At 43.1% G+C, this 67486-nt stretch overlaps 2 protein-coding genes and 1 long non-coding RNA gene across 3 annotated transcripts; 2 read left to right on the forward strand and 1 right to left on the reverse strand.

Annotated features, from left to right (window-relative positions):
• The first annotated feature begins 3144 nt into the window (after positions 1 to 3144).
• On the forward strand, positions 3145 to 7876 carry LOC127477208 (uncharacterized). Its single transcript, XR_007906884.1, has 4 exons — positions 3145 to 3191; positions 3314 to 3461; positions 4634 to 4781; positions 7725 to 7876. It is a non-coding gene; the product is annotated as an uncharacterized LOC127477208 (long non-coding RNA).
• A 10556-nt stretch (positions 7877 to 18432) lies between these two features.
• Positions 18433 to 25684, reverse strand: CUNH10orf143 (chromosome unknown C10orf143 homolog). Its single transcript, XM_051801237.1, has 4 exons — positions 25507 to 25684; positions 21613 to 21753; positions 21425 to 21490; positions 18433 to 19581 (listed from the first exon to the last, which is right to left on the reverse strand). Exons 1-4 carry the CDS (start codon positions 25591 to 25593, stop codon positions 19552 to 19554), a joined length of 324 nt encoding a protein of 107 aa, XP_051657197.1. The 5' UTR covers positions 25594 to 25684; the 3' UTR covers positions 18433 to 19551.
• A 6177-nt stretch (positions 25685 to 31861) lies between these two features.
• On the forward strand, positions 31862 to 46651 carry GLRX3 (glutaredoxin 3). Its single transcript, XM_051801204.1, has 11 exons — positions 31862 to 32001; positions 34987 to 35095; positions 37357 to 37431; positions 38130 to 38331; positions 41449 to 41621; positions 41712 to 41773; positions 43202 to 43259; positions 43765 to 43817; positions 44705 to 44744; positions 44860 to 44952; positions 46399 to 46651. Exons 1-11 carry the CDS (start codon positions 31934 to 31936, stop codon positions 46447 to 46449), a joined length of 984 nt encoding a protein of 327 aa, XP_051657164.1. The 5' UTR covers positions 31862 to 31933; the 3' UTR covers positions 46450 to 46651.
• The last annotated feature ends 20835 nt before the right edge of the window (positions 46652 to 67486 follow it).

The following is a 67486-nucleotide window of genomic DNA, read 5'->3' on the forward strand; positions in this document are numbered from 1 at the left end:
TCCTGAGCTGGAAGGGACCCAGACAGACCATTAGTCCAACTCCTGACCCTTCACAGGACACCCCAACAATCCCACCCCATCCCTGAGAGTGTTGTAAAAACACTCCTTGAGCTCTGAGTGTCTTGGGGCCATGCCCTGGGGAGCCTGTTCGGTGCCCAGCCACTCCCTAGGGGAAGAACCTTTTCCTAATATTCAACCTAACCCTCCTCTGACACAGCTCCAGCTGTTCCCTTTGGTCCTGTCACCAGAGACCTCGTGCGCACCTCATTACACAAAACAATTATTTATTTCAACCCATGTTTTGCTTGGAATCTTCATGAACCATGAGCAGGTGAGCTGTGATTCCAGCCAGCCTCGTGTGTGGTGTTTGTCAGAGTACCAGCAGAACACACTCCTGAAAATGCTTTCTGCCTTGCTTTAAAAGGCAATTAGAAATGGTTATGTTTGTGCCTCCGCCGGGAGCCCAGGTTTTCAAATTGCTGAGGAGTTTTCCCTTATTTGATTTTTTTTTTAAATTTTTTTTCCCCCTTCAGCCCTAGAGAATCTTCATAAAACAGCCAAACACTTAACTTTGAACTAGAAGGCAGGAAAAGTGGGCTGTGTGAAAGCCAGGTGGTGGTAATTTAGGCTCAATATTAAGTAATTTTAGATTAAGAAATGCCAAAATAAGAAAATATGGAGAAAATCATCAGGTGAGCTGGGGATGGAGAGCTGATCCCTCCAGCGAACACCAGACAGGAGTTGGGGTGTAGGATTCCAAGTTCAATGCCCTCATTCTGGTGCTGCTGTTCCAGTTTATCTGTTGTCTTGCACTAAAAATTTGTCACTGAGTCTGCAATGGAAATACTTCCGTAATTGCCCGTATTATATGGATCATTGACCTTCAACAGTGGAGCTGCTGAAGCAACTGTCCATTTATCTGGAAAATTACCACATGGCAAGAGCACATTAGACTGTTTCCCTCTGTCTCCTCCAGCAAGTGCCTGGGTCTTTTAAGCTGCTGGACCACAGATCCCTGCACTTGGTCCTAAATGCAACTTTAGTGCTGGAATAGAGAAGGAAAAGGAGATGTGACAGTCCATTTCCCAGTGCAGCACCTTGATCTGGTTTAACATTGTCAGAGAGCCAGAAAATACTGGATTTGATCATTCAAGTTAAATATCAGCTTGAAAATGTAGATGTAAAAGTTGTAGGTCAGTGAAACACAGTCAGAGATGATGGGCAGCCTGCAGGAGCCAGTGCTGCTGCTGCAGCACAATGCCTAAAATACATGATAAATAAAGTGATAATAACATAATAAATGACAAATAAATCAAGTATTGAGGCACAGGCTTGTGTTTGTCTGTGCCTGTGCTCCAACCAGGAGCATTCCCAGAATCACAGCACACCAAATTCCAGGAGTTCTGCTTTGAATGAACTTGCTGGTGGTTTTGAAGTGATCAAGGTTTTTATAGAATCCCAGATTGGTGTGGGTTGGAAGGGACCTTAAAGCTCACCCAGTCCCTCCCCTTGCCATGGGCAGGGATGCCTTCCACTAGACCGGGTTGTTCCAAATCCCATCCAACCTGACCTTGGATGCTGCCAGGGGTGGGACGTTTTCCCCATGTTCTGTCTAGTTCAGTCACAGGAGGTTTGATCATACCTTGGGCTCCACAAGTGAAATTTTTGTGCAGAATTTTGTTCATTTTTGGCACTTTTGGGGCATTAAAATTCATTTTTTGGCATAATTCTGCTCAAAAACCTGTGTGTGTACAGCCCTGATTCCCATGGAATGGGGGCTGCTTGGGAGCTCCTGAGTCCAAATGAGTTTTGGGGGGAAAGTAAAACCCATTTGTTGTTTTGTTCAGAGAAAGACACTTATGGAAATTTATTTAGTTAATGAACTTCAGGTAAAGGGGGGGGAAACAAAACTTTTCAGCCACAGTTTCATGAAGTCACCCCAAAATCACTAAAATCCAGTATGTTTTGTAGTAAATAATTATATTTTTTCATTCCCAAGGGTAGCTGCAGCTCTCTGCTCTGACTTTGTAAGCTGATGTTTACCAAGCAAAACAAAGGATAAAATTAGATGCTTGTTAAGTTTAGTTACACTTGTGTCTTATCTTGTAACTCTGTCTGAGTGTTTAAAAAAAGACAAATGAATAAGCAGCTCACTGGTGCCCAAGGCCATGTGCTGTCCAATGCAGAGGATCCAGGGGCAGAGCATCCTCCTGTCACTAATCCTGAATGCTTAAAGAAAAGCATTTTATTAGAATCTATCTTAAAAACACAGGTTTATTGACCCTACCTCAAGCACTCACAATGCTTTGAGCTATAGACTACTCTAGATTAATAATCCATTTAAAAAGAAGCATTTCCCACTTTCCTTGGCTCTTGCACAGTCTGGAAGCAGTTTTTGTTGGGATTATCCAGATAGATTATTCCTTTGCCTTCCCCCATAATTTCCAGCACTTTCCCATGAGCTCAACACCCCATAATAACCTCCCCTTATCACCTGGGCTAATTGTCTTCTATAAATATTTGTATTTTTACCCATATCACTGGTGGGAAGGTGCTGGAGGAATATGGAGGTGGTGGAGCAGATCCCTTGGCACTTCATTTCTTCCTTCTAGAAACTTTTGCTATTTTCAGGTTTGTTTTTTTTTTCCTCTCCAACTGAAATTTTATCCAAAACCTGAAAATTTTAAGTTAAAACACTTTAGTTGAAGATAACATTCCTCTAGAGCAGGTTAAGGAATCTCCTGGGTGTCACACAGTTGCTTGTGACCTGGGTTGGCCTCATTGCCACTCTGGAACAGCACCCTTGGGTGGGGGAGGTGATTTGGGAGAGGGAGCTTGGATTTCCTGTTCCTGACTCATGAGTTGCCAGGGAATAAAGCAGTGACCCTTCTGTGTGTGTATTTCCTTTCTTAATCCCATATTTAAACTTTGTGCTCAAGCTCCAGGATAATTTTAGCAATAGAAAAAATCAAGTCTATTTTTTAAAAGCTGAGTAACTCGTGAACATAGTTTATAGTTAAGAGTTTTCAATGAGCTCTTTCAGAGCTCATATGGAAAGTTTGGAGATTTATTTTTAAATATTATAATTAGTTGTAATTTAATCTGTCCCCTAAGCAAATGCCTTGAAACACATCTCTGGTATTCCTCTCATTTCCTATGATTTATCTTATCCCAGGATATGCCAGGATCAGGTATGGAAATGTTACCTGCAGACCCCTCTTCATTAGGCAGCTGCTCACTTCACAGTCTACTGTGACTTTAGATGTTGCTACAAATCAATATATTCTTAATTTTTATACTCTGTCTTTTCCAGCACAGGCTCCCTCCACTCTGTTGTTCCATTTATCTCTGTTGATCCTGTGTTGGAGGCACAACACGGAGACCCCAGGAGATGGGCAACAGCAGCAGGAATTGCCCTGAGGGGCTTGTTTTGGCTGGGAACTGGGATCAGCACAGCCAGGGTGAGTTAGTGGAAGGCAGAGGGTTGTGACAAAGCATTTGTGTGAGATTTTGTGGGGAACTTGGAGCAAAAGGGAAATATTTCACCCCAGGATAAACTTTAAGGGGAATGTAGTGAAGTTGTTTGAGGCCAGGTTGGATGGGGCTTGGAGCAACCTGGGAGAGTGGAAGGTGTCCCTGCCCATGGCAGGGGGTGGAACTGGGTGGTCTTTAAGGTCGCTCCCAACCCAAACCAGTCTGTGATTCCATGATGATGATGAAGGTGGGACAAAGGAAGGAAGTTCCCTTTAGCTACAGATTCTCCAGACCATGGAAGGGATGGGCCAAGCAACAAATGGGGGCTGAGCTTTGTTCCCAGGGACAAGTAAAGGTGATATTTGGGTAAACCTGGTGTTTTCAGACTTGCATCAGTATGAGCAGCCTCTCTGAAAGCCAGGGACAGTGTCCTGGCCAGGAACTGGAGTGGGACAGGTGCAGGGAAGAGGGGTAGTTTGGCCAAGGACCCAACAGCCACCACTCCTCCCCCTGTCTTGTGGTGTTACAGTGGTGAGGCCACGTCTGGTATGACCGAGGGAGCTACAAACACAGAGCTCTTTAAATATTCCTATATTTGAGAATCTATGGAAAACTGCAATTTATCTCTCGCAGGCAATCTCTAAATATTTGCATTTTGCTCAGTAGCTGCACAGAACATGGTTGAGAGCAGGATCAGGCCACAGGCAGCCTTTGTTTTGTTAGTGAGAGGAGTTTGGAACAGGCTTCATTTTCACTCTATAAGCCTCTCTGTGATCTGCCTCGTGCATCTGTTTTCCCTTGATCTCGCTGTGTGACTGACAGCTACTTTACACCAGCATTATCTGTCAAAACATTATTTAATGGAATCCCTTCTAGAAGGAGTTTTTGTTATTATTAGAAATCAAAATGCGGCGATAATTGAATCCCTTTATATTCCCTGTGTAATGCAAGGAGTAAGACATATTCACACCTAAGGGGAAAACACATCTGGATTTCCTCTTTGCCCCAAGACCGGGAGCTCTCCCTTTCCCTGGCACAGCTTTGATTCGCCGCAGCTCGGAGGGAGAGGAAATTTGCAGTGTGTGCATCTCATCTGAGGGAAACAATGCCATACATCCACTGATTTTTTTATTTTTTATTTTTTTTTTTTTTGCTATAGGAATCACATTAAATAAATATATAGCGAGCTGCAGTGTCACAACAAGTAGATGTACAATTACGAAGACAAAATACCCCAAGGAAATCAACACAAGGCTTATTAATATCCAGGCCTGCAGAAGACAACTGTCAGACAATTGGTCAACAAGGTACATGGTATCTGTTAGATACTGACTAACCCATTATGATCTTTATGAAGTGTCCTTTTGGGGGTCTAGATCTTCAAATATGAGTTGGAAGACCCTTTTCTTTTATTAGTTGCTAAGCTCTTTATACTTTTACCATATTGCGGCAGGTTAGAAGTCTGAGCTTTATTGTCTTATGTTATTGAAAATCCAGATTCCCGCAGCCTTCTCCCTCAGGTCAAGATTTGTCTGAGAATACATTCTCATTTCTCCATGTACAAAGGCTGTCTGGAGAGAGGCAGAAAAAGATTATGACTGTAATATACTTAAATCCAATTTATTTGCCTGACTAGAAACTTCCACACTTCACAATTGCTTCCTACAGAAGATTTTGTATTTAATTCCTTCATCGCAGTAAGGAGCAGGAATGATCTTAGTCCTCCAACAGGTATATGCTCCACACACACCTGAGCCAGAGGAAGGAGAGATGATGAAAATAGCAAATGGACACTTGTTTTGCATGTTTGCAGTTTATTTTTGCTTAAGGATAATGAGTTGCAAAGAGATCTCTAAATAACCTCTGCAGAGCTGGTGTTTGAGAGCACTGAGGGGGTTCTGAGCATCACCTGTGAAGTGCTCAATGTAGACATTTTGCTCAGTAACTTCATTCTCATGCTCCTCTCTTAGTTCTTGGTTTGAGAGGACTTGTTAAGCTACTGAGGTCACTCACCAGGTTGCTGGGGCTATTTTAAACCTTCATTTGAGAAGGCTTGAAAAGCCCTGGGTCGGGTTTCCTACACCCTTTCCCTAAGCAGAGGTGGCATTAAACCCTTTCTGCCTGGCTCCCAGCACTGACCAAGGAAAACATGGACAGTCCATAACACTGCAGGCCATTTAGGGCCTCACCAACCCATTTATTTAGGGGAAAAATATAAAATGGGATCAAAAGATGCTTTGAAAATGCAGTGCTCACCTTTGCGCTGCACGTGGAGGGCTGTGGCTGAGAGCCTTGACTGTCCATAACCCTGTCCAGGGCTTGGGATGCTTGTAGAGGGTTGATAAACCACCATGAAGAGATCAGTAAAGCCGTTTATTGTGGCACCACCTCCTGCTTGCCTTGAATTTAGCATGTGATCTGTAGCAGTGGTTGGGGCTCACTGTTTGGGCAGGGCAATGCCAAAAAGTGTCAGAAAGGAGACTTTCTTCACAGTTATCAGAACAAAAATATGCCAAACACTCTGAAGGTGCAAAATAGGAGCTGCCTCTGTCTCCTAGATTTTCCCATGACTTGGGGCAATACATATTTCATAAGACTGAAAAAAAGCCTAAAACATGGTTAACTCCCTCTGGGACAGCTGTTTATTTAGGAACATGCTGCAGTTGTGTTTTTAGCTAAGAAGAGCTCTCAGTTTAGTCCTAACAGAGACAAGCATAATTCCCCCAGAAAGTGCCATGGCACAGATCACTTTGGGGCAGCCAGACCAGATAAAGATCTTTGTCACAGCAAAATTTATTCAGTTGCTCCCAAACTTCCACAGCTGGTAAAATCCAGCATGTGGATCTGTGGCTTGTGTTTTCCACGAATGCTGTCCTTTCACCCCCTGAGCTGGAAACCTTTAATTCTCTTCCCAGTGTTCCCAGCACTGTCTCTGTGCTGGAGTTTTGCACGGCCACGGTGCTGGATTTTTTCATTTTCCTCCCAATCTTAGGAACAAATTCTCCTTTTCAAAGTCTTCACCCTGTGGGGCTCTAAAATCATAACAATTAATGCTGGCAAAGACTCCTGAAGCCACCTAAGCCATCCCTCCTAGGGCAGGATTGCTGGAGCAGGCAAAGAAATTAATGGAGAGGGGAAGCACGGGAAGCAGGCAGGTACTTCCTCCAAAGCTAAAGTTGGGGTAAAAAGTTGAAATAATTTAAAAGAGCTGCTTGAGGGGAGGTGGCAGAACTGCTCTGTCACCTGAGTGTTTGATGGTTACTCTGCAAGCTGTTGAAATCACTAATTTGTCCTAATTTTAACTTTTATTTCAACATTTGCTTTTTTTCCTTATTTTTACTTTTTTGTAGCAACAAGGGGTGATGGAACAGATTTACAGTATTCAGTGTTCCTCACCCTTCCAGAGGCGTTAAGTGGCTCTAAATGCATATGAAATATGTGTGCTGGGTTCCTCGCCTGCTCAGCAATGTGTTCTTCCTACGTTACTAATTGCTAGCAGGAAAAATAGGAGGAATTTGTTTACCAGCTTCCTGCATAATATTCAGACATCTGGAGCTGCTAGGTCTGGATGGCATTCCTGGGGGAGAGAACATACATCAAGGACAATTAGACAACTGGGGAACTGCAGCCTAAAGGGAATTTGCCCAAACATGGGAAACAGCTCCGTGACGGGCGCGACAGCTCCGGCTGAGCCCGGCGTTCGCCCCGGCACCCACTCACTTCCCTGGGCTTTTCTGCTCTTCCTCCTCTCCCTGGTGCAGTTTTTCCCTGCTCTGTTTGTTGTCTTGGCAGTGCTGGGTGGATGGTTGGACTCAATGATCACAGAGGACTTTTCCTAAATTATTCCACAATGTCTGACCTCCTGTTTTTTGCTGTCTGCAGGTGCATTGTCCCCATCACTGGCCCTTATTCCTGTGCAAATTTTCCCAAAGCAGGGATAGTAGCCTCAGGAAAACTAATTTTTGTGTAACTTAACTGCACCAGTGTCACTTAGGGATGTTTTATGCTATGTTTAGGGAGAGTAAATACATATGTTACACACCCTGACTGTGTGAGCCCTCCCTACTTCTGTCTCCTGTCACAGAACTGCAGGCACAAACTCTTTTTTGTGGCTTCCTCTGGGCTTGTGGCACTCCTCAAAAATCCAGGGGCCACCACATGAGAAACAGGGAGCAACAGTTCCCTTGGGGTTGTTCCTCATCTGTGACACAGATGGGTTATCGATGATTTTATCTGTTCTTATTTAACAGCTCGAGATCAGCTGAGACAGACGGTGTGGATTGATTTAAATCAGCCAAGTAACTGCTTTTAATCGTGATTTAAATCAAAAAGTGAGAAACCTTGGTTTAACTAATTGATTTTTAAATTTTTTTAGCATTTGTGCTTTTTCAGTTTCCTAAATAAATGTCTGTCCCCTTCGGGGGTGTCCTGGAACCAAAATTTTCTTTGTAACACGCTGGGGCTAAAAACACCCCATGGTTTCCACTTATGTATTTTATGAACATACTTTTATTCAAATTTCATTTTTATAGAAAAAACACTTCTCTGCTGTATTTTTATTCCTTTTTTTTTTTTTTTTGTTGCCTGTGTTTTACACTTCACGGCATCAGGCTACAACTGGAGGTGACTGGAAGGCAGCCAAGGGACACTTGGGTGGTCTTTAGGGCCCCTTCCAAGCCAAACCCTTCTGTAACTCTATGAAACTGTGAGTAATGGCAGGGAGGAAGCACAGGTGGACCCCTCTGAGCACCCACAAATTATTAATTTATCCCCCACGTGGTTACTGCTGTGGATTTCCACCAAAGCACTGGCACTTCTGAGAAGGTCCTTCTGTCAGAGCTGGTGCTGGGATCGGTCAGGATGGGCATGACTGGTTTTGAGGCACCTGGCTTTGTCTGGGGTAGGTGTCCATGGTCGTATTTGCCGTTGGATAGTCACAGTGGTGAACAGGAAGCTGAGCTTCTGGTGTGGCCCAGTAACTGTGGGGGTTAGAATTCAAAACTCATTCTGATTCTGAATCACCTGATTCTCCTCCAGCAGGTCCTCTGCTCGCTCTCCCATGGCTGTTTGAGGTTCCCTCTGAGCTGGTGTTGCTCACTGAGGACCAATCCAAATGCCATCCCAACAGGTGTGAATGGATCCTGGTGTCAGGAGCCCTCACTTATTTCCTAAAGGGCTGATCAATACTTGAGCCAGAGTTTTGCTGCTGGCAAAGGTTAAGCTGTGTGCTTCCCCTGCAGATAAAACAGAACATTATGTCTTCTTCGAACTCACTCAGAATTGCAAATCACCCGCTCCTGGAAGGGAGATACGGTGAGATACCTGTAAGCAGCTTTGCCAGCACCAGGCAGGGCTGGTTTCCAGCAGGAACAAGGTTCGTACCAGCCAAGGTTCCTCCCCATCTGCCTGAGCTGCATCCCAGAGTTTCCCTTTGCTAGTGTGAGGAGAGGATGGAGCTCAGCTTTCTCCAAGACCCTGAGCCTTGGCAGTATTTGAGCTGTGGAGAGGTGATGCTCAGGAGAAGGAAATCAGAGCAGAGCAAATAGAGCTGTATGTGCAGCTCTGAGGGAGCACGGAGCGCTGCTCCACGAGCAGTGCTGGAGCTCCTTCCTGTGGTGGCAGTGATGAGTTACTCACTGTGTGCCACCAGCCTGGCGTCGGGAGATCAGCCTGAGCACCCATCTGCCCGATGATCCACCCTCCATCTCCTCCAGCCAGGATATTCCCAGGATCACAGGAGCCCGGTCGTGCCTCGTGGCCGGTGGGCACGGGGCAGGCGGACCTGCTGGGCACTGTCTGCTCCTGGAGAGTCCAGAGGGGAGTGGTCATTCCAACCAGCTCTGGGCCAGCTGTATGGTCACTCATGGGATATTCCATGTATAATGCTATTTTCTTACTGCAGGTGCATGTGTTTTCCCAGTCAGGAATGGTCAAATTGGTGTTGGGGATGGAAAAACGGAGCAAGGAGGTGATAATGCAGCATCTGCGCCACAGGTATTCCTGGCCTCGATACAGGCAGCAGCAAGGAATTTGGGGGTCAGACAGCTCTGGGGAGCCCCTGCCCAGCCCTGCCAGCCACCAAGAAACCCCTGATCATGGCAGGTGATGGGCCAAGCCGGGGGTCCATCCTGCTCTCCTGGCCATGGGCACAGCAGCAGCTGTTTGCAAGTGGGGCCTGCAGATCTTCAAAAGAACAGAATTTGGCCCTTAATGTTCTTTTGATGTGTTTTTTGTATGCAAATAAGGTTTAATTTCTGAACTTTGAACAGTTTGCAGATGAGTTTATTAGAGTGTTGTGTTATTAAGTTTATACCCCTGGGGTCAGTGCAAGGCAGTCAGAAACCGCAGCGAACATTATTTATATTGTTAAACAAAGTCAAGGAATTTCAGGCAGCTGGTATTCACCACCAAAGCAGACAATCAAAACAAAGCCATATTTGTAATCATACTCAGTAGTCTTTTTATGTGGAGTAATTACTAAAATAATCGAAAGACATGGATCAGATTATTAATGACAGCGATAGCCTGGAATACACATCCCTACCTTGCAGAGAGCAGACGGGGAAGTGGGAAATGTAATGAATAGCCCTGGGGTTCTGCAATGCCAGAGCTCACACTTGGAAATCTGTTGTCTCAGCTGATGAGCTCTGAGGGGACCATTATCAGCCCTGCTGCTGGTTGGGCTCCGGATGGTGATTTTGAACCTGGTGCTTTTCTATCCAATGGACTGGTTTTGCTCTAAAGAAACTAAATATGACTTATTAATGAATTCTTTTTAATATGATCATTTATATGCATATAGCTGGTGAAATTAAAAATAAGGTAGAAAACATCCAGGCTAATTTGCCTGTATTGACACAGGAATGGGACACTGAGTGGGGATACAAGTGGGAGCCTGCACAGGCTTCCCTGGCTCTGGGTTGTGAACTGGCTTCAATGCCAGGTTGGACAGGGCTTGGAGCAACCTGGTCTAGTGGAAGGTGCCCCTGTCGATGGCAGGGGGTGGAATGAGGTGAGCATTAAAGTCCCTTCCAACCCAAACCATTCCATGATTCTGTGACATTTGTGTATGATGCTTACCTGCTCACGCTGCTCCACAGAGCCCGGCCTTACCTACACCCACCTCCCAAAATTATTTGAAGTCTAAACCTGCTATAGAGAGAAAGTAGAGCTATAGAGATACACCAGGTCCAACTCCAACCCCTTGAACCCCACTGGGTCTCTATTCAGGGCTGGGCACTGCACTGAGAGCAAAGCAGAGAATGCAGGACTGTGTGGGGGTGGGAAGAAACCTTTCTCGTACCCCAGAAATGGGAGCAGTGGGAATAAAATGCCACCTCTTTTCTGGCACTAATGAATATGTGGCAGTTCAGGAATAGCTCTGTGCCCATAGGAAGTCTGGATTTTCAGCTACTGTTTAAGTTTCTCCTCTAAAAGTGCCGGTGAGGCTCAGTCCTGTCATCCACTTCCTCTTACAACTGCCGTCAACTTCAAAGGAAATCCTGCTGGCAAAATAGCTACAGAATTGTGTCAGGAGTTTATTTGCTCCCAAGATTAGATAATTAATGAAGATAGAATATTAAAATTACATTTACATAAAGCTAAGGGTAATCTTAAAGTGTTCTATTATTTTGTAAATGACCTGAAGTTTGTAACACATTTATAATGATGAATCAAGAGACAAGTCCTTTCAAATGAGGAAGTACAATTTATAATCTCACTTTCCTTCATTATTTATTCATCCTGCTGTTGAATCATCTACTCTTCAAAACCTGGAAAACCACAGAGCTCACTTTACCTGGCAGTGTTATTTTACAAAAGTTATACCAATCTCTGTGTTTCAGTCAGTCCAAATCACACCAGAGGGGGAGCTGCAAGCTGATCCTTTTTCTTTAGTTAGTCTGAAATTCATTGAATAACAGACTGGTTTGGTTTGGAAAGGACCTTAAAACTCATCTTATTATATTTCCTGCCATGGGCAGGGACACCTTCCACTAGACCAGATTGCTCCAAGCCCCGTCCAAGCTTCCAGGGATGGGGCAGCCACAACTTCTCTGGGCAATCTGTGCCAGGGCCTCACCACCCTCACAGGGAAGAAGGTCTTGCTAATGTCCTATCTAAACCTGCCTTTCTTCAGCTTAAGGCCATACATTCCACAGAACTTTTGCTGTCTGGCTTTCCCTGCAGGTTTAGACATTGCTACACCTGAATTACTGAACATGTAGAGATGGTAAAAACAGACATTTTCTATTTTCAGCATAAAACCATGGAAATATTGATTCCTTTCCACCTTTCCACTGCTTTTTGGCAGTGCCCTGAACAATTGCCATCATATGAACTCATTGTTCTGCTTGTTTCAAAACAAGCATCTCTCACCCAGCAGAGCTTTATTTAAAGCCAACTGCCTATTGCCAGGAGCAGCAGTTTCCCACCCCTACACCAAGGAGGAATTTTCATCACAGAAGCTGTGGCTGCCCCATCCCTGGAAGGTTGGACAGGGCTTGGAGCAACCTGGGCTAGTGGAAGGTGTCCCTGCCTATGGCAGGGGGTGGGACTGGATGAGCTTTAATGTCCCTTCCAACCCAAACCATTCATGATTCTATTCTAAGTGCAGACATGACCCTCAGTGGGCACCAAGGGCTCAGGACTATTCCACCAAGGGTATCAGGTCCTTATCCCAAAGGCTACTCTAGAGGCATTCCCTTGTCCCAAGCAGGAACAATAACAACCCTGAAATCCTTGCCATAAGGGCTGGCACAACAACCAAACCACCTCTCAGCTTTTCAACACAGAAGTATTTTGGTTGAGAAATGGGAGAGCAAATGTTTTGGTCCTATTTGTAAAATAGCTGCCACAGCCTCTTGCCTGGGAAAGGGATTTGCTGCACAGAGAGACTGAGAAAGTATCAGTTTTGCAAAGAGCAGGATTTTGTGACTCAGCTTTTAACAGAATTGGAACAACTTCTACATGATGCTCAGCACAACTGAGGCAACCCTGGCCATAAAAACAGACAGAAAACTCTGAATGTTATTTCCTAACTACCCTAAACTACCTAATCTCAAAGAAATAGCCTCTCTTTGCTAAATAACTCAAACCAGCTATTTCCCTTTTCTTACAAACTCTTTTTAAAATTACTCTGCATTTGTTTCCTTCTTGGCTTTGCTCAGGAATTGACATTTTGAAAGCGTCACAAACTCTTTCCTTGGTGAGCTACTGAGTCAGGGACTGAAATATCTGTCACTTACTGGGATTTTCCAACTGGAGGTCTGGAGTTCAGAGAACTTTCTTTTATTTAAAGGATTTTTTTTTTCCAGACTTAAAGAAACCAGCATCCAGTGGGGTGTTGGAGCTAGAACTGTTGGTGCAGTGAGTGCTGAGGGGTTGGAGATGGATTCCTGACTCCTCTCCTGTGTGTGTGAAGATGAGGGTGGTATGGGTGAAGGCTGGTGTTTGGAAGCAGAAGGAGCCTTTTGGTGGGATCTAGGAGGCACAGGAAGGATTTTAGCTGTGTTCTGCCCTGCTGGGAAGTTTTAATGGAATACTCGCATTCCACTGAACTTGTGCCTTATTATTCCCAGGGCATGGACAAGCCTGGCTTAGGGGACACAGGGAGAAGTGTGTTCACATGTCTTTATTAATTAAGGACTAACTCATAATTCTGGATTCAAGCTGTGGCCGTCCCATCCCTGGAAGTGTCCAAGGCCAGGTTGGATGGGGCTTGGAGCAACCTGGGATAGTGGAAGGTGTCCCAGCTCGTGGCAGCAGTGGGACAAGATGACCCTTAAGGTTCCTTCCAACCCAAACCAGTCTGAGCTTCTCTGTAATTAAATGGTAAATGTTAATAGCATGGTTTGAGAGGGAAGAGCTTCCCAAGGAGCTGGACAGACTCTTGAGCACCTGCAGACCTGGAACAAGTGGAAAGGGGAAGAAAGTACAACGTGAACTGGGTATGAATGTTCTGATACAGACAAATTAATCCTTAATTAAAGTGACCATGGGGCCTTTTTGGAACCACCAGTGGTCAGCACTGGGTGACAACATGGTTGGAAAGAATCCCATGTGGAACACACATGTGGGAAAACCTTAGGCTGATTTCACACTTTTGGCTCCATAGATTAGGAAACATCTTCTTGCTTCTGTAAGTCTGTATCCCATCTGCAGCCTTTCCAAAACTTCACAGGCCTCTCACTGTGCAATTACAGGAGGATTTTAGTCTGATTATACATTAAAAACTCCCCTCTCTAAAGAAACTCAAAGATCAGAGGCATTTTCTTTTAAGCATTACATTATTTGAACACTCCTGCTGCTTATTACAAAATGTTTCTACAAGGCACCATGGAACTTTTAGACTTGATATTTTCATTACTAGAATTGTTTTCTTTTCTCTATAAATCCAAGCATTTCACTTCTATCCACTTCTTTTTTATCCAAATGTATGTTAGAAAGTTTTAATCACAACCTGAGCAGGATGCACAGTCACAAGCCACTGCTGTGGATACATTAACAGGACTACAAGAATCAAAACCAAACACAAAATAAATGACATGTTTGTCCTTCAGCTATGTGAAAATGGGAATGCAAAGTCTACAGACTTATTTTTTCTGATCCCCCCTATTCTCTAATCTTATCAAATATACATTCCCATATTCTGAGGCAGCCTGATAAAGCAGCTTGCTAGAAATAAGTTGCATTGGATTTTGTAGAGCACATTTTCCTTGTAAATCCAATTTCACAATCTAGTTCTGGCGACATATTAGCCATTCCTTAGCATAGCAAGTGTTCCTGGAATATTTGATCCACCAAGTTCCACAACATGCAGCAGTTGGGCTGTACCAGCTCTGGTGTGGCAGCAGGACCAGGGCAGTGACTGTCCCCTGGGCCACCACAGGCACCTCGAGTGCTGTGTCCAGTTCTGGGCCCTCATGACAAGGACATTGAAGGGCTGGAGCGTGTCCAGGGAAGAGAATGGAGCTGGGGAAGGGTCTGGAGCACCAGGAGCGGCTGAGGGAGCTGGGGGGGCTCAGCCTGGAGAAAAGGAGGCTCAGTGGGGACCTTCTCACTCTCTGCAACTCCCTGACAGGAGAGGGGGTCGGGGGGGGGGGGGCGTGTTGGGCTCTGCTGCCAGGGAACAAGGGACAGAATGAGAGGAAATGGCCTCAAGCTGGGACAGGGGAGGTTCAGGTTGGACATGAAGAGGAATTTCTTCCTGGAAAGGGAAGGGGCTGCCCAAGGAGGTGGTGGAGTCCCCATCCCTGGAGATGTTCAAGGAACAACTGGATGTGACACTCAGTGCTCTGGGCTGGTGAGGATGAGGTGGGATCAGGTACAGGTTGGACTCGATGGGCTGGGAGGGCTTTTCCAACCTTAATGATTCTGTGATTCTACACGTTCCCTTTTCCTAGACCCCATTCTTTACTGGGAATGCATCCTGGTTTCACACCACACTCCTTATTTACCCTTTCAAGGCAGGGGTGGGGATCACTCCCCAGTAAACACCTCCATTCCCAGCATCTGCCCAGCCCCAGTGAATCTGCACAGGGAGCTTTTGCTCTCCCTGTTTGTCTGTGAATGGAGGTGCCTCAAGGTTCATAAATCTGTATGCAGTAGTAGGGGTTCTCTAACAGCAATTCATTTTAATTATGTGAGACATAAAAAGACCACCTACAGATGAGACAATACAGCTGTAAGATTCTCAAGGTTACTACAGGGAATACTTCATAACTGAAGTATGTTTTCCCCAAGGAATTCGACTACCATTTGATTTAATTTTTAATTTTTACATTTTAATCAAAAATAGATCAAATGGTGGTGTTCTCCCCTGGGAAACATACTTCAGATATGAAGCAGTCCATGTTCCTTTTAAATATGTAAAGCTGCCATTTATGTATAACTCATGAATGACACCCTGTGTTGCAAGCAAATATCACGCAGTGATTTTGAGATTGTTGCAGTAACAACACTATAATCACACACAAATATCACCCCACCTGGTTCTACAAAGAAAATGGCAATAAAGTGAGGACTTTGGGAGCTAATCTGATCTATCTTGAGTGCTAAAGCAGAGCCACATGGATGGAACATGTGCATGTTGATATTGTATTGGTCCCTCATCCCACAGGGCTGGTGAGCACCAGGTAAGGTGCTGCTGTGCTTGGAAGGTCAGGGTCAGAAACATAATTTGGAATATCAGAGACAAGAATGAAACACAGCATGCTCCAGGCTTGCAAGAAGGCTGGAGAGGGACAGTGGACAAGGGATGGAGGGACAGGACAAGGGGAGTGGCTTCCCACTGCCAGAGGGCAGGATAAGATGGGATATTGGGAAGGTATTTGTGGCTGGGAGGGTGGGGAGGCCCTGGCACAGGTTGCCCAGAGAAACTGGAGCTGCCCCTGAATCCCTGGAAGTGTCCAAGGCCAGGTTGGACAGGGCTTGGACCAACCTGGGCTAGTGGAAAGTGTCCCTGCCCATGGCAGAGGGTGGGACTGGAGGAGTTTTAAGGTCCCTTCCAACCCAAACCAGTCTGGGATTCTGTGACAGGAAGAAACAGCCTCAAGTTGCACAAGGGGAGATTCAGGTTGGATATTGGGAAAATTCCTTCATGGAAAGGGTTGTCCAGCCCTGGCACAGCTGCCCAGGGCAGTAGTGGAGTCCTATCCCTGGAGGGATTTAAAAGCTGTGTGGATGTGGCACATGGGGACATGGGTTAGTGGTGGCTTTGGACTGAATGGTCTGAGAGGGCTTTTCCAACCTTAATGATTCTGTGATTCTATTGCCCTCCTGGGTTTTTTTTCCTCCTTTTTATGTGTATTTAAAAAGCAAACAAGATGGCCAATGTTTTTCTTGCTTCCTTGAGAAAAACTTAGAACAAGAGAGGAATTGTTGGGTCCTGATGCCCCTGGAGGTGGGGAAGCCAATGGCTCCCTAGGCAAGCCACTTGTCTCCACTGGGAAATCCAGAAGAGGATCCCGATTGCTGGTGTCCAAATTATACTTGTGGAGTTTAGTTTTCAGGACAAGTCACTTTGGTCAAACAGCTGTTTGGATGCAGCACTGGAAGCTCCTTCTCAGAGCACTACGCAGAGTTTTGGGTGGATATCCAGGTGTCCTGAATGGAAGTTTGATGTGTGAGAAAATGCCAAGCTGTAACTCTTAATTTGATAATTACTGCCAGTAATCAAGGCAAGAGCAGAATTATTAATGTGTGACTATTAATGTGGAAATAGATGATATCACATTAAGTTCCCAGGAGAGCTGCTGAGGTTTTAAGCAACTAATTTAGACACAAACATCACAATTTTTAAATATATTCAATAAATTATAATATTTTAAATAAACAAAAAATAAATTTAAATATATTAATTTCAACATATAAGTTCTATAAGTCTTGTCTTTGTGGCTTGTCAGATCCAGACTGCCTTTAAACCTCAAGATATCAAGAGAGAGCAGTCAAGATATCAAATGGATGTGGAATTACCATCAAATAAATAATCAAATACCAGCACCACAATCTTATATGACAGATATTTATATATATATATATATCTGTTATATATATATATCTGTACAATATATAATGATGGAATAACATATTTATTGTCCTCAAAGATTTTATTTGCCTTTATACCTCAGTGTCTTCAGAAATCATTACTGGAATAACACACCCAGACAATTCCATGCTGTAGCCAAAGTGGTTTTTATTGCTTCTGCTTTTGTAAGGAACAATTTACAAAATACAAAGTTAAAAATAATAATTATATCATTTTAACCTGAATTAAAAACAGACCAGGTGCCATTTTTAACTATGTACATGTAAATAAAGCATTGCTCTGCTTACTCTGTGTACAAACCACAGCATTAGGAAATATAAAGATTATATATTTTATATCAATAAAACAAAAATTCATATTTATACAATTCATACAAAAATAATTCTGTGGTTCTGCTGCAGATTTGACACAAATCTGCTTTAAAGGAATATTCACCTGTCCCAGCCTGTACCTCCCACAAAACCCTTCTCATACTGGCAGATCCCAAAATAAATTATATCTATTTAAAAAAATAGCACTATTAAAAGCCTTCACTTTAGCAAACTATCCATAAAAGAGTCTGGCCAAATAAGCACCTGAAGAAAAGTACCAAGATCAGTGTTTACAGAGCCATAGTGCTGTCTGCTCTCTTATATGGATCTTAATCATGGGTCATCCACCGCCACCACCTGCGTCTCGTGGAACGCTTCCATCAGCGCTGCCTCTGCACAATCCTAAACATCCACTGGTCAGATGATGTGACCAATACATCTGTTCTAGAGCAAGCAGCAGTCACAAGTATTGAGGCCATGTTGCTGAGAACACAGCTGTGTTGGGCAGGGCACGTCTCCAGGATGAAGGACCAACCACCCCCTCCCTAAGATCTTGCTTTATGGTGGACTTGCCACTGGCTGCCGCATGAGAGGAGCCCCAAAGAGAAGATACAAGGACTCCCTGAAACAACATCTCAGCCTTGGCCACATTGATCACCATAACTGGTCTACTCTGGCCTCCAGCTGGGAGGTCTGGAGACACCCCATCTATAACGCTGCCGTTTCCTTTGAGAACACACACAGGATCACTCTCGAGGAGGAAAGACAATGCAGACAGAACCGTGTCTTGTCGATACCATCCAAGGAGTCTTTCTGCTGTGCCTTTTGCAAGCAAATGTGGGTAGAGCCCTTCCCAAATCTTCGTTGGTGAAGCCCAGCCACGATGAAACTCCTCATTCTCAGGAACAGTGGGAAACTGATACCAAAAATCACATTAAAATCAAACACCAATGTGACTTCGCCAGCCAACTGTGAGCAGCCCTGTGAGTTATGTACCATCAGATTTGAAAAAAATCCAAGTAATGGTTGTTCTAAAAGGGGGAGAATTTAAAAGAGCGTGGCACAAAACCTACAAGGACCACAAAAAAACCCAGCTGGTTCTTATCATATTCCAGCCAAGATTTAAGCAAGACATGACCGAGACATGGTAATACAGGCCAAAAGAAACCTGTTGGAAACTACTGACCCTATCGAAAAACTTCCTTTACTGTGTTTAGCAAGGGGATCTGCTGGCATCAAAGGACTTGGAAAGTGAGTCTAAGAAGTCAAATCCATTATTCAGCCTAATAGTCTTAGCTGCAAGAGGCTCACAGGCTTAAAAGGGACCAAAATTTGAGTTTCCTGGTTCCAATGCAAACGCCACAACTCCACACATAACATGGGAAGGATTCTAGGATCCAAAAGTCCTTTGCCTGAGGACTTTGCAGTCTGATGAAGCCCAAAATTAACCTTTAAAAGCCTGTCACTAGTTTTGTCCACTTTTGGAGCTACTAATTGAATTTGAAGTGGCTCCTGGCTGCTCTCAGAACAGGAGAAGCCAAATGTTGTAGTGTCTTTTTTGAGTTGAACTCTGCCCAAAAGCTGAGGTGTTGCACCCAAATAGCAAAACTATGTTGTCTTAGAGCCTAAAAGTTACATAATCCTATAGACTGGCAAAAATATAGATGGAATGATTTGCGACAAGCCAATAGAAGGATGTTGGATGATGAATCCAAGCCTTTTTAAACAGATTTTTTTGGATTTCAATATAAGCTTCAAGGGGATTTTTATTGGCCTTCTCAGCTGCAAAGCTGAGCAGCCACTTAAAAACCAAAATATTTGTGTCCTCCTGTTTATGCCTATGGCCCTGTAAAACAAGCATTTTCCAAGAGTGCCAGGGAATGTGTCCAGGAAAACCTCTGACACCAATGTGACCTCTGGCCCAGGACCAGGTGAAGACAAGGCCCAAGGCCAGATCAACTTAATTAGTTCCAAAACATTAAATCAACCTTTTCTTTTCCTTTTCAAACATATTCTGAGCTACCTTAAGAGCAGAAGCATTTTTTTTCAAGTGTAAAAATGATGCTAATTGTGCACTGAGTGCTACCAGAGCCATTTTGTGCGTGCTGAGCACCACAAACCAGACCAGAGGAGGGGTGTTGCAAGGATCCAAGTGGGAACGGGGGCACCTCCAGGATCCAAACAGGAAAGCAGTGCTGCTCTTCTGCCAGCTCTCCATTTCTAGAAGCCCATGATATGACTGAAGTGTCCCTGAAATGCCAAAATTTCATGTCACTAAAAATAATCTCAACAAAGTCTTTTCCTCAGTGTTTGTTATTTTAAATCACAGTTTCACTAGCAACATCACAAATGTTTTTTCCCCAGGGACTAGGGGACACCTAAAATATCTGGAAACTAAAAGGAACTGTTCAGTGTGATCTGTACAAGGACCATGACTGAGTTATGAATTTAGTTTTGTACATGAAGCTAAAATACACCCACAGAAAATAAAGACAATTTTAGCATCATATTTATATACCTTATTCTGTTTTACCATTAATGTTAAAAGATTTTGAGGACAGAAGAAAAATTTATCTTTTGGTTGGCAACTTTTACTTTAAACTCAAGCCTGCATTTCTTTATGTCACGTTGTCTCAGTTCAAAGAACTCACAGTAATACTTCTAACTAGACTCTCAGTATCAGCTTCTTATTATTTTAAGAAGGAAGATAATTCACTGTTAGAACTCTTACCAAATTTACTGAAGTATTACTCTATTATCTGTTACTGGCCATGAATAACTGACTATGAAGACTCTTCACTGACTGTGAAGAGACCACAATTAAATCTATACAGAAACGTATTTAAAATCAGAAACAAATTTTAAAATTTGCTTTGAGCAAAGCATTTTCCATCTCAACTTGACAACATGAAACTAATTTAGGAAGAATTCTAGTGAGAAGCCCTACAAAGGCTCCAGGTTTTTGTAATCCAACCTTGAGTTTCTACATTGAAAGCACAGAACATTCAAATTAGAAAAGATCTTTAGTTGTGAGCTTCCAGCTCTCACTGAGCTAAGCTGGCAAGGTGTTTTCCTTGTTTCCTACAGCTGTTGGTGAAGAGCATTTAATAGTGAGTAAAACAGGTCATCCAATAATCCCAAACTTCCATAGATAAATGTTCTGGAAGAGGTGAATTTTACCTCCTCCAATTATCTGGCTTTTACCTCAAGGTCATTATTAGGCCATAGGAAAAAACACGCCAGGCTGATCTGACTGAAAATAGAAATGGTGTTATTTTATTATATTATTCTTTGGGACGATGATATTTGTACTCAGTTGTGAGACTCTAAAATGAGGTGGTCACTGACAGAAGAATTTTACAAAGTCTGACGTCACTGTAGCTTTGGAATGCAACAAAACTGACTTAATATGCCGGGTTTTAATCCCAAGATGTTCTTTTGGTTTTGGGGTTTTAACCCCACAGATGTTCTCCACAAAGTGGCCACACTGGTTCCCATATTCCTACAGTCAGCCCTGGATCTGGTTTTCCTTTTATCTTTAAAGATGAGCAGAAATAAGTTGACACAGCCAATGTCTTTCCAGTCATAGCTCTCAAGAACTGACAGCATTCAACGGAAACTTTGCCATGAATTCCATCAAATCCCAGATTTTGCTTTAAACATTCAGTATCTCCCCCCACCTCTCCTCATTTTGACTCTGTAGGGAGCAGTATCTTCAGGTTACTCATTGGAAAGGAAGTATCCAATTAGAGGGGAAAAAAAAGAGACAGAAGGAGATTCCTGGAAGTTTTGATATGATGCAGTACATCAAGGGCAATTAAAAATGGGGTAGATAAGTTGTATGTTGCTGTTTGCTTTAATTACTTCCTAAATTCTGCTTTTTAGGGGGAATTTGAAAAATATGTTGCCAGCCTATGTATTTTCCAGCTGCTGTTCCAAAGATATTAATTTGTGCTCTGCTGAAATGCTAAATCAATCTGCCTTTCTTTTTATTTACATGCTTTACTCCTGAGCAATGGCATTGTGGGGTTTATTAACTTTATGTTTAATGGATCTAATAGTTCTGTCCCAGAAAGCAGGTTCACACACTTACAGACTCTCCAGCAATACATCTGGGGCAAGGCTGTGCAGCTCCTTTGCTTCCATGGTTTTCCAAAATCTGATGAACAAAACCACATACAACACTATTAGAAAAAAAAAAAGCCTTTTTTTTTGCAGCTTTACTATAAAATGTGTTTTAAATATGATCTTGTAACAAACAGACTCACAATGTAAACATACCATGGAATTTTGCTTTGGTTTTGCTGCCCAAGGACCACAGTCAGGGGAGAGTTTCTGTCTGGAATCCAGCTCCATGGTACAATCCATGAGGTAGCCATTAGCCTCCCCTGGGATGCTTTCCAACAATTTGCACACTCGTTTCTGAAAGAATCAAAAGCAATATTTCCATGTCTTTGCAAGGCATAGGGCCCAAATTTTCAGGATTTTCCTGTTTATGGCTCCTAAGGATCTCACATTCGTTGGGAAGAACACTAAGTTAGGAATGGACTATGAGACACCAAAACATTGTATTTCCCACTGCACCTCATGCTGGGTGAGCAGGGAATTCTGCTCATCTCACCATGTCTCTGAGCTTCAGTATCATAAAACTCCCCTGGGAAAAGACCCTCCCTCAGCCTCCATTAGTGCAGGATTTAGGCTGGTGTTTATCAAAGGAGAGGATCAGGGAAGTTGGGTGAAATGACTCATTAAATTCAGGAATGGAAGGAAAACCCTGAAGCCACATCAGACAGCAATGAGGACACACTTTTTGATCTTTCCTTGAATACTGTCACCTTTTTCCAGCCTTCCACAGCAGGATAATCAATTAACTTCACCCTCCTGGAGCTCTACCTGAGCTAGGATCGAGTGACATTGGGATGTCCTGGGAACCCAAGGTGGGAGAAAGGGCTCAGCTAAGCCCTCACAGTGCTGAGCAACTCAACTCAAGATCAGGGATTCCCAAAAATACTGCTTTGAACACCCTTTTAGGAACTGGGAAGGTGAAGTTTCAGGTCTCCAGAAAACAACTGGAAACCTTAAGAACAAGATCTTTGGGCTGTGACTGCCCATGGAAAGGAAGGACTACCCAAATCCCAGGGATTCCTTGGAATTGTAACAGCAAATTACCAGAGTAATGGGAAATTATAAAGATGACACAGATTTAGGGTCTGGCTCTGAATTCCAAAGAGATACACACACACTTCTGAAATTTTTTTCCAAACAAACTTAAGGAATACCCATATCCCCTCTCTTTCTCCAGCACATGATTCCCCAGGAAGAAGATGTGTTGGCACAGCACTGACAGAGTGTCAAAGCACAGAAACTAAATTTAAAATGGGTATATGTTATGCAAAAACTAAAATGGATCACTACAACAGGAACCTCAGTGGAAAGCAGCTGAGATGGGAACACTGAGAAAGAAGATGGGATATTTGGATGGGAAGGGATATTTGGATGACATAAAGGGATATCTGGATGGGAAAGGAATCAAAAAGTGAAGTATCTATTGTAGTAAGAAAGTGAATAATAGAATAACAAAAAGTCTGAGAAGGTCCTCTAAAGAGAGATGGAATTCCACTGGGAAAATATCCTCTTCCCTTTGTTGCTGGAGAATTCATCCCTTATTAAAGGGAACAGCCCCCTGGTGCAGCAGATGACTGGGAACATGTGTAAGATGAAGGAAAAAAAGGGAAGAATTACTCAGTGGTACACATCAGAAGGAATCTGGTTTATCAAAACTAAATTCAAGGTACTGGTTTTGGGGTTTAAGGTACTTGGCATCAGTGACAGGAATTCAGGACGCAGAGGGGACAAACTCCTCATGCCAATGCCAGGATAATCTGTGGAAGCTTCTTGCTTCAGGGAAGACTTGACTCTCTGGAATTCTCCCTTAGGGAAGAAGCAATCAATCCATCAATCCTGCCTGTGAAAGGAACAGAGGGCAGGATTCAGAGAACCTGTGATTAATAAAGATAAACGAGCTCCCTATTAAAAAGCAAACAGGGATTGCATCCAAACTGCTTTTGTTAGGGAATGATTATGCCACTTCCAGCTTGAAAATGCTGCTGAAGACAAGCAATAACAAATCAAACACGGGCAGAAAACAGATCTCTCTGCAGAGAAGTCACTCTATCTTTCTTTTCCAGCTGGAAAGGCCTGGAAAATCCCACGTATTTCCATGATGCTGACAGGGTAAAAGCCTCACAGATGCTGCTTTTCATCAACAGTGAAACCAAACTGGTGCAAAAACTATTTGCATGGAACAACCAACCTAAATACAACAGAAAATAGTTTAAAGAAAGATTATTGTTTCTTTGTTGGTTTGTTTTTTATAAGATTTGAAAAATCTTCTATAAATTTAATATGTTCATCACAAACAATTTCTGCTCCATTTTTAGAAGCCAGGCGAACTCCTGTTTGAGGTTCCATCAACACCTGTCCTACAGCTATAACTCAGGTCTCCAGGCAGCCCAGTTTTCCAGCTCCACTGGATTTATTTATGGAAAGGACCTTGACGGCCATGTGGACATGCTCCTTGTTTTTAGGGCCCAGCTCCCTATGGAAAGATGGCTCTGTTTGGGACAGCAGAGGAAAGATCCATGCAGATCCTTCTGGGACACTTTGCTTGAAGACCATTCCAAACCAGAACACACCAGAAGCTCTGGCCTCAAAAATCTGATATTCCTTTAAGTCCAAATGCCTTAAAACCAGGACAGGGAGCTCCATCCTACAGCAAGTTTCTGAAATCCATGGAAATAACTACATCAGGGTGCAAAAGGAAATCAAATGTGAATATCTAAAACACAGAGCAGGAGCTGAGGCAGAGCAAAAAGAGCTGGGACGGGATAAGAAATGTTCCAAAGCACCTTGCCTATGCTGCCAGTTGGGCTCATGCTGCCAGCTAAAATCATGGAATTATGGAATCACAGCCTGGTTTGGGTTGGAAGGGACCTTAAAGCCCATCCAGTTCCACTCCCTGCCACTGGCAGGGACACCTTCCACCATCTCAGTTTGCTCCAAGCCCCGTTCAACCTGAGCTTGGACACTTCCAGGGATGGGGCAGGCGCAGCTTCTTATCTTAAATTATATTTAAGGTCCCTTCCAACCCAAACCAGTCTGGGGTTCTGATCCCTCCGTGTCCCACAAGTTTCAAAAGGATTTTTCCTGCTCTACAGACAACCAGCTCATAGATTCGCTTCTGGGGAAACACTAGTTCATGAAGCAGAAAAAAAAAAAGCTGTTCTTTGCCTCTCTAACCTCAAACTCAGAAGAAACTCCTTCTTCCCTGTGTAACTTTGTCAGTCCCAGGCAAGAAGCTCATAGGAGTTCCTGTCCTTCTCTGTAAAGTGTGTCCCTGATAAATGAAGTTTACCCCTAAACACACAAGTCTTTGCTCGTGTTATACACGGACATGAGATGATCAAGGGAGAGCAGGGCAGTGTGAACACCAGGACTGGTTTTCCTTGGAATTCCTGTTAAGTTTTGCCAAGTGAGCAGCTGGGCATGTTCTAGAACGAGAGATGTTCACAAGGTGGTGGATGGGATGGAGATTTTCCTTGCTAGAATGGAGAAATGGACACACAGAAACTCAGCTGAAATAGAAAACTACTCCAAAAGCCCAACAGGTAAATGCTAAACACACCATTCCTGGAGGCACATCCTGGAGCCAGGAGAGCAGGAATAGACGGAATTAGCGAGGCCACCCGGTAAAGAGGGTTTGAGCCAGAAAAAAATAAAATAAAATAAAATTTAGAAAGGAAAAAGGAGGGGAAGGAAAGGAAAAGGGAGGGAAGCAAAAAGGGGGAGAAGGAAAGGGAAAGGGGGGAGAAGGAAAGGGAAAGGGGGGGAAGAAGAGAAAGAGAAAAGGAAAGGGGGGTGGAGGAAACAGAAGAACACCCAGAGCCTGTTCCGTTCCACTCCCATGGCCGTGCCCCGCGGGCTCCCGGCCCCAGGCAGCCCCAAGCCCCCCCGACTCAGCACCGACAGTCGCGACTCGGGATCCCCCCGGACGGCGGTGGGGGGAGAAGGGGGACCCAGCCCGGCCCGGCCTGGCTCTCCGCCCTTCCCTCGCTCCCTGGCCGGCGCCCCATCCCGAGCCCATCCCGGGTCCCCATTCCCGGTTCCCGCACTCACGCGCTCCGGCTCCCCGGGACCCCCCGGCCCGAGCGCCCCGCGCCGGCCCCGCGCGGGGAACGGCGGCGGCTGCGGGAGCGCGGCCATGGCCGAGGGGATGGGACCGGCCCGGGATCCGCTCCGGGATCCGCCCCGGGATCCGCCCCCGCGACGGAAACACGCACAGAGGGAGGGGCTGCAGGCGGCAGCTGCTCCGCATCCTTGGATTCCGGGGCGGGGAGAGACCAGCGCCGTCTGAATCAGTGTCGTGGAATATCCTGAGTTGCAAGGGACCCACAGGGACCATCTAGTCCAGCTCCTGGCCCTGCCCAGGACACCCCAAAATCCCACCCTGTCCCTGAGAGCGTTGTCCAAGCGCTCCTTGAGCTCTGGCAGCCTTGGGGCCGTGACCACTGCCCTGGGGAGCCTGTTCAGTGCCCCAGAACCCTCTGGGGGAAGAACCTTTCCCTGAGATCCAACCTAACCCTGCCCTGGCACAGTTCCAGCCATCCCCTCGAGTCCTGTCCCTGGTCACAGCAGAGATCTGCCCCTTGTGAGGAACCTGCAGACCACAAGGAGTCTCGCCTTGCTCTCCTCCCACTGAACAAGCCAAGTGCCCTCAGCTGCCCCTCATGTGGCCCTTCCAGCCCCTTTTCCATTTCCATGTCCCTCCTTTGGACGTTCTCCAACAATTTTAGATCCACCCCAGCACCATCAGTTCAGCCTCCTCATGCTGCTGTGACCTTGGAACAACTTGGTGTTCCTGCCCATGGCAGGGGGTGAAACAAGTTAGGCTTTAAGGTCTCTTCCAACCCAAACCAGCCCGGGATTCAGCGATTCTTTCCATTGGGACAACAGGTGATGAGTCCAGTCCCACCCCCTGCCATGGACAAGGACACCTTCCACTAGCCCAGGTTGCTCCAAACCCCATCCAGCCTGGCCTTGGATACTTCCAGGGATGGGGAAGCCACAGCTTCTCTGGGCAACCTGTGCCAGGACCTCACCACCCTCACAGACAAAGATTCCTTCCCAGCATCTCATCTAACCCTGTCCTCTGGCACTGGGAAGCCATTCCCCCTTGTCCTGTTACTCCATCCCTTGTAAAGAGTCTCTGTCCATCTTTCCTGTTGGCTCCTTCAGGTCTTGGAAAGCCAAATTAGGTCACCCCAAAGCTTTCTCTTCTCCAGGGGGAACAATCTCAATTCTCCCAGCCTTTCCTCACAGCAGAGGTGCTCCAACCCTCTACAATAACACACTGCTGGTCTCTCCTGCTCTGCTGAACGGAACAGTTTTGCAGGAGAGAACATGGTAATCCATGTCCATCAAGCTACCCCTGGCATTTGTTCCTTCTGGAGCTTATTCTTCACTAGGGATCCAGTTGTACTTCCAGGATATGCTCTGTCACATTCCTTGAGCCTGAGGGCGTATCACAAAATATAATCTACTTTTTTTTTTTTTATTTTTTCATTTAGCACTTGACATGCCTGATAGGAAAATAACCCAAAATCCGGGTAATCCAGTTTACAGAACATCCAAAATCAGTGCAGAGTTGGAACCAAACCCAAATCCAGTCACATCAAATCAGATTTATTTAATTATTTCCCAGCCACCTTCCAATTCCACCCGAGAGCCTGTTTAAGTGTCTTGCCAGTAAAGCACTCTGGAATGTTTTCCTGTGCATATTCCTGTGTTTAGAACAATGGGATACACTATAAAAATTAGGCATTTTGTGACACATCCATCTAAATGTGCCAAGCACATGGCAGGGGATGTTTTCCTGCAGGTGCCAGTTTTGCACGTGACTGATGTTTACACAGATACACCTCCAAATTTCCCATCAGGGATGCACCTTGTCTTTTCCAGGTGAGACCTGACCAACAAAGACCCTCCAGCAAAGAATCTAAGATGTGCTCTGGCTGTCAGAGGGAGCTTGTTGCCATCCGGACCATCAAGTAGAATTTTCTGATTTTTATTTGACATATTTTATTCTTTTTCAGCGAAATTATTTTGTACTACCCCAAAAATCCCATTTTTAGGTTTGGTCTTGCATGCTGAGAAACTGAGGACTCACAAGGGTCATTCTCCTCTCCGTTTGCTCAGGTTTCCCCCCCTTTTTTCTCCATGCTTTCTCTGCTGCTAACTTCATCATTTCATGTAGTCCCAGGTATTTAAAAGTAGAATAATTTCACAGAATCATTTAGGTTGAAAGGAACCTCTGGAGATGATCAAGTCCAAGCCCCTGCTCAAGCAGGACTGCGTCCCATGGGTAAACTTTGACTATCTCCAAGGATAGGGATCCCGTACACTGCCCCAGAGTTTGGGCACCCTCACAGTTAAAAGCCTGTTTTCTTGTGTTCTCTTTACTCCGAATAAATGGATTTAGGAGCCACAAACTCATTATACCTTTCCAGCTGTTCCCTGGCACACCTTGCTGAGTGCTGAGAGACAGAGTTGGGATTTACAACATTAATTACAATTACAAACATTTTTTTTCTTTTTTTGGGCCAAAGCCAACTGAGTACTTTAGGTCTTCGAGTGGGCCCTTCATTTTACTGTTTTCCTAGAGGAAAATATCAGTGTTTCCATGTTTGCTGCCTTTGATTCCCTGCTAAACTCCTCCTCATTTTGTTTCATTCTGGGTGTACAACTCAGTGACAGTTAATCAGGAAAACTGGTGACCTGCCAGAGCCTTTTCCCACTGCTATTCCACAGACCTGACACGTCTTGAAGGGAATTCCTGGCTTGTTTCAGGATATTTCCTCTTTTTTTTGCAGTGTTCACACAACACAACTTCTTCATCTCCCAAACCCAGACATTCTTCCAGACCAAAGTGGGTTTTGTTTTAACATGTCTTAGATAAAAAAAATCACATATAACATAACATAATGTAATATAATATAATTCTGGACCACATTCTTGCTTACCACTAAAGGTTTTTTAAATTTAATATCAATTTCTTCATTTAATATCAATTGTATTTTAATATCAGAATAATAATACTAGAATAAAAAAGGATGTAGCCAGATAAGAAAAAGGTCGCTAGGTTTGTTCTAAAGTTATTATTTTTTTTCTACCCTGCAATAAATACTATTTCTGGATTAAAACAGTGCTTGGCTATATCCCGGATACTTGATAACTTCCAGCTATTTTCATTTATTCCAACTGGAATTCCACAGACTCTCTACAGTTATATCTTTATCTATATTATTAATATTATTAAGCACCAGTAACTTTTCTGCCATGTGTAAAAATGTGGGTTCAGAGACTGGCTAGAATGGAAATTAGGTTAAAATAGCAATATTTTAGGGAATTCCCAGCTGGAATGCAACAGCCTAACCCCTGAATCCATAAGGAATTAGGTTAAAAGATCAATATTTAGTGAATTCCCAGCTGGAATGCAACAGCCTAACTAGCCCCTCCGTCCACAAGGAATTAGGTTAAAACAGCAATATTTTAGGGAATTCCCAACTGGAATGCAACAGCCTAACCCCTGTGTCCATAAGGAATGTGCATTCAGTCCTCCAACTGGGAATTAGCACATGTAAAGCCAAAGCACAGTTCTTTTGTAAAACCACTGATTCAGGAAAACAGGAGTGGGATTTGGGAACAGTCAAGGAGTGCCCATCCAGCCTGTGCCCTCAGAGGTTTTTCCATCCTGATTTGGGTCTCCAAATCCATTCCTTTGGAGCTCCAGGTGAGCAGTGGATCAGCAGGAGCCTTGCCAGGATAATTTGTCCTGCCGCCTGTTCATCCGGAGTCCTTGAATCTCCACGTTTCCCTGGGACCCTCCTGCCAAAGCCTCCATCTGGGATGCCCAGAAATACGGCTGGATGGGAGGCAGATTTAGTTCTCCCACGTCTCCATGGGCCTATCCATTTGTAACAGCCATCCTTGTCTTTGCCTTCCAGAGGAACCTTGAAAAGGTCTTGGGAACCTTATTCAAGGATGAGGGTTTAAATCATGTGCCAGAGCTGGAGTTGGCATCGGCTACAGAGGGGAGAGATTTATTTCCAGGAGTTACATCTGTCCCATGCTTCATTCCTGAAGTGCAGCTGTGTCATTGAGCGTTGGCTTTAGCCCTCCATCCCATAATGCCTTGACCCAAACCTTTGGAATACCCTCTGCTGAATTCCTTCACAGCCAAAATCCAGCTCCATTTATTGAAAATGGGTCAGGAACAGGACCAAAATATGGACAAGAAATTAACAAAGAGTGAATCTGTCTCAGGCAGCAAAAATTCCAGCCTTTCCCATGGAATTCTGTCTTTAATACAGCAGGAATGTTTCCATCAAACTGAATGTATTTGGTGAGGAATTTAAAAGCAAAGGGATTTCCCACTGGAAAACAGATTTGTTTGTGGAATTACCTGTTTTAGCCTCGTTAATGGCACAGCACAGTCCTGTGCTGCTCTTCTCAGCATAATGTTTACCATATTATTTAAAATGGAATTTTATTTTTATGATCTGAAATCTAAAATAAAATTGGGCAGCCTGTGGGGCTTATTTATAACTCAAGAATTCAGGATTTAAGCAAAATTATTTTATTTGAAACAAATATTTCATGGGGAAGAATACCAGGTTTTCCTTGTTTTATGACTGAAAGGAACAATAATTTTTAAAAGGTCTGAAACTCAGCAAAATAGGGTATAAAATCTCAAATAGGCTTTCCCTAAAGGTTCAAATTTCTCATTACTCCACTGGGGTTTTGTCAGGTTAAAATGTCAGAAAAAATAAACAGAATTAGACTTTCTTCCCTCCACGCATGTACTTTATATCAACCAGCATTTATTTATAGAAAATATGTAGTTTCCCATATTTTTTCTTTGTTTTCTTCAGAAATATGCTCTTGTTTTCTTAGAAATGGTCTTTGAGAAAAGACAAGAAATGAAAATATTAATATTTTATTTTTTATTAATTTCTGATTTGGTCTTGAGATTTATTTCAAAATACTGAAGATTAATGTGTCAAAAATTGACATGAAATTTATTGTAAAATTTCAGGATGCTTTATGACCATCTTTTTAACAGAGGTAAGAGTATTTTAGGTTATTTTTTTCTCTTTATGCATCAGAAGGATTATTAGGCACTCTTCTTATCCTGTTCCATCTCTCCAGACCACATTTCCCATCACCAGGGGTAATCCTGCTTCCAGCTACAGATTTATGGGCCATGAGCTCCAGGAGTGAGAATCTCATTTCACTTGACGATATCTCGGATTCTTTTCCACAGAACATCTTGGCAAACACAAAGGAAAATGGGAACATGTCGTCCTGAGCAGCAACCTGATATTCCAGAAGGTGGTGATCAATGGCTCTGAGTCCTGATGGACAGGAGTGACCAGTGGTGCCCCTCAGGGTCCGTGCTGGGATCAGTGTTATTTGACAGCTTCATTAAGGACACAAATGAAGGGGTCAAGGGCACCATCAGTGACACACCTGAAGGGCAGGGCCATCCAGAGGGACGTGGACAAGCTTGAGCAGTGGGATCATGGGAATCTCATGAGGTTTAACAAGGCCAAGTGCTGGTGCTGCACCTGGGTCAGGGCAACCCCCAGGATCAATCCAGGCTGGGGATGAACAGATGGAGCAGCCCTGGGAGAAGGACTTGGGTGTGCTGGTGCATGTCCTGGGCTGATCCCACAGCGTGGGCAGCAGGGGAAGGGGGATTCTGCCCCTCTGCCCCTCAAGTGAGACCCCACGTGCAGAGCTGCCTCCAGCTCTGGGGGCACAGCACAGGAAGGACATGGAGCTGTTGGAGCGAGTCCAGAGGAGGCCATGGAGATGCTCCAAGGGCTGGAACAGCTCTGCTCTGGAGCCAGGCTGGAAGAGCTGGGGGTGTTCACCTGGAGAAGGGAAGGCTCCAGGGAGACCTGAGAGCCCCTCGTTGAGATCACTGAAAAACATCAAGTCCTAAACCTTAACAAGGCAATTCCACTGACCAGGAATTTGTCTTTCCAACACCAGGATACCACTTAGAGCTTGTTGGGACACTGCATTTCACAGATTAAATCTCATTTCTTGTTGATTAGGCTTGAAAGTCTACAGAGATCAAAGACTAGCCTTTCTTAAGGAAATCATACATTTTCCACGTTTCAGATATTTCATATATATTTACACGTATTTATTTTTCTGATATGTTTTTATTTTTCTGATATTATTTATATTATTTTAACAGAAATATTTACTTTTACTTTCGAACACTAGATTACACGTTCCTGGAACAGGAGCGCTCCAGGTCAGGTCGGACGGGGCTTTGGAACACCCTGGCCCATGAAAGCTATCCCTGCCTATGGAAAAGGGGTGGGAATGGAATGGGAGGCGCCACGTGACGGGGGGCAAACCCACGCGATCCGGGCGGAACCACCTGATCCGGGCGGATCCACGTGCCTCCCGGTGTCCCCACGTGCCCGCTGTCCCCTCCCTCCATCCCTCCCTCTGTCCCTGCCGGGCCATGGCGGGGGCGGTGGCGGCCGCGGGATCCGCCGAGCAGCTCCAGGAGCTGCTGCAGCTCCGCGACAGGTGAGGGGGCACCGAGGGGTGGCACGGGGGTCCCGCCTGCCCCATCCCGAAGGCCCCGTCCTGGGGGCCCCTCCCGCGGTTCCCTCCGGGAGTCCCGTGTCGGGGTTTCCCGTCCCGGGGGTGCCATCCCTGGGGGTTCCTTCCCGGGGGTCCCGTCCCGCCGTCCCCCAGGGCACAGCTCGGGGCTCAGCACAACCCGCGCGGGGAAAGGAAAAGAAAAAAAAAAAAAACCCAGCCAAGCCCATAAATTGAACAAAGGCTGCGGGTTGGGGTCTTGGCGCGATGTTCTTAAGCCCCGATTCTTGCCTGGGGTTGCTCCAGGAGGGCGCAGCTGGAGGTGTCACCCTGCGGCAGCTGCTGCAGGGACACGGTGGCCAAATGGGCAAATCGGCAGAAAAGTGATACAAAATAGAGCCACCCTGCGATTTAAGGTTGTTCTTCTGCAGACTCCCAAGGTGTCGGCAAAACCAGCAGTCACTGCACGGTGTTTTCAGTGGAAACAGCAGCACTGGGTTGTTTATGGAGAAAGAGAGTGGCATTGAATTATTCATCTCGTGCCACGGGGCTGGTTCCTTGTTAATCTGTTTTTGTGCTCTTAAAATGAGTTATTCTCCTTTCATGGAGTCATGGAATGTTTTGGGTTGGTATGGACATAAAAGCTCATCCCATTCCACCCCCTGCCATGGGCAGGGACACCTTCCACTAGCCCAGGTTGCTCCAAGCCCTGTCCAGCCTGGCCTTGAACGCTTCCAAGGATCTTATTGCAGCATTCCGTGCTCATGTTTTACTTTGGGAGGCAAGAGTTGCAATAACCACCACTGTAATTACAGATGAATGGGTACTTTAGTGATTAAATGAATGATGAAACCACCAGCATCACATTCCTAAGGCCAGCATAAGGAAACCTTGATAAATGTTGATTATGGGGAAAAAGAAACCAAAATTTTTTCGAAACTTGCTGCATCACTTCCAGTTTCTTTTCTGGAATTGTCCTTCAGCTGAATTCTTGTGCGAGGACATTGCAGAGGGAACTGTCATGTGTCAAAATGGAGGGAATACTTTGCAGGATGTAGGGAATACTTTGTTTAGAATCACTTATGTGCTTCATTTTGCCAAGTCTTTATTTTAATTCTTAATGTTTTCTATTACTCTTGCTATTTTTTAAGGTTAAATTTAAGTGCTCAGAGGGCAGTTCAGTTGTAAAATTGGAAACATTCTGTGAATTAATTAAAAAAAACCCATACCAACAAAAACCAACTCCAAAACTCTTGGTTCGAATTAAACTAAAATATGTTAAATTTAAATTAATTTTAAAATTGAATGTATTGTAAATGGATGTTGGGAAGGAAAGAGAGGCTCTGGTGGGATGAGGATTAAATAATCATGTGATTATTTGTCCTGTAATCGGATGTGTCCTGCTATGGACACTAAATTAAACTGAGAACTTGGAAATACAAGGTAAGAATCTGCATTTCTGGCAGAGAATGGAAAAGTTAACAGAAAGAAGGTGCATCAAAACAGTAATCTGATGTGTGACCATTAGGCTATTTCTGTGTCCTCTGTTCTCTTTTCTTCCACTATTTCTTTAGCCAGTGGAAGCACCTTTTCTTATAAATTTGCTGCTGCTTTTTCCATTTTAAATGTTCTGTCGTTGTCACTGGGTGTACTCAGATGTATCAATGCCCAACCTGCCTAATTATTTTCCCCTCATTACTCTGTGGCAAGAAGTGTTGGTTGGTGTGATGTGAAAAGCTGGTCCCTGTTGGCTCAAAAGTCTTAATTAAATGTGTCTCTGAGCTGAAAACTGTTGGAATGTTGAGGAGACCCATGTCTGTGGGGGCTACCTGGGCTAGAACCTGCCTCTTCCCCTGCTCTGTTTTGTTGGAATTCAGGAGAGACAGTTTTGGGATCTTGTGTACAAGAGTCTTGGAGAATTATACAGGGGAGAACCCTGGAGAAGATTGTCCTGGACTGTTCCTGAGCTCGGGTCTAAATTTGCAAGGTTGAAACTTGCACAACAACAAAGCTGCCTTGTCATTCCATAATTGAGGCTTTAATTGGCTTTTGAAGCAGGACCACACTCTGAGGGCATGATGGGGAAAAAGAAAGGTTTTCCTATTGGTTCTCTACCAGAATTTTCTAGAATTGCTTTGTAAAATCAAGTTTATGAACCTTAAAGTATTCAGGGTGTGTAGTTACAGCAGGTAACTATTCCAATAAGGATGTTGTCCTGCTGTTACAATTTATAATGAATGTCCATTATTTAGTAATAAAAGACACTAAATGGCTTCTGTGATATTGTTGACTTGATTTCTTTATCTTTCTGAATAAATTAGTAGTAGTAGTACGTAGTATCTTTTATTCTTTATTCCCATTTTCCAGTGGGTTTGACCTCAGCAAAACTAGAAAAGGGAATTGAAAATTTCAATATCTTGTCACTGTTGTCATTCAAGTATGTTTAAGTTTGTGGGAATTAGCTCCTGGTACCCAGTGTGTTGGGATTTCTGCTCACACCTGTGACTTCCCAGCTTTGAATGCTGTGTGGAATCAATACAAAACGTTCCAGGAAACCTGATTGAGGCTGGAATAAGAAGTTGAAGCGAATAAAAGCAGAAAAATAGCATTAGTGAGACATTTTTCTTTGTATTGAGGCTGGTTGGGATTTGGAATGTTTCCTGAAAAATCACTGAAGTTCTGTGGGCAAGTCCTAGAAAACTTTCGTAGTTTCACTTGCTGGATTTTCTTTTTTCCTCAGGAAGATGGTGTGGGTGTGGGTGGGTTGTTTTGTGAAGTCCCCATCCCTGGAGGTGTCCAAGGAATGATTGGACATGGCACTCAGTGCTCTGGTCTGGGGGACAAGGTGGGGATCAGGTACAGGGTGGACTCAGTGATCTTGGAGCTCTTTTCCACCCTCAGTGACTCTGCGATTCTGTTTATTTTTGCTTGAGTCTTTCCTTAACACTTAAATGCTGTTGATTTTCCCAGATCCCTGGTAGTTGTCCATTTCTGGGCACCATGGGCTCCTCAGTGTGCACAGATGAACGAGGTCATGGCAGCACTGGCCAAGGAGCACACACAGGTCACCTTTGTGCAGGTGAGTCAGGCAGAGGAGCCTCTTTTAAACACAGAAGAGTCATTATTATAAACTAAAGTATTACCAAATATGGGTGAGGTTGTTTTTGAAGTGGCTTCACATTTGAAGATATGACTTGAACACGTTTTCACCTTCTTAAATCTGTTGTCCCCAAGGCGCTGCCACCACTGGGGGCATGATGGGCTTGGTCATGTCAGACATGGAATCCTGGAATGGTTTGGATTGGAAGAACCTTAAAAACCATACACTTCTAAGCCCCTGCCATGAGCAGGGACACCTTCCATTAGACCAGGTTGCTCACCCAACCTTGGGGATGTTGTTGGTCAGTCAAAGGGATCTCAGAATTCACAGAGGTTTTCTGTGGTACTAAAGATGAACCTTCAGGAAGGTGAATTCAGTCTGTGCAACACTGTCACTGTCAGGTGACAGTTGTGTAGTTCTGGATGACATAAACACAGCTGAGGTGCTCTGTTTTTGTGAGAATCTCTTCACATCCCAGCAAGAAATCCAAGGGGAAGGAGAAACGAATGCACTTTGTCCACATGCTCTTGGTTTTAACACAAATTTCTCTCATTAGTGAGACACCTCTGTGTTGCTGAGGGCAGGGAGTACTGGGGCAGCCAGCTGTGTGTGAGTCTGGAATTTGATTTCTTCCAATAAGCCTTCAGGTTCTGTGTGTGAGAGTTTCTTAATGATGCCTCTCAGTTGGTGTTTGTAAAACAGGTCAGAACTATTTTAATGGTATTTTATGACTTGGAGCTTCAAAACACAGGTTTTCAACATTTTGCAAATTCAAGATGCTTAAATTTATCTGGAGTTTAGTAGCTTTTAGTCAGGCCAACAGAGTTTGAAAAGTCTCAATTGCCTTTTTATTATTCATATGTTATTTATTTATGATCTTTATTATTCTGCTGCAATTTATTTTCTATCAACAAGGTTCCAAAGTGATCCAGTGCTGTAAAACTAAAATAATGGCACATCCTTCTCCCTACTTCCCTCTGCCAAATATTACTTGATTAGAGAAAATAAGCTACTGAAATTCTTGGGTGAATTTTCTTGATACATGTTTTGGTGGGAGAAGCTCCTCATAAGGAATGTATTTGATTTTGAAAGTTTTGTGGCATTTTGTATTCCAAAATAGCCAAACCTGCCTTTTTTTTGTCAGAAACCTGTTAACTCCTCAGATATTTGGTTGAAATGAAAGTGTGTATAGATCCCAAAACACTTAGAAGCAACATTTTGGGAAGTTGTACCAGTAAAAGCAGGTTACTGAAATATGAAATTAAATCTGTTCTGAGTGGAATTATCTCTAAATAAATATAAATATATATAAAAATAAATATAATAAATATATAGAAGTATCCAAACAGGAAGTTTTACTGGGAAAGAAAATTAATTTTAAATGTAGAAGTCATCATATGCCACTGGAAAGAGAATAGGTAATTGGAATTATCTATTCTCTTTTAATTTAGTTTCAATTGAATATAAGCTTTCAATTTCTAGCTTTAGTTTCTCAATTGGAGCATTGATTTACACAAGAGGATATGAGGCTTGGGCTTTCAGTTTTGATTTTACTGGTTTGCTTCTGTCATTAGTGGGCTCATTAAGAGCCTGTAGAGCTGGAGCAGCTCAAAATTTGAGTTAAGACATACTTTCATAGCAAATTACTACATTACATAATTTCAAGTTGTGCACTGAATGCTGGATGAAACTGGAAGCAATAAGCTCAAGTTTGCCACTCAGCAGCCGTGCAGGAGTTAAAAATAAAGTTTAGTGGGGAAGAACCCCTCCTTTTTTCCTGGCTAATTTGCAGGAGGCTGCAAATGTCAGTGGTGATGTAGAGCCCCGGAATGAGTCAATAGAGCCAAGAGCCGGGATTGCTGTGGGCACAACTCCCGCCCCATGAGGTGACATGGCTGGGTCAGTGATTTATGGATTTCAATATAGTGGGAGCTGCACAGGATTGAAAATTTACAGGGTCACGAGTGCACCAAAAAATTTTATTCGCAGCCTCCGGGCGCCTCTTGGAATGTGCAACAAAATAAAAACCTCTGAACCTGTTTTGACACCGCCGAGGTTCAGGGGGAGACACCCAGCACAGAGAGTCTCATTTAAATGCAAATGTCTCCCCAACTTCAGCATCAGACCCTGTTTAAATGTAGAAAATGCCCAGAAGAACATTCCAGACAGCATTGACACCCACAGTGAAACTTGAAAGAAGATTAGGAAAATAATCTGGTGTTTTTTGCTTTGGTTTTTAGTTGGAAGCTGAAGCTGTGCCTGAAGTATCTGAAAAATATGGAATTAGTTCTGTTCCAACGTTTTTGTTCTTTAAGGTAAGAGAAAATGGGTTTAAGAGAAAATTTGTTTAAGGGAAAAAGGATTTAAGAGAAACTGGATTCCATGTATGTATACTTTTGTAATACTGCTCCCAGAACATTAAGAACTTTCTCAGTGAGGGAACACTTCTGTATCAGATTGAAGTCTATCTAGTGGAACCTAAAAAAGTAGATAGAAATGATTTTTGCACTCTAGATGTAATATTTCAGAGCTTCCTTAACTGGTTTGGAATTCATGCATTTTTATTTATTTATTAATTATTGTTTTTTTATTTTGTGTGGGTTTTTTTGTTGTTATTGTTGTGTTTTGTTTTGTTTTTTTTTTTTAATAGTAGTTGTAACTTGTATTGGGTCAAAAAATTCACAGTCGTATTTCCATGTCGTCTTGTAGTTCTACAACATGGCAAAAAGCCAAGTAAATAAAGTAATAATAGAAATAACAAATATGTTTGGGTTGCATTTGCCTGTGATAATAAAACTCATAATATTTTCTTTACCAGTATATTTCTAATAGCAAATTTGCTACCATTAAGACCAACCAGACAACAAAAGGGTACGAGCCTGGGAACTCCAGACCCTAAACCCCCCCTGCATGTGCAAATCTATACTTTATATAATGGGTTTACTCTGTTTTTATTACAGTACAAATTCTGAATTGAGTCCTTTAACCCGAGCCTGTGCTTTGGTTCCTTCAGAATTCCCAGAAAGTGGACAGGCTGGATGGTGCCCATGCCCCCGAGCTGACCAAGAAGGTGCAGCGCCACATATCCGGCACGTCCCTGTCTCCCTCCTCCAGCGACAGCGCCAAGGAGGATCTCAATGCACGTCTGAAGAAGCTCATCAATGCTGCCCCTTGCATGCTCTTCATGAAGGGCTCTCCCAAAGAACCTCGCTGTGGTGAGGAATTCCTGGAGTTTGTGTCCGGTTTGGCAGCATTTGTCGGATTTATGGAGGTTGGGGAGATACGCCCCAACAGTGCCTTGTTCACCTGTTAATGGGAGGATTTTCGTGTTGCTCAGATGAAACTGGAGAATTGTTATTCCCTCAGTTAAATTGTGGAAATGGAGTCACAGATTAGGAGCTTCCAAAAGAATATGGGATGTGCAGTGTTATCCTTGAACCGGGACAGTTTTCCTGTGTTTATTCATGGCATGGGTGGGGCTTGAAGCAACCTGGGATAGTGGAAGGTGTCCCTGCCCATGGCAGGGGGTGGCACTGGATGAGCTTTAAGGTCCCTTCCCACCCAAACCACTCCATGGTTCTGTGTGTTTCTCCCTCAGTGGAAATGTTTTTTCTTAAACCTCGTTCTCTTTAACTCTTGCTGATGGTTTAGTGCTCAGTTTCTGACTAACTTAAAGTGTTGATCTACATGAAAAGCTCAGGAACAAATGTCAAAAGACAAAATTTTTAATTACTAGGAAACCTCTGCTCTTATGTGGTTGTTGGAATTGAGAAGCTGAGTCCCTAGAGTGAATATAGGAGTATTTTCCTTAATTTCAGGTGGCTTTGATTCAGGAGCAATGCTTGGCAAATAAAGTAGCTGAGAGGAGAGGCCACAGTGGTTGAACTGCTGGATGGGCCTATTGGGGTTGACACTGGGGTTGAATCAGGTGCTAACAGTCTATATCTTCCTGTGAAGAGCTGATGAAGTTCCATCTTTTTCTGTGTAGATAATTCTGCATTTGTATCACGTAACAATGTGGTTGTAGCTGTGTAGAAGTTCCATATAACGGGAAATTATAGATAATTGTCTAGGAATGGAAAGTTTGGCTTGTTCTGTAGTAGGCTCTGATGAGCTTCTGGGATTTCTGAGAACTTTTGGGGTGTCTAGAATTTGTGGTTATTCAGATATTTCTTCAACCTCTCAATTTGCTGGTACCCCAGGAAAAGTGCACAGGAGGTGCTTGCCTAAATAGAAGTATGTATTAAGATGGACTGAACACATGAAATTATTTGAATTGCCAGCTCTTAATTTACAGGTAGATATTGTGCTGCCTTAGGCTGATGTTCTGGTTTCTGGCAGTAGTTGGGAAATGTTAGTTGGGTCCATTAAATTTCTTAAAAAAGACAAAATCTATTTCAAGGGGCAGGTAATTAAACATTTTGTCAACATTTTCATCTTTTTCAAGGTGAAGATAATTTAAAATTTCGTCAGTGATGATCTGGATCTGTTTTATCAATAGTAGAAGTAATAAAAATAGAATTAAATACAGGAGTCAGGCTTGTTTAAAGGTGAAGATATTTTTAATTTGTATCTATTTTGATACAAATCAGACTTGCTGGACTCTTTGGTTCAGTTGGCAAGTGAAGGAGACCTTATCCAGCAGGAATTTTGGGATTTTATTGTAGTTTTTCATATTTTTTTCCTTGGAAAAACCAGCTGAGCAGAGATAGGAGTATGGTTTGTTCCCTCAGATGTGTGTTTACTGACACTTGTATGTGGTTGCTACAGATGCTGTATTATTTCAGTGGATTTATTTGGTAGTCTTGGTATGTATTTGCTAGTATTGGTATTTATTTGGCAGTATTGGTATTTATTTGGTGGTATTGGCATTTATTTGGCAGTATTTATTTATTTCCTCCATCAATAATTTGTTCAGGGTGTTTTTATTGCTGTGGAATCTGTGATCACACAGATAACACTTAAACCATTTTGTCAGCAGTTTAATTATTCCTTGTCAGACACTTCTTCAGAAATTCTACCTAAATTCCCTTTTGTTATGGAAGTGAAGCTGTTTGGGCACTTTATCCCTAAACACAACACTTCCAAATGAGTCCCAACCAGTCAGTCTTTCTGGTTTGCATGGAATTGCCTACAGCTAAAATAAAGCTGGGGTTTTTTCCCCTCCCCAGTTCCTTACAGTAGAAATGAGTTAATATATTGGAATAACCAGCAGCAATCAGCCTTTAGCTGTTTATTAATGAACTCCCAGATGTAGGAGAAATTCCAGGATCTGTTTGACTTCAGGCTGTACATGAACTCAACACTTCAGTCGTGCAAAGAAAAGCAACTTGGATGCCACCAGTATAAAAACTGCTGCTTCATATCTCAAGAAATTACACATGAAAACTGCAATAAAACCCCATATTTCAAAGCTAAGAGCTGAAATCAAAGGTTATTCTGTTCTGCCACTTCCGTTTTTTTCCTCATTTAAACCTTGGGTTTCTATTCTTTTATTAAAGCCTTTAAGCATTGCCTTTCCCCCCTTTTTTTATTTAATATTTGTATAGAGGTTTTCATTTGTCTGCACAGCATTTGTTGGAATTCTTTGAGGGAATTGGTAGGATTGCAAGGGTGTTTGAATGCAAACCAGAATGAGTTGGCAAAGATATAAAACCTTATTATCACATTGATTTATGGGCAAATTCTCCCGGATCCTTTTTGCAAACGATGGGATTGTGTTGTCTGGGAGGTGTAAAAAGATGACTGTAAATTCCATAATAATAAAATTTTCATACCTACAACTTTTTACAAATAATGTGATGATTTTCTTGGGAAAAAGATGCTTAGTTACAAAAGGGAGAAACTTTTCTTCTCCAATTGGCCACTGCTGAACGTATAAAATCTGGTTGTAAAATCATAATATTCAGTGCTTAATATCCTGCTGTGGGCATGACATAAGAAAATCTGTCATTAAGGGAAACAAAACATCATATGAAAGTGTCACAAGGGGAGTAAAATAATATTAAGTACTCAGGAGAACATAAAAAATTTAAAAAGGAATTTGCCTTTTATCACAAAGTAGGAAAGGATGCTCCTAAAGCAAAACAGTAGAAAACATAAAAGTCAGGTTTTAAGTTAAACTAGTGATAAGTAATAAATCAACTAACAGTAATAAATTTTTTTTTCCCATTTATAATATTTGAGGATATTGATAGAGCAAAGAAGAACAACTAGAGCTGTTTTGAACTTACTATCTAGAAATATCATGGTTTTTAACTGAATAAAGTTTAACACAGGCGTGGGAATGCTTTGTTTAAAATCCTGTTTAATTCCTGTTTCTGTCTCTGCAGGTTTCAGCAAGCAAATAGTGGAGATCCTGAACAAACATGGTGTTTCCTTCAGCAGCTTTGACATATTTTCTGATGAAGAAGTTCGTCAGGGACTCAAAACTTACTCGAATTGGCCAACTTACCCTCAGCTCTACGTGAATGGAGAGCTCATAGGGGGGCTGGATATTATCAAGGTAAGAAACTGGGATTTTCTGAGTATCTTTGGTTGTCAGAGCATGTTTTTCATGCTTTTTACATGTCCTTTTCCTTCCCAATTTCCCTAGGAACTTGAGGCATCTGGAGAGCTGGACACGATCTGTCCCAAGGCCCAGAAGTTGGAGGACAGGTGGGAGGAGTTTTGCAGGGTATCTGTTTTTGAGGTTTCCTTTAAGTTTGTTTGCATAGGGAAAAGCCTCATATAAATTCCTGCTCTTTGATTTTATCAAAACTGCATCAAGAACTTACTTACAGAACTCTTCAGTTGTTTCAAATATTCTGGTTTTTATCCGTCAGTCACTTAATATAAAATTGTAGTGACCCAATAGTCTTTAGTTATATATGTGTTTCATTTTTACTTGTAGCAGGAATACAGAGATTCCTTCTTGTGTCTCTTTTGAGAATTTATTCTTTAGAGATAACTGGAAAAATCGTCTTTTAAACATGAGTAGCTTTTATCAGCTTTATTTGTCATAGACCTCTGATGTCACTGGAGAGAATCCCTGCTCTTGTCTCCTCATTTTCTACTCGTGTCCTTCAGTTCCTGTTTTCTTTCACCTTGGCAACACAAATCTGTGCTGCAGCAGTGGGAATTCTGTTGATTCCTGACTTGGATGGAGCATCTGGATGCCAATTTGTCCTCCTTTAACCTCCCCGTATGAAGATCCACTCCCAGAATTCCAGGCTCTGGATATCTGACATCTGGATATCAGTCACTCTGCTGCCCAAGTTGCTCTTAGATGTGGCTTTTTTTTCCCTAATTTTTATGGGAATAGTGCCATTAAGACATGCAAAGAGGATGTTTTCCAAGAAGGTGGACTGTACCCGGAAGGCAAATGTGTCAGCACAGATTCCAGGTTTTACTGTGCTCTGGATGTGACTCCTCCAGGTGCTTTTGCCTTCTCAGTGCAGTGAAGAAATAATTTAATACATTCCATTTCAATGTGGTGATAATTAACGCTTCCACAGCTGTGGATTTATTAATTTATTCTTTTTTTTTTGTTACTCCACTTGTAAAGTGTTTCACTGAGGCCACAAAACCCAATCACTGCCTTTCACAATTTGAGTTTTAGAGATAGAGGTGAGATTGTCTCAAGATGGCCTTTAAAAACTTGCTCTAGAAAGTCTTTTAGCCCCCTTCTGTGCATTATAAGGAGTTTCTTATGAAATTAGACATTTTTTTGTGTGATAGCTTTTGACCTGACTTGTGTAAGCAGCAACTTGGTTGAATTTATCCATAATTTTTTGCCTTGCTTAATCTTTTGGGGGAAATCAGGCAATGGGGAATGTCTTCTAGTTCCCTAAAGTGCTTTAGTAATTAAGGTTGTTAAATGTCTCCCTAAGGAGCAGCAGGAGCACCTGTGGAATGGGAGTGTGAAGTTTTTATCAAGTTTTTTTAGCAGCCTGGTCCTGGAATGGGATAGGCTGGAAGGCCCCTCCCAACCCAAACCAGTCTGGAATTCTCAATTTTATTTTGTTTTTACATGTTGTTTTCCTCTGACAACAAACTTTGGGATAATAACCAAGCTATTTTATGTCTTTTTCCTGCTTTCCCTAGGCTTAAATCCTTGATAAACAAAGCTCCTGTGATGCTCTTTATGAAGGGAAACAAACAGGTGAGATAAAATCTTTCAGAATATATTATATTTTTTTTAAACAGTGACAGTTACCTCATTTTTTGTTAATTCAAGGTAATAGTGCTGGAAACTTAGTTTTTTGTCCTTTTATTTGGTACTTTTTCAAGCCATAGAACAGTCCCTGTTTTTTATTATTGCTGAATATAAATTCAGTGTCTAAAAAAAATACTGGGTTTTTTTGTCCATATACTGCCAATGTGAGGAGTTTACAGTAGATATTAATTATTAATTAATTTTAATTGGGAACTGCTGTACTCAGCAGCTGTGTATTAGTTGTAGTTTATTGGAATGGCAAGTAAAGGGTATTGATGTCTCAAAGTAAAGCACATTTATTCTCTAAATCCACATAAGGCAGGATATAAAGGATGAAAAAGAGATTAACTGGAGTGGCTTATCCAGCAATAAATTGGGAATAGCTGAGGATTTGGAATTTTGTGGATTAAACACAACAGATCTATATTTTAATGCATGTTTTATATTTTAGATGGCAAAATGTGGCTTCAGCAAGCAAATTATAGAAATTATGAATAACACTGGGTAAGTAACTGTTTTTTACTGAACTTGGGAAGCAGTTTTGGTTTAAAAACTGCATAATATAAATCAAGAGGTTAGAAAATACTGGTGGAATAGTTCCCCAGATGTAAGTTTCTATTTTTAAATAGTATTTTAAAGCAGTTGAATTCATTATTGGGTGTTAGGATGGGCTTCTGGGGATAATAAATAACTATATATCAATATGCAACTCAAAAATAAACAGCAGTTACTGAAATCATTGTCCTTTTCCACTTGCAGGATTCCACATCCTTGAAAAGTGCTAGTTCTTAGAAAATTAGGGATTGCACATCAAAATTCATACAAGAATCAACCAGAAATTAAATTTACACAGCAGTTTGGTTATTGTGTTTTACACAAGCACTTTCTGAAGGTGGTGAAAGAGCTGCAGCTGGTTGATTATTTAATAAAAACCTCCGAAGTTTGTGTGTCTTTTTTTATTTTAATTTTTTTTAAGCTAATAGTGAGCAGAATTAATTTGAACACATGGTGGCCAGTTAGAGCCTAAGATACGTGGCTTAATTTTTTATTGTATCATCCGTGCATTTTAAAGAGTTTCTTATAAAATTAGGCATTTTTCTACATTGCAGTTCTTGGCATAAGAGTTGGCATTGAGATTTTTCCTCCTAATACCTGTTATATCTGAGTAATTTGGAAGCTGGCCTGTAAATATACCCATTATTGAGAATTTTGAGAGAGTGTTTTGGAGAACCGTGACGGGTTTTTTTGAGAATTGTGAAGGGTTTTTGAGAATTGTGAGGGGGTTTTTATGAGAATTGTCAGGGGTTTTCTAGAATTTTTGAGGGTTTTTGTTTCTTTGAGAGTTTTTCCAAACTCCACACTGAATAATGAATTTCTTTTCCTTTTTCTAGCATTGACTACGAGACCTTTGACATCCTGGAAGACGAAGAGGTAACGAAGCTTCTCCATCAGTGAGGATTTCCCTGGAGCTTTGGAGAAAAACCTAAATTTGCATTTTTAAAGGAGAAATTTACATTTCAGATGTATTTATTTTTTTTTTTTTTAGGTGAGACAAGGATTAAAAACCTTTTCCAACTGGCCCACGTACCCCCAGCTCTACGTGAAAGGAGAACTGGTTGGAGGGTTGGACATTGTGAAGGTAAGAATGGGAGAAGTTGGAGATTAAATAGAGTTTTTATTCCAAATAATAGGATTTTTTTTCTGCCCATAACCTACAGAAGTTGCTATGGTGGCCTCAAATCTTGACCCCAGATGACCTGGATGCTTTTCCTGTGATTCCTCTGAGCTCACACCCAGGGAAAGGAGCTTTAAATCTCCAACATTCCCATTTAGCTGTGGGATGTATTTCCTTGACAACACTCAGTTACTGTAAAACCCATTTTTACAGGTTTCTCTTCCTTAGTTTTACTTCTGACATTGCTTTTTTCTCAAACCGAGTGGGTGAGACTTATTTTTCCTTGCAAACAGTCTCATTCCTGGAAGAAAATCAAAGTTTATTGCAGTTGTTTGAACAGCCCCCGGAGCAACAAAAATAGATCTGCATCTCCTCCTCTGGTTGTTGATTTTTGTAACACAGCAGGCCCAGAGTTCTCAATCCAAAATACTCCTGAGCCCATTCCTGTCTGGATGGTTTATAGCCAATTCCATGGACATTGTAGCTCCTGGGAAGGCACAATCAATAAATCTCATTTAATTCTAAAAAATACTGATATGACTTAAATTTTATGGATTAATTTTATTTATTTAACAAGTGTGGGTATTGCTTAAATTGTATAGATAATTCTATTTATTTAACGAGTGTGGGGGCTTTTTCAGTGATCAGTAAGTAGAGTCTTGGGCATTGGGAGATGCTGCAAAATTCTCTCCCTGGTATTTAAATATAATTTGTCTATTTGCATCTTTGGGCTGTATTAATTCACACTATGGGTGGATGAGTGTTGTAAGTGTTTTAAATTGCATTTTTTAATGCAGCATAATATGGAATAAAACAGACAGCTGTTCCTCTTGAGATGAGGGAAAAGAATATATATTCCATGTTATTTTAAAACTGTTTCCTGGTGTTATGTAGCTCTTTAACAAGTTAACAGCCTTCTAATTTGAATTTCAATCATCGAGATAATATGGGCAAGTACCTCTTATTCAGAATCCTTAAAATATCTTATTGTCTTGTTGGTTTTGATGGGTAGGAGGAACATAATTTATCAGTGGATGGTAATTTTTCACTTTTGGGAGGCCTTTCAGATGTTGTAAAATTTTGTGGATGCCTGAAATATATCTGGAGTTACATCTAGGAGGAGAATCTGGAATTACATCCAGGAGGAAATATCAGGTTGATAACAACCACTTCTTTTGAAGGTTTACCTTTCCACTAAATATTTTGCCTCTCTTACTAAACAGACACAAAATAGGATTTAAATACAACATTATAAACCTCAGTATCTTGGCCAAGAGGGACCTCTAGTGAGTCATCAATGCATTCCCTTCCTAGTCAGGGAGTTATTTCCTTATCCATTACCATTCCCTGGTGAAATTCTGTTGGCATAATCACAAAATGTCCATAATTGCTGTATTTATTTCTTTACAGGAGCTGAAGGAAAGTGGTGAATTGCTGCCTGTGCTGAAGGGAGAAAATTAATGGGGAAGGACATCAGTGGGAAGAGAAATCCTTGGAACAATTACTCATTTAGGGATTCTATTGGAGCAATATACAACTTAGCCCTGTGGAATATCAGGAGTACAGAAAGATAGTAAATAAATACTCTCTGTATTTCACCACATTTAAAAATGTGTTTTAACTGGAGAGACAAAAATGTCAATTAAAATCTGATGCTCCATAATTTTGGGTGTTGGGACTTTCTGTGTATTATTTCCGTTTGGATGTTTAAGAATTGAGTGATGACCTCACTCTCCACCCTAGAACTGTATAAGACTAAATTACAACTGGTTTTTTTGGGGCTCAGCTCTCATTAGGAGAATATTAATGGACAATGTTATGGAGCATCATAATTTCCTGTCCCTCTTAATTGTTTTCGTGTCTAGTGAGCAAGAAAAATACAATTGAAGCCTTCATCCAGTGCAGCATTAGGAAGTTATTAACAAGTTCCTGCTCTATACACTGCATCTTCATTAAGCAGCCACAGTAATTGCTAATTTGAGGTGTTCAGCCTGTTCTAACATGGTTTTTGGGCGTGTTTAAATGAGCCAATAAACAGTGATTAGGCCACTGTTGGTGCATCCTCAGTGATCCTTCAGTGAGATGGAAAGATTTGGTTCCTGGATTGTGACTTTGGGAATACAGGAATCCTTCACTGCTGGATTCAGAGGATTTTGGTTTTAGTCCTTGTTTGAATACCTGAGTGTGCATCAGGATCGTGGCCAGAAACTCCCCTGGGAAGTTGCTCCTTGTCAGGAGGGGTCAGGAGAGACACTACTGAGTGTGCCCGGAAAAAGAGGCCTGAGTGAGGTGGTGCAGAGTTTTAGGGAGGAGCTGGGAAGGTTTTGGAAGCAAGTTTGGGGCGTTGCTACTTAAATTCTAAATACAATCTAAGTCTTAGAACCTAAAGCAAGACTGGTATTGACCCTAATCCCAGACTGGGAAAGGTTGGCTGCAGGTAAGAAGGTACTACATGTGTTACAGGATTCCTGGTGATTGATATTTGATTGAGGTATCAATTTTCTAGGATTAACCTTAGTAATTACTATAAAATAGGATATGTTATAACTTTAAAATCAGTTTTAATCGCTATAAAATTGTCCCTCTCATGCAAACAATTTCCAATTCATGTTTCCAAGTGAATTGCAAGTGCATCCAGGCAGTTGTCAGTGGGAAAATAAATAATAAATTATATCAAAACATAACATCCCTGTGGTGAAATTAGGAGTTAGAAGCTTTAATTAAGTACTAAATACCAAATGCTGTTTTCTCTGCAATAGTTTTCCTTCAGAATTCACTGCAGTGGAATTTACTTGATGTTTATGGAGTCCTGTTGATGGATTTATAGATATGCAGGAGAGCAAAGGGGAGTAACAGTTTATTCTCTGACAATTTGTATTTTTATATATTCTTCCAGTACTGGATATTAGGAAGAAATTGTTCCCTGTGAGGGTGGTGAGGCCCTGGCACAGGTTGCCCAGAGAAGTTGTGGCTGCCCCATCCCTGGAAGTTTCCAAGGCCAGGGTGGACAGGGCTTGGAGCAACCTGGGACTGCACAGGGATAACTCTGTAGAAATGTTGTCCCACTGCCTCTGGAATAGGCTGATACTAAGGGGAAAAATTGTTTTATCTGGAAGAGACTGGTTTATTGGCAGCTGTAATGAGATGATGAGGTGGATTAATTAATGAGGGACAGGAGGGGCAGTGGGAGTTCTGTGGTTGGCACCTGTAACCAGGGCAGGTGCTGGTGTTTGTTGCACCTTTCCAGGTGCACACACACTTTGCCTCCTGCAAATCCTTCCTGGTGCTCTTCCAAAGTCACTCCTCTGCCCTGTGGAGAAGTGCAGGCTGAATTCTGAGCTGTTTTTCTATAAATCAGAATGATTTGGGCAGTAAAGTCAGAGGGTGTTCCCAGAGCTCTCAGGCTGAGTGTGGGGAGCGCTGGGAGCTGTGCTGGGACACATCCAAGGAAAAATGGAGGTTTTGCTCAGAAGGAGGAAAAGGCAATGGAGTGTGGGAGCTGCAGTCCTCCAGGTGAAGAGGTGAGTGATGTCCCGAGCTTTTACAGCTGCTAAACTTGTTCCTTTTCACTGGTGGAGTACTTGACATCAGTGTTTGGGTGCAGTTAACATAACTTACGTCCTGCTTATTTGTATTTTTCTCTTTTGCTTTCTTTTCCTTGCTTGTCCTAAGATTTCAGTCAGATTGTATTTTTCCCTGCACTTTAATATGAGTAAAAAACCCCAAACTAATCATGAGGATGATCAAGAGGGGAACAGGCTGCCTTGGGAGCTCTGTCCTCAGTGATTAACCACTGTGTGGTAGTAAATATATTTAATAACTTCACCTCTGTCACCTCCTCTCTGCTGGTATAAGAAATACCTTCAAAACACTATGAAGTATTCCAGTTTTTAAAGTTAAGTGTCATCTGGACGAGGCAGCTGATGCAGTATTAGTTTCAAATTAAAAATTAACGTGGCTATATGTGAATGTTGGTTAAAGGCTTCTGACAGGCCAGGGAGAAATTGGGTTCAGTTAATGATTTTAGTTAGGGGAGGATTTCAGGGGAAGTTATCAGGATCTCGTTTCATGGGGCTGAGACAGAAGTGGAGGAAATAGTGACTCTTCCTCAAGTTGTAGTTCCAGGGAACTGGTTTAGATGAGACTGTGGAGCTTTTTGAAGGGCAATGAGTGAATGTGAGTTTAAAGAACCGGCTTTGGCTCATGCCAGTGACTTTCCCATCTTCCCCAAGTACGTGTGTCCTGCTCTGCCACTGCAGGAGTGAAGAGCAGAGTCCAGACCCTGTCTGGGGTCACTCAGGGGAGGTCACTGTCCTTTCCTCGGTCCAGATTTATCTGCTCTGTCCTGATGTGTGTAGGCAGCACAGCAGAATCCTCTTCCAAGCCTGGGAAACACTTGGAAGTGGGCTAAAGAAATTAAGGAGAGAGGAGACGTTGGCACAGTCCTTATGTCCTTTACCTAAAAACTTAATCCCACTGCTGGTTCAGGGTCTGCAATTCCTTCTGCCATGCCATGTTTTCTGTTCTCTGTCATGTAGGGGGGTGTGTGTGTGTGAAGTGTTTTCTCCTGTGCAAGAACTGTTTGTGCCCAGTCAGTCCTGCAGCCAGAATCATCCAGAGGTGAATATGTCAAACTAGGAAAATAGGGAAGTTCTGGAATTACGTCGAGGAGCTTCCTCTGTGCTCTGGAGGGGAACCCCCTGCTCTGCCCCAGTGCGGTGAATAATGACGAGTCTTCGTTCCGAGCTGAACGTCCAGGAACGCGAGGGCTGCGCAGCCCGGGCAGGGTGTGGAAAATCCGGGATTTGAGGGAAAATCCCACCTTTGGGGAATTTTGCTGCAGGCGGCAGTACCGCGGATGGCCACGGGGCGGCACTGCGCACCGCGGAGCGGGATAACGGGCTGGGAATGCTGCGGGGCGGGATAACGGGATCACGGGCCGGGGGGATGTGTGGGGCTGGGGGTGCTGCGGGGAGGATGGGGAATAACGGGGGCCACGGGAGGAAAATGAGGGATAACGGGATGCGTGGGGCTGGAGATGCTGCAGGACGGGATATCGGCGAGCATGGGGCTGAGAGTGCTGCGGGATGGGATAACGGGATGCTGGGGCTTGGGATGCTGTGTGGGGGCTTGGCAGGATAATGAGGAACACGGGGCAGGATAACAAGGGGTGTGGGCTGTGGATGGTATGGGGTAGGATAACAGGGGGCTTGGAGGGGATAGTGTGGGGACATGGGGTGGGGGATGCTGGAGGTGGGATAACATGGAAAAGGAGGGGAGCGTGGGGTGGGGGCTCCTTAGCTCTGCATCCACCAGGCTCAGTATGGGCTCTCAGATGTGGCTATTGTGTGGGTTTTTTGTTTGGGGTTTTTTGTTTGTTTGTTTTGGTTTTGATTTTTTGTTTGTTTGGGGTTTTTTGTTGTTTTTTAAAGTTTAAAGCTTAATTTGTTGGTCGCTGTTCACAAAGGGAAAGTTGGACTTGTCAGCTGTTTTTTAGCTCAAATGCTGGGTAGTAACAACAACAACAACAATAATAATAATAATGATAGCAGATGCATATACTGGTAAATCTGGATGTTCTTGAGGGGTGCTGCACCCTGAGCATGACCTGGGTGAGCCCTCATAGGAGCAGTGTCCCAGCTGGTGGAGTGGCTCTGGACTTCCAGCAGTACCTCCAAAGGAGGGACAGGCAGGAGAGGTTTTCCTGCAACTTGAAGGATTGGGTTTAAATGAGGAATCCCAGCACAGGGCAGACTGGAGCTGTCAGGAAGTGTGAAACTCTCAGCTGAGCCAAGGGATGTTCAAGCTCATGGCAGAGTCAGTAGCATTTGTGTCTGCTCAGTGTCTGGGATGATCCCTCAGCTGAGCTGCCTTAACCTGGGACTTTTGGGATGCCAGTCTGGCTGCCCAGCACTGCACACGATGATCCTGGTTTTCTACAGAATTCTGTTGGATTTCAATCCACTGCTGGTTACAGGCAGATTTTGGTGTAATTAAGCAATGGCAACACGTGGGTCGTTATAGAATCCCAGACTGGTTTGAGTTGGAAAGGACCTTAAAGCCCACCCAGTCCCACCCCCTGCCATGGGCAGGGACATCTTCCACTAGCCCAGGTTGCTCCAAACCCTGTCCAACCTGGCCTTGGACACTTCCAGGGATGGGGCAGCCACAGCTTCTCTGGGCAACCTGTGCCAGGGCCTCCCCACCCTCCCAGCCAAGAATTCCTTCCCATTATCTCATCCAACCCTGCCCTCTGGCAGTGAGAAGATATTTCCCATTATCCTGTCCCTCCAGGCCCTTGTCCACAGTTAGAATGGAAGGTCTGGTCTTTACCTGGTTTGGGATGGAGGTTCTGTGGACAGCAAAGCACAGTAGGAAGATCCAGTTATTTTGCCAGGACAAAAATCTACAGCAATTATTATCAACTGGCTTTTTTCCCACTTTCATCCTTTTCCTGGGAATACGCTTGTGTGACACTAGATGGAGCCTTCTATGCACGGGAGGAGCAGAGGGGTTTGGGGAGTTCAGAGCAGCATCTTCACTTTCACCAGTGTCTTGTAAAACGTGTTAATGCCATTACCACTGGAAATAGGGATGATGTTTAGTGGGAAAAACATGGTGGAAAGTGATTTCTTACATCTGCAGAGGGCAAAAGTCACCTGGTGTTTCCCTTTGCACGGAAACCACATCAGAATTAAGAATTAGAACAGTTATAACATTATGTACATATTGTCCCTGCCCAGGGTAGGGGTGGAATGAGATGGGCTTTAAGTTCCCTTCCAGCCCAAACCAGTCTGGGATTCCACAATTTTGAAATTTTGAATGTGGAGAGGAAGGATTGTGCTTGTGGCTTTGAGAACATGTAGATATATGTAGAATTTTCTGTCTTTGTGTCCACAGCTATTTCCAGCTGTCTTTCATAGGAAAATTAGTGAAAAAATTATTATTATTTTATATTCTGGCTTTGATGGCAGTGCTGTGATGGTTGGTGATGCAGTGGTGGTGGTGTTGTGTTGGGAAGCTCTTCCCAATGTAATTCCTGCAGCAGCAGAGCAGTGTCATCATTCTGTGCACACACTCAGCCTCTGAAAGCACCCAAAAAAGCAGATTATAGAATATTAGTGTCATAGAAGATGAAATTGCAACATCATTATGGAATGAACCATGTCATCTTAATTATTCTCCGCCAATTTTAAACTGAATATAAGCAACTTGGGCACTTTGCTGACATCCTGAATGATGATGGCACAGCAAGAAAATGCAAATATAAAACAAATTGTGGCAAATAACCTAAGTTTGTACTGAAAGTGAGGAATGAGAGGGAATTTCTTGTAGAATCTAGAAGTTTTGTATAATATTTGGTGCTGGGTTGATGGTTGAACTCAATGATCTTAGAGGTCTTTCCTTAACAATTCTGTGTTTTCTTCGTGTGGTTTTTCTCTCAGTGACCATTTTGATTATTCCTGGACCTTAGTAAATATAAGGCATTATATCAGATTTATGGCATAATATCAGAGCATTGGGTCAGTTATTACAGGCCTGTTGGCTCTGAGCCCACCCAGTGTTGGAGGGGCAGAGCTGGAGTCCCTCAGGATGGATCCAAGTGCTGCTGTTGCTCCTTCCCAGCCTCCCCTGCTCTCCACTGACCTAAAACAATTCTGTCAGTGTTGCTGCCTTGCTGTTCCCTACCTCCTGCAGGCTCTTAATGAATATATTGCAAACCAGCAGCCTGCAGAGTGATCCCCAGGGCACTACCCCATTAACCTTTCTCCACACAGAGAATTGGCCATTTATTTCCATTCCCTTTCCTATCCCTTAACTTGTTTTAATCCCTGACAAGACTTTATCGTTCACCCTGTGGTAACTGTGTTTCCTCTGCACCAGGAACTTTATCAAATGCCTTTAGAGTACAAGAGCAGGTCACACCTCCCCATCCTCCTTCAGATTCTCTCTCTCCTGCCCTCTGAAAGGCTCCCAACAGGAAAAGGAGACTCAGATCAGACTGGTTTGGGTTTGTAGGGAATTTAAGCTCATCTAGTTCCACTCCTCTGCCATGGGCAGGCCCGGGCAGGGACTGTCCCTGTGCTGGCACTGCTGGGGCACCTCCAATCCTGGGGGCAGTTCTGGGACCCTCAGACAGGAGAGACATTGAGGGTCTGGAGCGTGTCCAGGGAAGGGAAAGGAGCTGGGGAAGGGTCTGGAGCATCAGGAGCAGCTGAGGGAGCTGGGGGGTCTCAGCCTGGAGAAAAGGAGGCTCAGGGGGGACCTTCTCACTCTCTGCAACTCCCTGACTGGAGGGGGGAGCCAAATGGGGGTCGGGCTCTGCTGCCAGGGAACAAGGGACAGGATGAGAGGAAATGGCCTCAAGCTGTGCCAGGGGAGGTTCAGGTTGGACATCAGGAGGAATTTCTTCCTGGAAAGGGTGTTCAGGCATTGGAAGGGGCTGCCCAGGGAGCTGGTGGAGTCTCCATCCCTGGAGGTGTCCAAGGAAGGATTGGACATGGCACTCAGTGCTCTGGGCTGGGTGACAAGGTGGGGGTTGGGCACGGGGTGGGTTTGATGATCTTGAAAGTCTTTTCCAACCTCAATAATTCTGTGATTCTTTGGCAGTGGGATACCTAAGCAGACCTCATTAACTTCAGATCAAATACAACACAAATTCATCCCCTGAAATGGTAATTTTCAAAACATGGTTTGTCTTAAAAGGTGTCTTTTTTACCCTCATTTAACTTTCATCCAGAATTCATTTCCAGTCTCACTGTGAACAAACTTCTGTCTTTCAGGAAATGTTTTTGAATTCCTTAGCTAGAAAACTATTTTGAAAACCTAATTTGAATTTTTAAACAGCTTTGCCTGCCCCAAATGGTTTTTGCCAAATGAAAGAGCTGCACCTGAAAAGTTTTTCCCAGCTCCAGGGAAGAACTGGATCTGCATGTGGAAGCAGCTGACAGGGTGTGTGAAGGAGACCGGGGAAAGAGAAAACCAGCATGGTGGGAGGGAAAGATGTAGTTTCATATAAGTGAAACCTCCACCTTAATTTTTAAAGCATAAATAGAACACAATAGGCCTTTGGGAGCAGCAAAATATGAAATAGGAACATGAGGTTGAAGCAGAGAATTGCTGTTGTGCGTCACCGGGAGCCTGATTTCATCTGTTCTGCTCAAGTCTCAGATTAAATCATGGTTTTGCACCAGACCTCAACTGCAAATCCAGACCTGTGTTACCTTAGGTTTACCAGGGCTTTTAGACAGAAAGGGGAATGGCTTCCAACTGCCAGAGGACAGGGTTAGATGGGATACTGGGAAGGAATTCTTCCCTGTGAGGGTGGGGAGGCCCTGGTACAGGTTGCCCAGAGAAACTGTGGGTTCCCCATCCCTGGAAGTGTCCAGGGCCAGGTTGGATGGGTCTTGGAGCAATCTGGGCTACTGAAAGGTGTCCCTGCTTGTGCAGGGGGTGGGACTTGGATGGTCTTTAAGGTCCCTTCCAATCCAAACCATTCCATGATTCTATGAAAGGTGGTACTTTAGTAGCTTGATATCTCAAGACAATAGATATTATAATCACAGAATCTTTAAGGTTGAAAAAGACCTTTAAAATCATCAAGTCCAACCATCAAATGTTGCTATATATTGTTTGTTTCTCCACGAAGTAAGAGAGATGTGGATTTCATCAACGCACCACTTGGCTGAGGTTTGATGTTGTGACCTGTACTTGCAGTACTACGGCCATATGGAAGACTTTTAGATGAAGCACAGGAATTAATTCTGATTTTAGGTTATTTAGAATACTTAAAAGAATTAGGTGCACGTGCCACAGAACAGTTGTGATCTAATTCCAGTGCTGGAGCTGCTGGTGGTGCCTAGAAGTTTGTGCAGGAAGAAGGACTAATGTGTTGGCGCTTGGGTGGGAGATGTCAGGGCTTTGGCCAACCACAGCAAAACCCAGCAGAAAATGACAAAAATCCCCTTGTGCACCGTGTTCAGAAAGCTCAGGAAATTACTGGCTGAAGGAAATACAATTTGGGCCTTCAGAGCTGTCTCCTGGCAAAATGTGTTTCCTGTAAATAGAATATTTCTGCTGGGGGCTGAATACTGTTGGTTTTGATGCTGAAAGCTCATTAAGAGCTGATGTTAAACAATTAATGCTCCCAGGGACAAACTGGTTCATGTACCAGGACTTTCTCTAGCCAGAGGAAAATACAATATCTTGGGAAATTACAGGGCCTGTAATAAACTTGGTGCTTGTGGAAGGCTCAGTGACATTCATTTCAAGCCTCAACATTTTCTCTGATTCTGTCAGAATATGTGTGCAGACCTTCCATCTGCCTGATGATGAATGAGCCTGGAAAATTTCTCCATGGAAAGGGTTGTCCAGCCCTGGCACAGCTGCTCAGGGCAGGGGTGGAGTCCTCATCCCTGGAGGGATTTAAAAGCTGTGTGGATGTGGCACTTGGGGACATGGGTTAGTGGAGGCCTTGGCCGGGATGGGGAGTTGTTGGACTTGATGATCTTTGAGGGCTTTTCCAACCTAAACAATTCTGAGATTCTGATTAGGAGAGAAGGTCATGGCCAGTTTGAGAGAACCTGGAGCTGGCTTCACCCTCTCGTGCTGTTTCAGTATCAAAACAAGGAATGCAAAGGATGTTTTGTTTGCAGTTTTGGAGCCTGGTGCTGTGAAAGACCCAATTTACAGCTATTAGAAGCACAGAAAATATCCCACTCCATGAAGTTTTGCTCCTGGGAAATGTGCTGTGAGCATCTCATGTGAGAATGGCATCCACCAACTGTCCCTTCTCCTGCAGCCTTTATGGTTCTGCTCTTTCCCTGATTTTCATGCCCAGACAGAACATAATTGTGTGGCAAAAGCTTTTGTCTTTCCACCCCAAAGCAGAATCAAGAGATTTCCATGGAATTTATGAAAATGTGTTTAATGGTTTTAAAACCCTTCACTTCTTGGCTATTTGCTGGATTTAGCCCTAAACATTACAAAGGAACTGAACCAGCAAATGTAATGAAAATACTGTTTTAGACTTAACTATATTTTCCCGGCTACATCTTAATAATAACAATAAAAATAATATGAAAATTACTTGGAGGAAAAAAGCCACCTTCCAGTGCCTGAATTTTGGGTCATTATTACCCTCAATTTGTGAGTAAGGATATTTTTTATGCTAAAATCTCTGCATTTTACTGCCTCACCTCGTGGTCCTGGCGGCTCCTCCTGAGCTGAAGCCACTTTACAAAATGTTCCTGTGAAGCCTGGATTTCCCCAAGAAGACTGGAACTCCTTTTCCACTAAATGTTCCACACTCTAACACAGCCCTGGTGACAGGAGCTGACGTGACACAGACCAGAACTTGTACCCTTTTCATTTAATCTCTAGATTTGATGAGACACCGCCGATATATTTTTTTTCCCTTCAAATTTTTAAGATCTCTTTTTCCATTACTTCCTTGCTTCAAAATGGAAATCTGGTTTCTCTAACTCATAATTTCAGCTCTTTGGGAGGCACAATGAACTGCGCAAGAGTAGAAAGTCACGTGTCATGAAATGCTGGCTCTGAGAATGCCAAACAGATCTTTTGGAAAACTGCCTTTTATTTGTGCTAAATAAAGACCTGATTTTTCAATAAACTAATATATCACCATTTTCCCCCCCTTTTCCTCCCCAATTTCCTGCCAATTTCCTCCCCTCTAATTTCCCGCCCCCCAATTACCCCCCCATTTCCCCCTCAATTTCTCCCCCCTTTCTCCCTCCTTTCCCTCCTTATTCTTCTCTCCTTTTTTCTCCTTTTTTCCCTTCTTCCCCCTTTTCCCCTCCTTTGTACACCTCCTTTTTTCCCATCTGTTATTCCTGAGGAAATGTGGAAGTACCACCTTGGGAAGATAAGCCTCTATTTCCCACCCAGCAGCACCAGCCTGGACTCTTTATCCCTGCCCCAGCAGAAGCTGCTACAGATGTTTCAGAGGCAAACTTAAGTAATTTCCATGCTTGTCCTTGCTCTCTTTTCCCCAAAATAATTCTGTGTTCCAAGAACAGAAATCCTTTATTATGTCCAACTTTTTATTTACTTCCTTCCCTCAAAAGGACAACCTGTTATTGGGGTGTCTCCTCACAGCTCCAAAGGTTATTTCCCCACCACTTATGAGCAGCATTTTCAATTCCAGCATCTCCTGACCTTTTCCTTCCTGGGAGCTTTGCAAAATCCCATCATTATCTCTGTAATAAGATTTTTCCCTTTAGTCAGTCAGAACTAAACTTGGGATCTGCCAAAACCACGTTGTCAGGTTGGGCTGAGCTCAGTGCTGAGAGGGAAATATCATTTTTGCACCTGAGGGTTTCTTTTTGTCTCTTTGTGTCCAAGATAAAGAAACTTGTCTTTTCCACAAGATTTTTGAGGATCATGGGAATAAATTGATCCAGTAACCCCTTGTGTCCTGCTGTGATTAGTTTTCCCTCATCCTTGTTGGAACTGGAGAGATTTGTGCCTACAGCCCCTCAGGCTGGGGGAGTTCTGGACAGGACAAGGGGGAATGGCTTCTCACTGCCAGAGGGCAGCTTTAAATGGGATATTGGGAAGGAATTCCTCCCTGTGAGGGTGGGGAGGCCCTGGCACAGGTCACTGCATGGCAAAATTCTTCCTCATGTTCAGGTGGATCTTCCAGTTCAGTTCCTGCCCGTTGCCTCTTGTCCAATTTGACACCACCAAGCAGAGCCTGGTCCATCCTCCTGGGAATAAATTGAAGTAGAGAAACCTATTTTTATGCATCTTTTGGCACTTGTGAAAAGCCCAAATTAAATTTGTAGTTGCTTAGAAAAGCCTGGCTTAAAACCTGCACAGCTGGTGCAGGATTTTGGCACCAACAGCTGTAACACAGCGATAGATTCATGGATTTTATTCCTCATCCCACAGGGTGAGGGGAAAATACATTTAAACTGTCAGCCTAATTTTATATTTCTCTTTTTTTTTTTTACTGTAGCCATCCCACAAAGATCATTTATGGGAGCAGCCTGTTTTGCGAGCATCTGCTTTAAATATTTTATCTTTCATTTTATTACCTGCAGGTCTAATCAGACTTTTCGTGGTGCCGAGTCTGATAACAAATAATTTTGCCACCAGACATGTTTAGTCCCAAAAAATGACTAAGAAAATGCACAGTGATGCATTAAAATGTAGTTTACAGAGAAATTATCTTTGTATGCTTTTTTTTTCTGTGTGTGTGTGTTAAAAATATAGTTACTGTGAGCCCACAAAATACAACACAGATCTGCTGTACTTGGAAAAAGGATTTGTAATATCCACATGAACTGTCTTGGAATCATTAATGGATTTTAATATCTGCCACACTGACCATGGGCACATTATACACTGTAGGTACTGATTAATTATTAACATGTTTACAACAATTCTGCAAATAATGGGCTAATTACTACAATTATGTATTTTTCATCCAGGCACACTCGGGAGCAGCTCTGTGCTCACAGGCAGTCCTGGAAAAGCCAGTAGCAAAGCCTCTGCTTCCCAGGATGCTGTTTATTTTTGTGGACCATTGATTTCATGCCAGAGTTTAGTAGGTTTAATACTCAACTGATAGTTGAGTTGTTCATCCCATTAAATTATTGATGGGCAGCATGTTTGCAGGATTCTAGTGCTTGGGAAGTGAGTGGCTTCAAGAGATTCCACAGGAATACCTGGATAGGTGAGGAAAGTGAAATATTTCATTGTGGTGGCTCACTGTGAAATTTCTGCTAGACCTGGACTGCTGCAGGATGAAGAAACCCTGGGAAGTAAATAAATAAGATGGATAGATGAATGAGAGATATAAATATATTTATATAGATAGATAGATACCTATAATTGATATATATATATAGATATAGATATAAATTTATCCATAAATCCTGCTCTAAATAAGCAGGACAGAGCACTCAGAGAGGTCGTTTTCCCAGCCTTTAAACTCTATTCTGTCCTGCAGGTCACTGTCATCATGGAATCCCAAAATGGTTTGGACCTTCAAAGCCATCTCATCCCACCCCTTCCAAGGGCAGGGACACCTTCCACTGAGGATGTGGAGTCTCCCTCACTGGGGATATTCCAGAACCATCTGGACACAATCCGTGTGCTCTGGGATGACCTTGCCAGAGCAGGAGTTTGGACCAGATGACCCACTGCGGTCCCTTCCAGCCTGACCCAGTCTGGGATTTGCCTGGATATGGAAGTGCCTGAGGGAGTGGTGGTGTTCTGTCCTTTGGGAATATGCAACATGAGGTTTGTTGGGGGGTTTTGGGAGGTGTTCAATACCAATCAGCCTTACTAGACACCCAGTCCTGACCCATAAACATCTCCCTACCCTTAGTTTGCTGAAATTCCCTCGGGCTCCAACCACAACTCCCGATCTCTAAATAAGAGGATTATTATCAAGTATACAAGTAGCATAATTAAATGTATGTTGTAATGCCTGATTAGACTATGGATTTAGAGAGGGAGCAGCTTTATGCAGAGCTACAATGTAACTGGGTTAATAACAATCAACTGATTAATGTCGTACATCTTGTTGGAGCCTAAAGGAGAATAGACTGAGCTGATTAGAGCAGTTGCAAATATGCAGAAGAGCACAAAGCAGGATGGATGAGACATGACTGCAGAGAGGAGGGGGTTTGTCAGTGCTCCAAAATGTAGAGATGTTCAAAGGAGGAAAAAATGGTGTGAGGTGACTCACTGAGACTGGCCTGGGAGAGGAATGATCCTCAGCGCTGTTTGCTATTATTCAGAGTTGCAGTGAGTTAATATTCATAATGGCAGTACAGAGAATTAGAACCACAGAATAACTGAATTACTGAAGTTGGAAAAGACTTTCAAGATCATCACACCCACCCTGTGCCCGATGCCCACCTTGTCACTCAGCCCAGAGCACTGAGTGCCACGTCCAGTTTTTCCTTGGACACCTCCAGGGATGAGGACTCCACCACCTCCCTGGGCAGCCCCTTCAATGCCTGACCACCCTTTCCATGAGGAATTTCTTCCATCAGGGGAGGTTTAGGTTGGATATTAGGGAAAATGTCTTCCCTGAGAAGGCTGTCCAGCCCTGGCACAGGAGTGAAGTCACCATTCCTGGAGGGATTTAAAAGCCAGGTAAATGTGGCACTTAGGGACATGGGTTAGTGGTGGCCTTGACAGGAATGATTATATCATATCACATATATTGAGTAAACTCTCTAAAATGCAGGTTCTTAAAGCATGAGGGGGGGAAAGTTTTAGATTCCATGGCACAATCAAAACTTTATTAAATAGATGAATATAAGATGTACATGAGAAGGCTGAACCTGCAATAATAGATGAACAACAAAGCACAGTCAATGAAAGGAAGGAGATACTTAAAAGAAGTGTAAATGTTTCAAAACTCTTAATAGAATTGAAGAAGTTAAATTGCTGGAGCAAACAGAGCTGCCATAATCCTCTGGGAATGCATAAAGAGGAGGCAGATTGTGCCTGGACTGGGAAAAGAGGGAGGAGAATGATCAGTTTGGGGCTATAGTCCAAAAGTGGGAGTGTTATTATAAGGGAAAGAGTAAATACCTGTTCACCTGAGGTGTGGAAGGAAATATTACTGTGCTGATTGATTTGGTCTGGGGGATCTCCACGGTCCCCTCTGACCTCACTGGGCTGTGGTTTGAGCATAGTCACTCTGATTTCTCATTTCTGCTGTCATTTCCCATCTTTGAAGGCATTACAAAGAAATCTGAGCAAACTATTTTTAGTCAGCCTTGAAAGTCACCTATTTTTTTTCCAGGCTTGATTCTTGAGGGTCAGCTTTGATTGTGTTTCCTTTTGGTTTTGCTCTTAATTGTTGCTGCCTTGAGGTGCAGCCTCCCTTTGGCCATGGGATCCCTCCCATGCCTCCCCCTGGGAGGGGATCCTTCCCTCAGCACCAACCCTGATGCTCTTTGGAGTTTCAGGCACAGGTGGGATTCAAATGTATTTTTTTACCTTGCACCAGGCATAGGCAAGAGTTTGGTTTCATCTTTGCGTGTCGCTTTCAACTCAGGATATTCTATGATTCTATGGAAATTGTAGAACAACAGAAAAGCCAGAGTAAAAAAAAAAAGAAAAAAATCAAAAAAGAATCCTGATCTCTTCAGTTCTGAACCTCATACACATGTTGGAATAGTTACTAAAATAAGTGGGTTTACCTCTGGCTTTTGAATGGGCTGAGTTCACCCTCTTTGATTGGATTCACACTGTAAAGGTGGGTGGATAAAGGCACTGGAGATGTCAGTGTCAACCTTGCTCTGCCTTTAATTGGTATCACTGGTTTAACTGGTGTTCCCTGTGGGGCAGGTGATCTCTCGTCCCTGAGTGCTTCACCCCACTGTGTTTGGATTCCAACTCTTTCTCCTTTGCACTTCCTTCCCATCCTTTTTTCTTGGCTGGTGGGACATGTCACCCAAATCTAAGGCTCCTTAGCTATTCCCAATCATTAGAAGACAGGAAAAATAAATTAAAATATATCTTAACTAGATGGATCTTCATTTAATGGCTTAACTTTCTTCTTTTGCCTTACGCTCATTTCATAAATCATGAAGTCTCTCTGTGATTCTTTTCAACTCAGTGAACCTCCTCCAAATGTTCTTTGGTTACACATCTCTCTGTTCACTTCCCTTCTCCTGGGGCATTTGTAACAGGATACAAGACCCCATTAGGAGTGATCTGTCTTCTTCCTGCAGCACAGAGAGCAGCAGATTTGATTTTAAAGGGAGACTGATGAGCAGTTTCTTATTTAGAAGAAAGATGTGTGGTGGGAACAAAATAGGTTATCCATGGAGCTCTGATTCATACAGCTGATAAATGTGTAATTTCTCATTTGGGTTGAAAACACGTGATTAGGCCTTGTGATAGAGCACAGAAATCCAAGGAATATTGCAAGCTAGACCGAATCACTGGCTTTCTCTCTCAGTGGTTCAGGTTTGCTCTGAGCAGGGGGACTTCCCATTAGGCATGCAGGGTGTGCTGCTGGCTTTGACAGGGCTGGATGAAAGGCCAGAGAAGCTGCAGCAGAGAGAGAAATCTCATTTGTCTAATAACCTGAGAGATTTAATTCCAGTTGTATTTATTTTTCATTTCTGCTCAGAAAGACTGAGCCCTCTAAATTCAAGAGCACACAAAAATGCCTCACGCTCTGCTGGCCCTTAATTGATTTTAATTTCTAGTGGAGAATGACATTGTTTCTGTGTTGAGGGAAAGTGGCATAAGGAGCTTCTGCAGTTCCTGAGATCCATGCACTTAATTCCTTATATAAGAATCTCATAATCACTGAGGTTGGAAAAGACCTCCAAGATCATCAAACCCACCCTGTGCCCAACCCTCACCTTGTCACCCAGCCCAGAGCACTGAGTGCCATGCCCAGTCTTCCTTGGACACCTCCAGGGATGGGGACTCCACCACCTCCCTGGGCATCCTGATCACTCTTTCCAGGAAAAATTCCTGCTGATAGATTTCCCTGAAGGCTCAGGATAGGTAAGTGAAGGAACTGAGTGTCAGGTGGGAATGACGGGAGAATCCCATAGTGACGAGTTCAGGGACTTTGGGTGTTCAACCTCTGCTCATTTATTTCTGCTCTCAGGGTCTTCCTTGGAGGCTGCTGAGGATCTCCAGGACCTTTAGGGACAAGGCATCTTAAATATCTGGATGGAGAAGGGCAGAGTATTAAGAAACGACATCCTCACCTGTACGTGAATTCTCCTCTTCCTCCTCCTCCTCCTCCTCACCATGGAGCTCTAGAAGGGCTGTGGGAGAAGAATGTGGCTGTAACCAGGGCCAGACAGGAAGGGTTGAGGATTTGTCAGAAGGAATTTGACTCTTCTGCATCCATTCTGCTCGGAAACAGCAAAGAGCAGAGGAAAATGCATGTGCAGGGAATACCTGCTGGGCTATAAATCCTTGGATGAGAGTTGAGCAGCTGCTGGACAAGAGTGGTGGTGTGTCAGACCCCCAGCAATTCAAAGCAGCAATCCAGAGGCAACATTCCTCCTGTCAGCTTGAGTTCTGGGGCTCTCCAGCAGCCTGTGATATGCCTCACAGCAGCAGGGGAAACTTGGGGAAAAACACTGAAATGAAAACAGAAGCAGGAGCAGGTCCTGAGGAACTGTGATGACAAAGGTGTATGAGATCAGGTTAATTGGCTAGGTGTGTGTTGGGATGGAAAGGTGGGATTCAAATCATGGCTGCTGATTATCATCCAAGAAGCCAGACTGCCCCAGGAGGTTGTGGGATCTCCTTCCCTGGAGAAATCCCAAAGCCCTCTGGACACAACCTTCAGTAACATGCTCTGGGATGACCCAGCCTGAACAGGGAGGTTGGGCTGGGTGACCTCAGTGGTCCCTTCCAACCTGCATCGGTCTGTGAGTGTGATTTTGGTGATGCAGGTGCTTTTTCCCCCCACAATTAGATTTTATCAATTTTATAGGTATAAAATCCTTACTGTTGATGCAAGAGAAGAGTGAAGAGAGCTGAGCTGATTCATGTGCTCTCCAAGGGCACAGGAAGCTGCTGTGGGTGGGGCAAATCCCCCCCCCCAGCTCTGGAAAAAGTGCTGTGTGTGAGGAGGGGGAGGTTCAGAGATGGTGGGAGGAGAGAGCCCTTGCTCTGGAGCAGTGGCTGTAATTAGGTTTCCTGCAGAGCATACAGTGAATTGCTAATGGCAGGACTTTTCTGAAGTCTCTCTGAAGGGGATGTTGATCAGAAGTGCCGAGAGTCTGGTTGATCCTTTATACAACACTGCTGTTCTTTTTCTTCTTAAAACTACCATTGATCAGCCCCTTCTTTCTGTTTCTCTCCCACGTGGCCTTCTCTCTTCTCTCACCTCTTCTTTTACCTTTCTAACTTATCTTGCATTGCTTTTCTTCATATTATTTTTCATTATTTTAAATTTACTTTTTCAGTTGGTGGGGTTTCTTTGGTTCTTTGTTGTTCTTTTGTGCTTTGATTTTATATTTTTCCTAATACTTACTAACCAAAGACTGAACATCAGAGGAGAAAGGGAATAGGAAAACAGAAAAAGAATATCTTACCATGTATGACTTTTTTTTTTGTTTTCAGTTTTACATGTTTTTAAGTGTCTTCCAGAACCTCAATTTTGCCCCCAAACCAGAGGACCTGTTTTTTCTGTATCCCTTGTATATCTTGTACTCATGCTGGGCCCTACTTGAACGTAGAGTTGCCCTCAATAAAGGACTTTGCAAGTAATTTCCTGGTTTGGCAAAGGGAGCTAATACTCAATTTCCTGCTTTGTTAATAGTAATTCTGGAAAATACTGTAATAATAATAATAATAATAATCAGCTTTGGCCATGTTGCCAAACACCCATTAAACATCCAGAGTGCTCTATTTTTTTACCATAATGCTAATTATTGAGTTGCCTGAGCAAAACTTGCCTCCTTTAGCACTGTGGTGTCCTAGGAATGCTCTGATGTACATTAAAAAAGGATTTAAAGAAGCTGTGAAGATGAAAAATGAGTCGTTTCCTATCAATTATTTACCTCTCCAAGGGCTTGGTTACGTGGATCAGGCAGATGCTGAGGAGTCTGGATGGTAACACAGCCTCCAACAGATCACTTTGTGCTGGGGTTATTGTAGGGGAATAATTCCTGAGCACAGAATAAATCAAACCTCTCCCACATCAGATTCCATAGAGGGGGATGCCAGGAAGTAATATACTGAAAAGCACCTGTTTAATTTCAGAATGAAGCTAATTATGTTTGATTCATAGGTCTGTGGGTGGTGGCAAGATTGTGCAACAAAAAGATCGGGGAAGTGATGCTGTAGGAGAAGCAGGTGAGATCTGGGGGCTCTTACTTCACAAATCCATCTTTGTTGTTTTCATTGTTACCCAGAGCAACTGGGAGTGTCCAAGGACAGGTTGGACAGGGCTTGGAGCAACCTGGGCTAGTGGAAGGTGTCTCTGCCCATGGCAGGGGGTGGGACTGGGTGAGTTTTATGGTCCCTTCCAACCCAAACCAGTCTGAGATTCTATGATAACTCTCCTCAGAATGTGCTTTGCTATTGCTTAAGTATTTAAAATCACTTTTAATTTGCTTTAGACTTTGTAGTTTCTGGGGAACCACCAGGGACTATTGAGTCATATTTTAATTCTTCTCTTTATTATTAAATGGGGTGAAACTATAGAAAAGAAGATGAAGTACCACAGAGTTACCTGTCTGCTGACACCTGATCATTTTATTGCTCCTACCATAGCCATTTGGGAAAGAAGCATCACTCAGCTGGACAGATAAACTCAAGAAGAAAGCCTTGAATCAAGAATTTGGTTTGAATTGACAGTGAATTCAAGAGTTGAGCCTCTGGGGAAAAAGGTACCTGTGGAGAAAGTAACAATTAAATGACTTTGCTAAAAAGTAGAGGATTGAGTGTGTGAAACTGTGTTCCTGGTGCTGCACTGCTGGGGACACCTTCAGTCATAAAACTGTTGGTAAATGCATGACTTTGACCTTGGTGGGGATGATCAGGCACTTGAGGATGTCTGTGGTTCAGATCAGCTTCTCCAAGTGTCTGTGATGGTTTGATTTTACCTTAGAGAAGGGAAAGGCAGAATCTCTTGTTGCTCAGCGCATGTGGGGTCTGCAGGATGCATAGAACTGTGATTGTCAGTGAAATGAGTAAGTCACAGAGACAATTCAGGATTTTAATGAGGAGTTTGAGCAAGAAAGACACACATGAGCCCTTCTGTGAGGGGTTGGCACTGTAAAGAGGAGGAACATGTCAGGCAGTAATTGCTCAAATTGATATCACAGACCTGTCACTTGGACTGAACAACTGAAGTCTGGAAATTGGTCCTCTCCTAAAAGCAGGTGACTTTGGGGAATTTCCTTCAGAAATTTCCATTCTGGACTGTTTTCTCCTTTGAAAACCAAGCAAGAGTATTTTTAGAAATCTAATCTTAGCTGATTCTGCAGTTCTGACTAAGATGGGGAGTTCTCAGGCAAGTATTCACCTGAGGATCATTGTTTCTTAATTGCCAAGAAGATCTACTGAAGGGATAGTTGAATGGTGTAGTACTTCAAATTTAACTTAGACCTTTTAAAAACAAAGAGGTGCCTCACAGGGAGTTGGTATAACACAACTGGCATGACTAAAAGAAAGAAAAGAGTACACAAGATAAATAGAAAGATGAAAATCCAAAAAAAAGAAAACAAACCCAGAGAGCCAAATCTTTCAGTGAGTCTATCCTGGCTGAGATTCCTTCAACATCATGGCTGCCCCATCCCATCTCAAGGTCAGGTTGGATGGGCCTTGGAGAAACCTAGGATAGTGGAAGGTGCCCCTGCCCATGGCAGGGGGTGGAAGTTTAGGGTGCTTCCAAGCCAAACTAGTCTGTGATTCCATGATTCCATGATTCCATGATTCCATGCATCAGGAGGACAGTCAGTGTTCCCATGAAAAACATCTCTTTGCTTTAAGTGACAGGGCTCAAAAAGATGGAAGGCAACTGATAATTTCTGTATTGAAATGAAATACCTTAAATGTACTCAAAATGAAATTGTTTTGCCATTCTGAATTTAAAAGACAAATGTAAACTCTTTAACTGATTAAATAATAATAAAAAAAGGGAATCACAGAATGGGCTAGGTTGGGAAAGACCTCTAACATAACTGAGTCCAAAATATTAAAAATAGTACCTTAACATGTGCAGTTATGAAAAGTGGTAAAATGAGGTGGCATTAAGTTAAAAAGATGATAAAAATAAGTGTCTGTGGCCTGGGATGGTGCTTACCTTTAAAAATTGTGTTGAGTTGCTACAAGTTAAGAGAATCTGATCAAAGAGAGCTCTAGATTCTCAGCATACATTTGGAATTATGTGTCTTGTATCTCCTCAAACCCAGCACATAAAACCGCCTAATGAAGCTCTGGGAGCATCAGGCAGTACATTCTGAATGTTCTCACAACCAGGGCTCTTTCTCCTGGTTGCAAACTGCAATTGCTGCCAGTGATTTGCCTGTTCCTGGTTAACATTTTAAAGCACAGTTCGTTTTTAACCGTATCTATATTTTATCACAGTATGCCCTTCGAGAGGCTTCCCTGCAGAATATTGAAATGCTTTCCTTCTGGTCAAGTAGTGTATTTTATATTAATGCAGCTGTTATTTTTCCCAGCTGAGGTGCTGGGGTTGCTGGAGAATGAAAACATTCATTTCTAGACTAGCAGGGGTTTGCTCCTTATCGACATCGGAGCGAGCTCGGAGTGCTTAAAATCTAATTTCTTTCCTTCTATTTTGGAAGGTTTTGATGCAGATCAAGAAAATAAATTGTGGCTGATATTTCTTCCCCTGATGGCAGCAATAACAGAGAGATCAGCTCTGAAAAGTGAGGGTTTCATAACCTGTGTCCTGTCATGTGGCAGAGAACAGTGTGACATCTTGGGACCACCAAGGCAATTCAGGCCAAAATCCCCCCAGTGATTGGATTTATTGGGGAGATTATTTCATCAG

This window comes from Manacus candei, unplaced genomic scaffold (assembly GCF_025592945.1).
Source record: "Manacus candei isolate 608988 ecotype Guabito, Panama unplaced genomic scaffold, ASM2559294v1 h1tg000050l, whole genome shotgun sequence".
Taxonomy (NCBI): Eukaryota; Metazoa; Chordata; class Aves; order Passeriformes; family Pipridae; genus Manacus; species Manacus candei.

Excerpts from the sequence above, each read along its gene's own strand:
- CUNH10orf143 (XM_051801237.1), bottom strand. The coding sequence starts at position 25,593 with ATGGCCGCGCTCCCGCAGCCGCCGCCGTTCCCCGCGCGGGGCCGGCGC. Across the intron at positions 21,754-25,506 it reads GTCCCGGGGAGCCGGAGCGC|AAACGAGTGTGCAAATTGTT; the intron begins GTGAGTGCGGGA and ends TGATTCTTTCAG. Across the intron at positions 19,582-21,424 it reads GATGTATTGCTGGAGAGTCT|GGACACTTCAGTCATATCAT; the intron begins GTAAGTGTGTGA and ends TTGGCATTTCAG.
- GLRX3 (XM_051801204.1), top strand. The coding sequence starts at position 31,934 with ATGGCGGGGGCGGTGGCGGCCGCGGGATCCGCCGAGCAGCTCCAGGAG. Across the intron at positions 44,745-44,859 it reads ACATCCTGGAAGACGAAGAG|GTGAGACAAGGATTAAAAAC; the intron begins GTAACGAAGCTT and ends TTTTTTTTTTAG. Across the intron at positions 44,953-46,398 it reads GAGGGTTGGACATTGTGAAG|GAGCTGAAGGAAAGTGGTGA; the intron begins GTAAGAATGGGA and ends ATTTCTTTACAG.